Source organism: Pituophis catenifer, unplaced genomic scaffold (genome assembly GCF_029215685.1).
Source record: "Pituophis catenifer annectens isolate HBS135680 unplaced genomic scaffold, rPitCat1.0.hap2 SCAF_2, whole genome shotgun sequence".
NCBI classification, from domain to species: Eukaryota; Metazoa; Chordata; class Lepidosauria; order Squamata; family Colubridae; genus Pituophis; species Pituophis catenifer.
In genome coordinates this window covers 216,904,927-216,970,677 of record NW_027256882.1, presented here as the reverse complement: position 1 = coordinate 216,970,677, position 65,751 = coordinate 216,904,927, and the positions used below count along the sequence as shown (strand labels likewise).

Below are 65,751 nucleotides of genomic sequence, written 5' to 3'. Positions count from 1 at the left end.
AAAGATGGTCGTATTTGGAAAACAGAATGTTGAATGTGTACATTACCCCCCCATTAGATTAAATCAAAACTGTTAACTGAAAATTAATAATTTGATGAAACTTTGTTTCATCGTTCCTAAAAATGAATTTAAAGTTGGGGTTTTTTTGTGTGTGTTGTAGTAGATATTATAGTTTCAGTACTTACTTGTTCCATGTAAAATAATTTCTGATAGTCTAAAAATTCTCCCAGTGACAAATCTTGTAGGATTTTTTACTCACCTGATTTACTCACCCTCTCTGGCACTCGCTCAAGAGCTGTCTTTGGCATCAACACACAGTGGAAAGCCAAATGGGCTGCTGAACGCCCAGGTAGAAGCAGTTACATAGATGACCCTACACAAAAGGTGCCAGGTATTGATCTTCCTTGCCAGCACTGGTCAATTCTAATCAGCACCCGTACCCAACAGGGTATCTGCCAGGATTCATTGTTTAAGTGGGGTCTTATCTGTACCCCTCAGTGTGACTGTGGTGCTCCTCGACAAAATATCCACCACATTGTGTCTGAATGTCCATCAAGAGCTTACACCGGCCCAGTGTCCGATTTTTTCAACATATACCACCCTGTCCTTGAATGGCTGGGTAGACTAGACTTTAACATTTGAGCTACTATAAGTCCATGTATTTGCCATATGCTAAATAAAATAAACTCGTCTGATTGCACAAAGCAGATCGTATTGTCAGCATTCCAAATGACCTCGGTGAGACCAGCTTCAGGGTTGACACATATATAGATAATATTCCAAAAATTGTATAAACAATTATGATAGGTGTTAAAATCCCATACCTTTTAAAGTTGGATTGGCTGCAGCTGTTGTGACCTAGGCCCAAGTAGTTATTACCAGACACAATCAGTCCTAAACAAACATACAGTATTTTATTAGATCAGCTGAAAATTACTTCATTCTCATCTTAGTCCAAATTAAGTCCAAAACAAATCCTTCATAAACAGTTGTTCGTCCTTATCACCAACCTTTGTCTTCTTTGGCACCCTGCCAAAGGCTTTTCTTGGCAAAAGTTCGGAAGCTAGAGATGCTGACAAGAAACATATGTAGCAATGTTGCTTTCCTACAAACATCCGAAGAGCCATTACTGCTCTTTTAAGCCTTCTGGGAGGGCCCAATCTCCTGGCCTTTCTCCCGAGTCGTCCTTTTTGCTTTAGCTGCTCTTGCCTTCTGGCAGCTCTTTGCATGCTTGCACTAGGAACAGGCTCCTCCTGTTTCTCTGCCTCTCTGCTGTCCACCTCTGGAGGCTCAAGAATCCATGCATCGCTCCCAGATGGCCCTGGCCCCATCTCTGCCTCCGATGCAGAGCCCTCGTCCGGGCCTTCCCCTGACTCCAGGCCTGGCCCATTGTCCTCCCCAGCCTCCTCATTGTCCGACTCCGCTGCCAGCTCCATAGTCTGCTGGCAGATCACAACAGCAGAGATTGATTCCTGCTTTCTGTGCTTTTTGTACGGCCAAGTACTACAGCTTCAAATTAGTACTCTCTTCGGTTTATCTAAGCTCACGAGAGACAATAGCGGAGATAATTATCTAAGCTCGCAGGAGACAATAGTGGAAATAATTGTTGATTAGTGGGTAAAGGTTTGCTTTCTGTAGTGTATCTCCGTCTGCCAGTGATGTTAGCACCTTGAGTACTTCATGTTTATTACTTTCCTGGCTTTTGGAAGAGATCACATTATATTATAATATAAACAGTGTATTATATCTCCATCTTAATTTGTTAAGGAAACGTATTTTACGAATGGAGGTATGCTCTCTTAAGAAGTGGTGCTGGTGGATGGTATAAGCGGTTTAAAGGAAAATAAAGAGACCGGGGTGCTTTCTTATGGGGATTTCTCTTTACTCCTTCACGAAGATTGTTCCTTGGGGGGGGGAGTCTCCTGATTTGGGGGGGGTGTTTCAAAATAAACTGTATAAGAGAATAGATATAAACAGAATTGGAAGAGACCTTACAGCTCTTCAAGAGGAACTGCTGCCCAAGCAGGAGACCAACTCAGTTAATGGGAGTGGTTCACCATCCAGAGTTGACAACCAATGTGCTCCAGATTCAGAGAATCTTCAAATCCAGAGCTATCCAGACTTGCTATGGTTGAGTTGGACCTATTCCTTGCCATCCACAAATATCGGATGCACAATATAGAAATAGTGAATTCAACATTGCGTATTCAGACATTTTTGCCATATAAATGACGCTGATTAAAATGAAAAATAGAGAATACCAGGGAAATTATTTATTTAATTTTTGCAGGAAATTTTCCAGAAAATAATGGTGGCTTTTCTTTTATTAAAATAATGAGTCAACTGTATAACAGGATATATAGAAAGTTTATTTATGTAAAACAGGTACATTTTAACATAACCCTCTTGGTAAGTTCACCAATCATCCCCAAATATTCTTTGATAATTGCAAGGATATACTTCATTCAGAATGGCGGTTTGTTCACAGGTAGTCCTCCTTTAGGCGCCAATCCTTCAAAGGCTGTTCAAAGATAGGATGCCGCTCAAAGAAGGGAATTATGATCCTTCCTCATAGTTGCAGCCATTGAATTGTGCCCACTAGCCCAAGATTGTGATTGGGTGCTTGACAAACTGGCTCACAATTATGATGATTGCAGTGTCTGACAGTCATGTGATCTTCTAACTCACTGCTGGCTTCTGACAAGCAAAGTCAACAGGAAAGTTGGCAGGAGGTCACAAATGACAGTGGGACTCTGGGAGTGCAAGGGATTTGCCTAATAACACAATTGCCATTGTTAAGTTAGTCCAGTGACATGACGTTGCATTTTACGACTGTGTTGCTTAGCGGTCAATGTTAAGTGAGAACTACCTATAAATAGATACACACACATACAGGTAATCCTTGACTTACAACCACAATTGAGCCCAAAATTTATGTTGCTAACCGAGACATTTGTTAAGTGACTGTATGACCATTCTTGCCACGATCGTTTACGGAATCAGTGTAATTGTTAAGTTAGTAACTGTTGTGATCTGCCAGCAGCCTGCGGAGCTAGCAGTGGAGTCGGACAGTGAGGAGGCTGGGGAGGACCATGGGCCAGTCCTGGAGTCTGGGGGAGGCCTGGACAAGGGCTCTGTGTCAGAGGCAGAGATGGGGCCAGGACCATCTGGGAGTGATGCATGGATTCCGGAGCCTCCAGACTCGGACAGCAGAGGGGCAGAGGAACAGGCGCAGAGCTGCTAGAAGGCAAGAGCAGCTAAAGCAAAAAGGACAACTCGGGAGTAAGGCCAGGAGATGAGTTGCCCCTCCCATAAGGCTTAAAAGAACAGGAAAGGCTCTTGGGCTGTTTGTAGGAAAGCAACATTGCTAAATCTGTTTCCAGTCAGCCTCTCTTTTTTCTGAACTTGATGGGGCTTTGCCAAGAAAGGCCTTTGGCAGGGTGCCAAAGAAGATAAAGGTTTGTGATAAGCCCAAAGGACTTTTTCTGAAGGACTTGTTTTGGAATTAATTTGGACTAAGCTGGGAATGAATTAATTCTCAGCTGTTATAATAAAATAGGTTTGTTTGAGACTAATTGTGTCTTGTAAGGACTAAGTGAGCCTAGGTCATAACAGTAACACCGTTGTTAAGTGAATTTGGTTTTCCCCTTGACTTTGCTTGTCAGAAGGTCACAAAAGGTGATCTCATGACCCCAGGATACTGCCACCGTCATAAATATGAGTCAGTTCTAAAAGCATCTCAGTTTTGATTATGTAACCGTGGGGATGCTGCAATGGTTGTAAGTGTGAAAAATGGTCGCTTTTTTTTCAGTGCCATTGTAACATTAAATGGTCGGTAATTGTTCTGTTGTAAGTCGAGGACTACCTGTATTTGGCTATTTCTTGTAAAGGGCTTGGTTGTTTTATGTCTGAACTGGGATGAAAGTCTGATAAGGGGTATCTGAAGGATGATGTTTTCTTTCTACATCAATAGGACACTCCAAGTATTAGTGTAACTCTGGCCTGTCAATCTCGATTTCATTGAGGATCGCATCAGGGTTGTGTTTGACCCTGGGGGGGCCATGGCCACGGGGCCATGACCAGCTCAATGTCACTCATTGAGGCTCCGTTTTCAGCTGCGATAGCCTCCTGTAGCCCTCTCCCAGTGAAAACGGAGCTCAGGGAGGCTGCGCGTGGCCCGCCCGAGCTCAGTTTTCGGCTATGACAACTTCCAGCAGCCCTCTGCCAGTGAAAAGGGAGCTTGGCAGGGCCGCACCTGGACTGCATGGACTCTGTTTTCGACTGCAATGGCCTTCTCCAGCTCATTGCCAGCAAAAATGGAGCTTGGGAAGGTCGCACGCGGCCTGCCCTGGCTCCATTTTTGCTGGCATAGGCACCGTGGACCGCTCCTTCACTGTTTTCAGCATGGGCCCATGGGCCAAATCTAAGAACCCTATCGGCCGAATCCAGCCCATGGGCCGTGAGTTTGACACGCTTGGTGATACTGAAGTCGTCTTAGGCAGAACCTTATTCCATACCCAGTTATAGGACAGGAACCCAGGTTTCACTGTTCCTATTCAGTTGAACATCATCATATTGCTTTCGTTCGTCTGATTATCCGACTGCGGAATTGTCTCAAAACAATTCCCCCAAATCATAGGTTTGCAACACAGGAAGAAAAATAATATTTTGCTGGCTGTTTTATGCTGTCCACTGAATTGGAACTCCTTGTAAGCAATCTCTTTTTTCTGTTCTGTTTATAACAAAGAATACATCACAATCTTTCATGGCAAAAGGAAAAAAATGGGTTTATGAAGAAAAAAACTAGTCAATGTTTACAATGTAGAACTAAAGCTGAAGAAATAATACTTCTGTTGAACTTGACACTTGGTAACAACCAGAAGTACAGTAGACTATAGAAATATCTTAAAATTTTAGCCAACGCTTTGTGATAAACATTATTTCGTTTGATATTATGTTCTGTTGAACTGGGAACAATGAAAACTGGGGGAATTCTAAATCCCTTCAATGAATTGTGGTTTTATCTGCTTTAACTTCACCAAGTCAAAATCCTATTTGTGCTCTACAAGCACAAGAATTGTCCAAAATTGATTTGCATTAACATTTTTATATTTAGTTGAAAGAAGGAACAATAAAATGCAGCAATTGTATTCTGGAGAGAAGAAATATTAATTTTTGTCATCTATGAAAATAATATCTTGAACTGTCTTCAAACAGTGAAGAGCCAGTTTGGTCTAATGGTTAAGGCACTAGGCCAGAAAGCGAGAGGTCATGAGTTCAGGTCCTGCCTTAGTCATGAAAGCCAGCCGGATGAACTTGGGCCCAGTCACTTTCTCTCAGCCCAATCCACCTCACAGGTTGTTGGAAATAGGAAAAGTGAGGTGTGTTGAATATGTTTGTCGCTTTGAGTATTTGTAAAAATAATAAAGGTAGGATATAAATAATTTTTAAAAAATAACAGTAATAAAAATGTGTTATGATTTCAATGGTGATTATACTTTAAAGCACTTATATGATAACATGCCAGTGTTTGTGTCAATCAAGATGTGATCAGATACCACGGAAATAGTTTCATGAATTAACACATTTTACAACTTCATTAAAGGAGGATTTCTGATCTTTTGGAATAAGTGGAAGAATGACTCAAATGTTGGGTTTCATGAATTTCTTTGATTATTATTTTTCATAATATATTTATATCATTTATAATTATTATAAAACGTACAATTGTAATACCATAATTCTATACATTCTTGGAAAGAAACTTGGTGATTTCTCATTTAGTTTTTTCCAAATAAAGTTCCGTAAGATCCCACCACATGGAAGGAAGGGAGGGCGGGAGGAATATGCCCAGAATAAAATAGATGAAAATAATCCAAATAGATGAAATAATCCAAACCACCAATTTTATTTGAAGTTAGCATTTTAATAAATAGCATAGCAACATAGCAATGAAGATTAGGATAGTATAAATATATAGCCTAAATAGCTGGATAAATAAATAGCATAAACAATATAAATAAATGAATAATAAATAAATATTGGACAGCAATGTATACATTGTTTTGTTATAATGACAAATAAATAAATAAATAAATAAATAAATAAATAAATAAATAAATAAATAAATAAAACTGTAATTCTCTAATGGAATTAATATTTGAAAAAAGAATAAAGATATTTTGTAAAATAGTTTCAACAGTACTATTTCTATGACACTTGAACATCTGCACTGAGTAGTTATACTGGGTTTCATCGATTCTATTGGAGTGTTTTCCAACTAATTTTATCTTTAGAAGAAACATCTTTCCACATAATTTGTCTGCAAAGAAAGCAAAGTTAGCAATACTGGCTTCTTATCTCTCCCGAAGTTGCTTCTCTTTATGGGCTTTGTGGTTCTAGTGGTTTCGTAGAGTCAAATGAACCACAGAACTTTCAGTAGCAATTGAATCCATTTTGCAGGTGCATTGCGACATCTTTTGCTGTGTTTCAATACAAAATATAGTGGAAACTACTTCCGTCTGGTTGGTGTGATTTCCCTGGGTTTCACCTGTGATAAATTTTCCAATACGAGTCATGTCATGTCAACTGTCTCTGTTAATTAAAACCTCCTTGAATCGTTAAGTCCAGTTAGACATATTTTAAATTCTACCGGTTTCATTTGATATTAGGATGATGTATTTTTACCTTGTATATAATACCATAGAAACATGTATTAAGTTTAAGGGAATTTTGGGGGAACGAAAGAATACAATTTCATCTTTTCGCGCAGAATTCTTTGATAAAGTTCATGTTGGAATCTGTGGAAGCAATTCAGTGAAGCTTGACAATTTTTGCAGAAAACACTTTCAGTTTGTTTCGGGAGGACTTTTTCTATGGATTTTCATCTTTTTGGTCCTTTTCTTTTGAATAAGGCTCCATTGTTTTATTTAGCTTTTAAGTTCGTAACTTGGAGAAGCAATGCAGTCAAAGAGAAAGTAGAAACAGGAAACGTCAGAGGTTTTCTAGGAATAAGTGAAAGGCACTGAGGGAAAGCTGAATGGCTTCATATTGCTGCTTTTTATATTGCATCATAGGGAGCGAGTCAAGCTAGGAGGAAAAGGAAACAAGTTAGAAATCTCTATTCATGTTAACAATTATTTAAACTATTAAGCATTTTAATTCAAATTAATAAACATAGTTGTATCCTTGCTTCATATAAAAGTGTACTATACTTTTTCACCTAGCCTAATTTAAACCAAGGAATTCCTAAAATGTTGGATTCATGAAAACTGTATGTCTTTACTTATTAGAGCTATACAAATCATTCAATGGCATTCAGGTGATCACGGCAGGCCTTGACATGACAGCTTCTACGTTACAATTTGAGAATAGGATCCAGAGAGGCATTTCACTCATGAACAAACTATGTTATGCAATTGACGTACATATCATAAGAAGTAACTGTAAATTTTCCTAATTTTCCCATTTCCCTTTCAATTCTAATCAAAAATAATGTTTAAGAAGTACTTGATACCTTGAGTTGGAATCCTTTGGATAAGTTGATGAATCAATAGGAAACATTCTCTGAGTTGGATCTGGACAATTTCCCAGGCGCAGGAGCTGTATTCCTTATCTTTCAGGAAATCATTCAGCCCTTGAAAATACCTCTTCACTCTTAATCTGGTGAGCTGCAGTTTCTGATCCCTTGGACTCGATACAGTGCCAGCTCCTAACTCTGCATCTTGGCATGCTTCCAGTTTCTTAATCTGCTGATCCAATCCAGCATGGAAATTTCTTAGAGAATTCTCATCCCAAAACAATTCAGCATGAACTTGCTTGAAGGTGAGGTCTGTCTGTTGGAGCATTTCTTGTATGGCTATTTTGGCATCCACTTCCTGGGAGGCTTCATTCATGTAATTTAAATTTTCTTCGTTGAGAAGTGAGAAGTCTACAATATCTCCAATACATTGGAAGGGAATAGTGGCCCTCATATGACTTCCCAAGAGTTCCATGTTTCCTTTGTTCGCTTCTTGTAGTCTGCTGTGAAGTTGATCGCAGTGCTGAGATGAGACTTTGGTGAAGAACATCGCTAGACAGATTTGCAGAAACCAAAATTGTGTCTTCATAATGAAGATGAAGGAATGTGACCTCTTTTAAAAAGTTGAACCTGGAAGATTGGTTCTTCTGAAAGATGCTCCTGAGTCTGCTGCATCTTTGTATTTATACCACTAGGATATTGAAATTTCTTTTTTCTGTTTCTCTACCGATTCTCCGTATTCTGATTTTCACTTTTCTTCTTCCTTACGTATTCCCCCAAACCATTCTGAAAGATGGTCATATTTGGAAAACGGAATGTTGAATGTGTACATTTCCCCCCAAAATTAGATTAAATCAAAACTGTTAACCGAAAATTAACAATTTGGTGAAACTTTCTTTCATCGTTCCTAATTATTTTAAAAATGAATTTAAAGTAGGGGTTTTTTGTGTGTGCTGTAGTAGATATTATAGCTTCAGTACTTACTTGTTCCATGTAAAATAATTTCTGATAGTCTAAGAATTCTCCCAGCGATAAAGCTTGCAGTATTGTTTTACTCATCTGATTTACTCACCCTCTCTGGCACTCGCTCAAGAGCTGTCTTTGAGATCAACACACAGTGGAAAGCCAAATGGGCTGCTGAACGCCCAGATACAGGCAGTTACATAGATGACCTTACACAAAAGGTGCCAGGTTTTGATCTTCCTTGCCAGCACTGGTCAACTCTAATCAGCACCCGTACCCAACATGGTATCTGCCAGGACACATTGTTTAAGTGGGGTCTTATCTCTACCCCTCAGTGTGACTGTGGTGCTCCTCGACAAAATATCCACCACGTTGTGTCTTAATGTCCATCAAGAGCTTACACTGGCCCAGTGTCCGATTTTTTTCAACATATAGCACCCTGTCCTTGAATGGCTGGGTAGACTTGGGATTAAGATTTGAACTACTATAAATCCATGTATTTGCCATATGCTAAATAAAATAAACTCATCTGATTGCACAAAGCAGATCGTATTGTCAGCATTCCAAATGACCTCGGTGAGACCAGCTTCAGGGTTGACACATATATAGATAATATTCTAAAAATTGTATAAACAATTATGATAGGTTTTAAAAATCCTATACCTTTTAAAGTTGGTTTGGCTGCAGCTGTTGTGACTTAGGCCCAAGTAGTTATTACCAGACACATTCAGTCCTAAACGAACATACAGTATTTTATTAGATCAGCTGAAAATTACTTCATTCTCATCTTAGTACAAATTAAGTCCAAAACAAATCCTTCCTAAACTGTCATTTGTCCTTATCACCAAGCTTTGTCTTCCTTGACACCCTGCCAAAGGCTTTTCTTGGCAAAAGTTCAGAAGCAAGAGGCGCTGACAAGAAACATATGTAGCAACGTTGCTTTCCTACAAACATCTGAAGAGCCATTGCTGCTCTTTTAAGCCTTCTGGGAGGGGCCAATCATCTCCTGGCCTTTCTCCCGAGTCGTCCTTTTTGCTTTAGCTGCTCTTGCCTTCTGGCAGCTTTTCGCAAACTTGCACTAGGAACAGACTCCTCCTATTCTGCTGCCTCTCTGCTGTCCACCTCTGGAGGCTCTGGAGTCCGCGCATCGCTCCCAGATGGCCCTGGCCCCATTTCTGCCTCCGATGCAGAGCCCTCGTCCGGGCCTTCCCCTGATTCCAGGACTAGTCCATTGTCCTCCCCAGCCTCCTCACTGTCCGACTCCAATGCCAGCTCCGTAGGCTGCTGGCAGATCACAACAGCAGAGATAGATTCCTGCTTTCTATGCTTCTTGTACTGCTACGTACTACAGCTTCAAATTAGTACTCTCTTCGGTTTATCTAAGCTTGCGCAAGACAATATATCTCCACTATTGTCGATTACTGGGTAGGTTTGCTTTCTGTAGTCTATCTCCGTCTGCCAGTGATGTTAGCACCTTGAGTACTTCAAGTTTATTACTTTCCTGGCTTTTGGAAGAGATCACATTATATTATAATATACACAGTATATTATATCTCCATCTTAATTGGTTAAGGAAACATTGTATTTTATGAATGGAGGTATGCTCTCTTAAGAAATGGTGCTGGTGGATGGCATAAGCGGTTTAAAGGAAAATGAAGAGACCGGGGTGCTTTCTTATGGGGATTTCTCCTTACTCCTTCAGGAAGATTATTCCTTGCGGGGGGGGTCTCCAGATTTTGGGGGGGGTTGTTCCAAAATAAACTGTATAAGAGAATAGATAAAGACAGAATTCGAAGGGACCTTACAGCTCTTCAAGAGGAACCGCTGCCCAAGCAGGAGACCAACTCAGTTAATGGGAGTGGTTCACCATCCAGAGTTGACAACCAATGTGCTCCAGATTCAGAGAATCTTCAAATCCACAGCCATCCAGACTTGCTATGGTTGAGTTGGACCTATTCCTTGCCATCCACAAATATCGGATGCACAATATAAAAATAGTGAATTCAACATTGTGTATTCAGATATTTTTGCCATATAAATGACACTGATTAAAATGAAAGAAAGAGAATACCAGGGGAAATTATTTATTTAATTTTTGCAGGAAATTTTCCAGAAAATAATGGTGGCTTTTCTTTTATTAAAATAATGAGTCAACTGTATAACAGGATATATAGAAAGTTTATTTATGTAAAACAGGTACATTTTAACGTAACCCTCTTGGTAAGTTCACCAATCATCCCCAAATATTCTTTGATAATTGCAAGGATATACTTCATTCAGAATGGCGGTTTGTTCACAGGTAGTCCTCCTTTAGGCGCCAATCCTTCAAAGGCTGTTCAAAGATAGGATGCCGCTCAAAGAGGGGAATTATGATCCTTCCCCAGAGTTGCAGCCATTGAATTGTGCCCACTAGCCCAGGATTGTGATTGGGTGCTTGACAAACTGGCTCACAATTATGAGGATTGCAGTGTCTGACAGTCATGTGATCTTCTGGCTGACTGCTGGCTTCTGACAAGCAAAGTCAACAGGAAAGTTGGCAGGAGGTCACAAATGGGGACCACATGACAGTGGGACTCTGGGAACTGCAAGGGATTTGCCTAATAACACAATTGCCATTGTTAAGTTAGTCAGGTCACATGACGTTGCATTTTACGACTGTGTTGCTTAGCGGTCAATGTTAAGTGAGAAATACCTATTTTTTTTTTTAATTTGATTTATATGCCGCCCTTCTCCGGAGACTCAGGGCGGCTTACAATGCGTTAAGCAATAGCCTTCATACTTTTGTATATTTTATACAAAGTCAGCTTATTGCCCCCACAAACTGGGTCCTCATTTAACCTATCTTAGAAAGGATGGAAGGCTGAGTCAACCTTGAGCCTGGTGAGATTCGAACCTGCAGTAATTGCAGGCAGCTGTGTTAATAACAGGGTGCTTTAGACCACTGTACTACCAAGGCTCTATAAATAGATACACACACATACAGGTAATCCTTGACTTACAACCACAATTGAGCCCAAAATTTATGTTGCTAACCGAGACATTTGTTAAGTGAATGTATGACCATTCTTGCCACGATTGTTCAGAGAATCACTGTAATTGTTAAGTTAGTAACTGTTGTGATCTGCCAGCAGCCTGTGGAGCTAGCAGCAGAGTCGGACAGTGAGGAGGCTGGGGAGGACCAAGGGCCAGTCCTGGAGTCTGGGGGAGGCCTGGACAAGGGCTCTGTGTCAGAGGCAGAGATGGGGCCAGGGCCATCTGGGAGTGATGCATGGACTCCGGAGCCTCCAGAGTCGGACAGCAGAGAGGCAGAGGAACAGGCGCAGAGCTGCTAGAAGGCAAGAGCAGATAAAGCAAAAACAACAACTCAGGAGTAAGGCCAGGAGATGAGTTGCCCCTCCTATAAGGCTTAAAAGAGCAGGAAAGGCTCTTGGGCTCTTTGTAGGAAAGCAACATTGTTAAATCTGTTTCCAGTCGGCCTCTCTTCTTTCTGAACTTGGTGGGGCTTTGCCAAGAAAGGCCTTTGGCAGGGTGCCAAAGAAGATAAAGGTTTGTGATAAGCCCGAAGGACTTTTTCTGAAGGACTTGTTTTGGAATTAATTTGGACTAAGCTGGGAATGAAATAATTCTCAGCTGTTATAATAAAATAGGTTTGTTTGAGACTAATTGTGTCTTGTAATGACTAAGTGAGCCTAGGTCACAACAGTAACACCGTTGTTAGGTGAATTTGGTTTCCCCCTTGACTTTGCTTGTCAGAAGGTCACAAAAGGTGATCTCATGACCCCAGGATACGGCCACCGTCATAAATATGAGTCAGTTGTAAAAGCATCTCAGTTTTGATCATGTAACCGTGGGGATGCTGCAATGGTTGTAAGTGTGAAAAATGGTCGCTTTTTTTCAGTGCCATTGTAACTTTAAATGGTCACTAATTGATCTGTTGTAAGTCGAGGACTACCTGTATTTGGCTATTTCTTGTAAAGGGCTTGGTTGTTTTGCATCTGAACTGGGATGAAAGTCTGATAAGGGGTATCTGTTTTCTTTCAACATCAATAGGGCACTTCAAGTATTAGTGTAACTCTGGTCTGTCAATCTCGATTTCTTTGAGGATTGCATCAGGTTTGTGTTTGACCTTGGGGGGCCATGGCTAGCTCAATGTCACTCATTGAGGCTCCGTTTTCAGCCGCAATGGCCTCTTGTAGTCCTCTGCCAGTGAAAACGGAGCTCAGGGAGGCTGCGCGTGGCCCGCCCAACATCAGTTTTCAGCTGCGACAATCTCCAGCAGTCCTCTGCCAGTGAAAAGGGAGCTTGGTGGGGCCGCACATGGACTGCATGGACTCTGTTTTCGACTGCAATGGCCTTCTCCAGCTCATTGCCAGCAAAAATGGAGCTTGGGGAGGTCGCATGTGGCCTGCCCAGGCACCATTTTTGCTGGCAGAGGCACCATGGGCTGGTCCTTCACTGTTTTCAGCATGGGCCCACGGGCCAAATCTAAGCACCCTGCAGGCCGAATCCAGCCCATGGGCCGTGAGTTTGACAGGCGTGGTGTAACTGAAGTCATCTTAGGCAGAACCTTATTCTATACCCAGTTACAGGACAGGAACCCAGGTTTCACTGTGCCTATTCAGTTGAACATCATCATATTGCTTTCATTTGTCTGATTATCTGACTGTGGAATTGTCTCCACACAATTGCCCAAAATCATAGGTTTGCAACACAGGAAGAAAAATAATATTTTGCTGGCTGTTTTATGCTGTCCACTGAATTGGAACTCCTGGTATGTAATCTCTTTTTTCTATTCTGTTTATAACAAAGAACACATCACAATCTTTCATGGCAAAAGGAAAAAAATGGGTTTATGAAGAAAAAAACTAGTCAATGGTTACAATGTAGAACTAAATCTGAAGACATAATACTTCTGTTGAACTTGACACTGGGTAACAACCAGAAGACTATAGAAATATCTTAAAATTGTAGCCAACGCTTTGTGATAAACATTATTTTGTTTGATATTATGTTCTGTTGAACTGGGAACAATGAAAACCGGGGGAATCCTAAATCCCTTCAATGAATTGTGGTTTTATCTGCTTTAACTTCACCGAGTCAAAATCCTATTTGTGCTCTACAAGCATAAGAATTGTCCAAAATTGATTTGCATTAACATTTTTATATTGAGTTGAAAGGAGGAACAATAAAATGCAGCAATTGTATTCTGGAGAGAAGAAATATTAATTTTTGTCATCTATGAAAATAATATTTTGAACTGTCTTCAAACAACAAAGAGCCAGTTTGGTCTAGTGGTTAAGGCACCAGGCCAGAAAGCGAGAGGTCATGAGTTCAGGTCCTGCCTTAGTCATGAAAGCCAGCCGGATGAACTTGGGCCCAGTCACTTTCTCTCAGCCCAATCCACCTCACAGGTTGTTGGGAAATAGGAAAAGTGAGATGTTTGTCGCTTTGAGTATTTGTAAAAATAATAAAGGTAGGATATAAATAATTTTTTAAAAATAACAGTAATAAAAATGTATTATGATTTCAATGGTGATTTTACTTTAAAGCACTTATATGATAACATGCCAGTGTTTGTGTCAATCAAGATGTGATCAGATACCACGGAAATAGCTTCATGAATTAATACATTTTACAACTTCATTAAAGGAGGATTTCTGATCTTTTGGAATAAGTGGAAGAATGACTAAAATGTTGGGTTTCATGAATTTCTTTTATTATTATCTTTCATAATATATTTATATTATATTTTTTCCCAAATAAAGTTGCATAAGATCCCACCACATGGATGGATGGATGGATGGATGGAAGGAAGGAAGGAAGGAAGGAAGGAAGGAAGGAAGGAAGGAAGGAGAGGTGGGTTTCTGCAGGTTCTGACCACTTCTGGAGAACTGGTAGCAAAAATTTTGATTAGTTCAGAGGACTGGTAGTAAAAATTCTGACTGGCCCCACCCCCATCTATTCTCTGCCTCCCAAGTTCCAGCTGATCAGGATGAAATGGGGATTTTGCAGTAGCCTTCCCCTGGAGTGGGGAGGGAATGGAGATTTTACAGTATCCTTACCCTGCCATGCCCACCAAGCCACGCCCACCAAGCCACGCCCAGAGAACCAGTAGTAAAAAAGTTTGAAACCTACCCAGACTAAAATAGATGAAAATAATCCAAAGAGATGAAATAATCCAAACCACCAAATTTATTTGAAGTTAGCATTTTAATAGATAGATAACTTGATTTTTATAACATAGCAATGAAGATTAGGTTAGTATAAATATATAGCATAAATAGCATAAATAAATAGATAAATAAATAATATAAATAATATAAATAAATGAATAATAAATAAATATTGGCCAGCAATGTATACATTGTTTTGTTATAATGACAAATAAATAAATAAATAAATAATACTGTAATTCTCTAATGGAATTAATATCTTAAAAAAGAATAAAAATATTTTGTAAAATAGTTTCACCAGGACTATTTCTATGACACTTGAACATCTGCACTCAGTAGTTCTACTGGGTTTCATCGATTCTATTGGAGTGTTTTCCAACTAATTTTATCTTTAGAAGAAACATCTTTCCACATAATTTGTCTGCAAAGAAAGCAAAGTTAGCAATTCTTATCTTATCTCTCCCAAAGTTGCTTCTTTTTATTGGCTTTGTGGTTCCAGTGATTTCGTAGAGTCAAATGAACCACAGAACTTTCAGTAACAATTGAATCCGTTTTGCAGGTGCATTGTGACATCTTTTGTTGTGTTTCAGTACAAAATATAGTAGAACCTACTTCCATCTGGTTGCTGTGATTTCCCTGAGCTTTACCAGTGATAAATTTTCCATTACCAGTCGTGTCATGTCAACTGTCTCTGTTAGTTAATTGAAACCTCCTTGAATCATTAAATCCAGTTACACATAATTTAAATTCTACCGGTTTCATTTGATATTAGGATGATGTATTTTTACCTTGTATATAGTACCATAGAAACATGTATTAAGCTTAAGGAAATTTTGGGTGAATGAAAGAATACAATTTCATTTTTTCGTGCAGAATTCTTTGATAAAATTCACGTTGGAATCTGTGGAAGCAATTCAGTGAAGCTTGACAATTTTTGCAGAAAACACTTTCAGTTTGTTTCGGGAGGACTTTTTCTATGGATTTTCCTCTTTTTGGTCCTTTTCTTTTGAATAAGACTCCATTGTTTTATTTAGCTTTTCAGTTCGTAACTTGGAGAAGCAATGCAGTCAAAGAGAAAGTAGAAACAGGAAACGTCAGAGGTTTTCTAGGAATAAGTGAAAGGCACTGAGGGAAAGCTGAATGGCTTCATATTGCTGCTTTTTATATTGCATCATAGGGAGCAAGTCAAGCTAGGAGGAAAAGGAAACAAGTTAGAAATCCCTATTCATGTTAACAATTATTTAAACTGTTAAGCATTTTAATTGAAATTAATAAACATAGTTGTATCCTTGCTTCATATAAAAGTGTACTATACTTTTCCCCCTAGCCTAATTTAAACCAAGGAATTCCTAAAATGTTGGATTCATGAAAACTGTACGTCTGTACTTAATAGAGCTATACAAATCATTCAATGGCGTTCAGGTGATCACGGCAGGCCTTGAGATGATGGCTTCTACTTTATCATTTGAGAATTGGATCCAGAGAGGCATTTCACTCATGAATAAACTGTGTTATACAATTATTTGCATAGCCCTATTATTATTCTCCATATTATGGAGTTGGGCCATCATCACTTTTTTAAAAAAGTTGCTTCTTCATAGTTGCTTGTATTAGGGATCTAAAGGTATCTTGAAGGACAATTCAGAGGTGAAACAGAAAATTCCTAGCATAATGTTTTCAGTGGGAATTGCTATAGTTAAGAATGTGGACAAAAGTGTAGCAATTATTCCCATATAAGAGTAGAGAAAAACCTCAATGTAGATTTTTAACAATGATAGTGTCAATGATATTGACAATAAGATCAAACGTAATAGTCAGGTAATTCATACATTGTTTCTCAAAAATTATCAATTTAGCCTAATTTAAACCAAGGAATTCCTCAAATGTTGGATTCATGAAAACTGTATGTCTTTACTTATTAGAGCTATACAAATCATTCAATGGCGTTCAGGTGATCACGGCAGGCCTTGACACGACGGCTTCTACTTTACCATTTGAGAATTGGATCCAGAGAGGCATTTCACTCATGAACAAACTATGTTATGCAATTGACGTACATATCAGAAGAAGTAACTGTAAATTTTCCTAATTTCCCCATTTCCCTTTCAATTCTAATCAAAAATAATGTTTAAGAAGTACTTGATACCTTGAGTTGGAATCCTTTGGATCAGTTGATGAATCAATAGGAAACATTCTCTGAGTTGGATCTGGACAATCTCCCAGGCGCAGGAGCTGTATTCCTTATCTTTCAGGAAATCATTCAGCCCTTGAAAATACCTCTTCACTCTTAATCTGGTGAGCTGCAGTTTCTGATCCCTTGGACTCAATACGGTTCCAGCTCCTAACTCTGCATCTTGGCATGCTTCCAGTTTCTTAATCTGCTGATCCAATCCCGCATGGAAATTTCTTAGAGAATTCTCATCCCAAAACAATTCAGCATGCACTTGCTTGAAGATGAGGTCTGTCTGTTGGAGCATTTCTTGTATGGCTATTTTGGCATCCACTTCCTGGGAGGCTTCATTCATGTTCCTGAAATTTTCTTCATTTAGAGGTGAGAAGCCTACAATATCTCCAATACATTGGAAGGGAATGGTGGCCCTCATATGACTTCCCAAGAGTTCCATGTTTCCTTTGTTGGCTTCTTGTAGTCTGCTGTGAAGTTGATCGCAGTGCTGAGATGAGACTTTGGTGAAGAACATCGCTAGACAGATTTGCAGAAACCAAAATTGTGTCTTCATAATGAAGATGAAGGAATGTGACCTCTTTTAAAAAGTTGAACCTGGAAGATTGGTTCTTCTGAAAGATGCTCCTGAGTCTGCTGCATCTTTGTATTTATACCACTAGGATATAGAAATTTCTTTTTTCTGTTTCTCTACCGATTCTCCGTATTCTGATTTTCACTTTTCTTCTTCCTTACGTATTCCCCCAAACCATTCTGAAAGATGGTCGTATTTAGAAAATGGAATGTTGAATGTGTACATTTCCCCCCCAAATTAGATTAAATCAAAACTGTTAACTGAAAATTAACAATTTGATGAAACTTTGTTTCATCGTACCTAATTATTTTAAAAATGAATTTAAAGTAGGGGGATTTTTTTGTGTGTTTTGTAGTAGATAATATAGCTTCAGTACCTACTTGTTCCATACAAAATAATTTCTGATAGTCTAAGAATTCTGGCAGTGATAAACCTTATAGGATTTTTTTACTCACCTGATTTACTCACCCTCTCTGGCACTCGCTCAAGAGCTGTCTTTGACATCAACAGACAGTGGAAAGCCAAATGGGCTGCTGAACGCCCAGCTACAGGCAGTTACATAGATGACCCTACACAAAAGGTTCCAGGTTTTGACCTTCCTTGCCAGCACTGGTCAACTCTAATCAGCACCTGTACCCAACAGGGTGTCGTCCAGGACTCATTGTTTAAGTGGGGTCTTGTCTCTCCCCCTCAATGTGACTGTGATGCTCCTCGACAAAATATTCACCACGTTGTGTCTGAATGTCCATCAAGAGCTTACACCGGCCCAGTGTCTGATTTTTTCAACATATACCACCCTGTCCTTGAATGGCTGAGTAGACTTGGCATTAACATTGGAACTACTATAAGTCCATGTATTTGCCATATGCTAAATAAAATAAACTCATCTGATTGCACAAAGCAGATCATATTGTCAGCATTCCAATTGGTCTTGGTGAGACCAGCTTCAGGGTTGACACGTATATAGATAACATTCCAAAAATAGTATAAACAATTATGAATAACAGTACAGCTAGTCCTCAACTTACAACCGTAATGGAGCCAGACAATTATGGTCATAAGTTGTGATGAGAGAGTTGGGAGAATTTCTTTAACAGCTCAAGCAATCAAAACACAAGGTGAGCTGCAGGAACGGCGGTCTCTCTTTATATTTCCAAAAGCAACATAAAGTCGCTTTGGGGGGAGCTGACAACTGACTGACACATCAGCAAGATTTTGATCAGAATTTGAGGCCTCTGTGAAGCGAATGTGAACGTGAAGTATAATTTTATGACCAGAGGAATTCAGGGGAAATATTTTGCTTGTTATCTCCTTTATCAGAAAAGGTCTTCATGGTTAAGCATATGGTTTTTGCCATTGGCTTTTACGGGTATAAGAAGCATGGGCATAGATGTTATAGTCCCATACCTTTTAAATGTGGATTGGCTGCAGCTGTTGTGACTTAGGCCCAAGTAGTTATTACCAGACACAATCAGTCCTAAACAAACATATTTTATTAGAACACCTGAGAATTACTTCATTCTCAGCTTAGTCCAAATGAAGTCCAAAACAAATACTTCATAAACAGTCGTTCGTCCTTATCACCAACCTTTGTCTTCTTTGGCACCCTGCCAAAGGCTTTTCTTGGCAAAAGTTCAGAAACAAGAGACCCTGACAAGAAAAAAAAGTAGCAACGTTGCTTTCCTACAAAGATCCCAAGAGCCGTTGCTGCTCTTTTAAGCCTTCTGGGAGGGGCCAATCATCTCCTGGCCTTACTCCCGAGTCGTCCTTTTTGCTTTAACTGCTCTTGCCTTCTGGCAGCTCTTCGCATGCTTGCACTAGGGACAGGCTCCTCCTGTTCCTCTGCCTCTCTGCTCTCCGCCTCTGGAGGCTCCGGAGTCTGTGCATCGCTCCCAGATAGCCCTGCCCCATCTCTACCTCCGATGCAGAGCCCTCGTCCAGGCCTTCCCCTGATTTCAGGACTGGCCCATTGTCCTCCCCAGCCTCCTCACTGTCTGACTCCACTGCCAGCTCTGTAGGCTGCTGGCAGATCATAACAGCAGAGATAGATTCCTTCTTTCTGTGCTTAAAGGTTTGCTTTCTGTAGTCTATCTCCATCTGCCAGTGATCTTAGCATCTTGAGTGATCTTCAGTACTTCAAGTTTATTACTTTCCTGGCTTTTGGAAGAGATCAGATATATATCTCCATCTTAATTGGTTAAGGAAAAATTGTATTTTATGAATGGAAGTACGCTGTCTCCATCTTAAGAAATGGTGCTGGCAGATGACATAAGTGGTTTAAAGGTAAATAAAGAGACCAGGGTGCTTTCTTATGGGAATTTTTTCCTTACTCTGTCAGGAAGATTTTTCCTTGGGGGGGAGGTCTCCTGATTTGGGGGGGGGGGGTGTTTCAAAATAAAAACTGTATAAGAGAATAGATAAAAACAGAATTGGAAGGGACCTTACAGCTCTTCTACACATATACAGGTATTCCTTGACTTACCACCACAATTTAGCCCAAAATTTATGTTTCTAACCGAGACATTTGTTAAGTGAACTTAAGACTTTTCTTTTCACGGTTGTTCAGTGAATCAGTGCACTTGTTAAGTTAGTAACACCGTTGTTAAGTGAATCTGGTTCCCCCCTTGACTTTGCTTGTCAGAAGGTCACAAAAGGTGATCCCATGACCCCAGGACATTGCCACCGTCATAAATATGAATCAGTTCTAAAAGCGTCTGAGTTTTGATCATGCAGCCATGGGGAAGCTGCAATGGTTGTAAGGGTGAAAAATGGTCGCTTTTTTTCAGTGCTAATGTAACTTTGAATGTTCACTAAATGATCTGTTGTAAGTCGAAGACTACCTGTATTTGGCTATTTCTTGTAAAGGGCTTGGTTGTTTTGTGTCTGACTGGATGATGTTTTCTTTCTACATCAATAGAGCACTTCAAGTATAAGTGTCACTCTGGGGTTACTCTGTGTCAATCTCGATTTCATTGAAGACTGCATCAGGGTTGTGTTTGACCCTCGGGGGGTCATGACCAGAGGGGCATGGCCAGCTCGATGTCACTCACTGAGGCTCCGTTTTCAGCCGTGATGGCCTCCTGTAGCCCTCTGCCAGCAAAAACGGAGCTCAGAGAGACTTTGCACAACCCGCCAAGGCTCCGTTTTCAGCTGTGACGGCCTCCAGCAGACCTCTGCCAGTGAAAAGGGAGCTCAGCAGGGCTGCGCATGGCATACCCGGGCTTCGTTTTCGACTGCAACGACCTTCTGCAGCCCATGCCAGCAAAAATGGAGCTCGGGGAGGTTGTGGGCGGCCTGCCCCGGCTCCATTTCAGCTGGTAGAGGCACTGTGGGCCGGTCCATCACTGTTTCCAGCGCGGGCCCACAGGCCAAATCTAAGCACCCTGTGGGCCAAATCTGACCCACCGGCCATGAGTTTGACACCCCTGGTGTAACTGAAGAAGTCCTATGCAGAACCTTATTCTATGCCCAGTTACAGGACAGGAACCCAGGTTCCATTCTGTGCCTATTCAGTTGAACATCATCATATTGCTTTCAATTGTCTGATTATCTGACTGCGGAATTGTCTACACACAATTGTGGCTAATCCTGGATTTGCAACACTGGAAGAAAAATAATATTTTGCTGGCTGTTTTCTGTGTTCCACTGAACTGGAACTCCTTGTAAGCAAACTCTGTCTCTCTTTTTCCTCTGTTCTGTTTATAACAAAGAATACATCACAATCTTTTATGGCAAAAGGAAAAAAATGGGAAGAATTTTTTTATTCTTAGGGAGTAAAAAAAATAGTGCATTTTTTTACAATGTAGAACTAAATCTGAAAACATAATACTTCTGTTTTATGACAGAAGACTGAACTTGACACTGAGTGACAACTAGAAGTACAGCACACTATAGAAATATCTTAAAATTTTAGCCACCGCTGTGTGACAAATATTTCTTCCCTGGAGAGAAGAAACATTAATTTTTGTCATCTATGAAAATAATATCTTGAACTGTCTTCAAACAGTGAAGAGCCAGTTTGGTCTAGTGGTTAAGGCAGTGGCCAGAAAGCGAGAGGTCATGAGTTCAGGTCCTGCCTTAGTCATGAAAGCCAGCCGGATGAACTTGGGCCCAGTCACTTTCTCTCAGCCCAATCCACCTCACAGGTTGTTCGAAACAGGAAAAGTGAGGTGTGTTGAATATGTTTGTCGCTTTGAGTATTTGTAAAAATAATAAAGGTAGGATATAAATAATTCTTAAAAAAATAACACTAATCAAAATGTGTTATGATTTCAATGGTGATTATACTTTAAAGCACTTATATGATAACATGCCAGTGTTTGTGTCAATCAAGATGTGATCAGATACCACGGAAATAGCTTCATGAATTAACACATTTTACAACTTCATTAAAGGAGGATTTCTGATCTTTTGGAATAAGTGGAAGAATGACTAAAATGATGGGTTTCATGAATTTCTTTGATTATTATTTTTCATAATATATTGATATCATTTATAATTATTATAAAACGTACAATTGTAATACCATAATTCTTGGAAAGAAACTTGGTGATTTCTCATTTAGTTTTTTCCAAATAAAGTTCCGTAAGATCCCACCACATGGAAGGAAGGGAGGGCGGGAGGAATATGCCCAGAATAAAATACATGAAAATAATCCAAATAGATGATATAATCCAAACCACCAATTTTATTTGAAGTTAGCATTTTAATAAATAGCATAGCAACATAGCAATGAAGACTAGGATAGTATAAATATATAGGATAAATAGCTGGATAAATAAATAGCATAAATAATATACATAAATGAATAATAAATAAATATTGGCCAGCAATGTATACATTGTTTTGTTATAATGACAAATAAATAAATAAATAAATAAATAAATAAATAAATAAATAAATAAATAATACTGTAATTCTCTAATGGAATTAATATTTTAAAAAGGAATAAAGATATTTTGTAAAATAGTTTCATCAGTACTATTTCTAGGACACTTGAACATCTGCACTCATTAGTTATACTGGGTTTCATTGATTCTATTGGAGTGTTTCCCAACTAATTTTATCTTTAGAAGAAACATCTTTCCACATAATTTGTCTGCAAAGAAAGCAAAGTTAGCAATACTGGCTTCTTATCTCTCCCGAAGTTGCTTCTCTTTATTGGCTTTATGGTTCCAGTGGTTTCGTAGAGTCAAATGAACCACAGAACTTTCAGTAGCAATTGAATCCATTTTGCAGGTGCATTGCGACAACTTTAGCTGTGTTTCAATACAAAATATAGTGGAAACTACTTCCGTCTAGTTGGTGTGATTTCCCTGGGTTTCACCTGTGGTAAATTTTCCAGTACAAGTCCTGTCATGTCAACTGTCTCTGTTAGTTAACCTCATTGAATCATTAAATCCAGTTAGACATAATTTAAATTCTACCGGTTTCATTTGATACTAGGATCATGTATTTTTACCCTGTATATAGTGCCATAGAAACGTCTATTAAGTTCAGGTGGAATTGGTTGAAGAAAAGAATACAATTTCATCTTTTCGCGTAGAATTCTTTGATAAGATTCATATTGGAATCTGTGGAAGCAATTCAGTGAAGCTTGACAATTTTTGCAGAAAATACTTTCAGTTTGTTTCGGGAGGACTTTTTCTATGGATTTTCATCTTTTTGGTCCTTTTCTTTTGAATAAGGCTCCATTGTTTTATTTAGCTTTTAAGTTCGTAACTTGGAGAAGCAATGCAGTCAAAGAGAAAGTAGAAACAGGAAACGTCAGAGGTTTTCTAGGAATAAGTGAAAGGCACTGAGGGAAAGCTGAATGGCTTCATATTGCTGCTTTTTATATTGCATCATAGGGATCAAGTCAAGCTAGGAGGAAAAGGAAACACAGTTAGAAATCCGTATTCATGTTAACAATTATTTAAACTATTAAGCATTTTAATTGAAATTAATAAACATAGTTGTATCCTTGCTTCATAGAAAAGTGTACTATACTTTTCCCCCTAGCCTAATTTAAACCAAGGAATTCCTAAAATGTTGGATTCATGAAAACTGTATGTCTGTACTTAATAGAGCTATACAAATCATTCAATGGCGTTCAGGTGATCACGGCAGGCCTTGAGATGACGGCTTCTACTTTACCATTTGAGAATTGGATCCAGAGAGGCATTTCACTCATGAACAAACTGTGTCATGCAATTATTTGCATAGCCCTATTATTATTCTCCATATTATGGAGTTGGGCCATCATCACTTTTTAAAAAAAGTTGCTTCTTCATAGTTGCTTGTATTAGGGATCTAAAGGTATCTTGAAGGACAATTCAGAGGTGAAACAGAAAATTCCTAGCATAATGCCGAATGGCGGCCCCCAGGGGGAGAGCCTTCTCTGTGGGGGCACCTACTATCTGGAACGAGCTCCCCCCAGAGATACGGAGGATCCCGGATCTGCGCACCTTCCACTGCGCTTTAAAGACCTTACTATTTCACCAGGCGGGCCTGACCTAATTTTCTCCCTCTTTTATAAAAGATTTTTAATTTTTAAATATCTTTTAGTATTTTATACATTCAATTTTAAAATTGGTTTTAAAAAGTTTCGAGTTTTAAATTTGTCGGGGTTAAAATTATTTAATTTGATTTTATTCTACTTTTAAATTTTGTATGTATGTGTTTTATTGTTTGGCTGTGCACCGCTCTGAGTCCTTCGGGAGTAGGGCGGTATAGTAATCAAATCAAATCAAATAAATAAATAAAATAAAATAAATAATGTATTCAGTGGGAATTGCTATAGTTAAGAATGTGGACAAAAGTGTAGCAATTATCACCATATAAGAGTAGAGAAAAACCTCAATGTAGATTTTTAACAATGATATTGTTAATGATATTGACAATAACATCAAACGTAATAGTCAGGTAATTCATACATTGTTTCTCAAAAATTATCAATTTGGGCGGGGCAAGACAGAATTTTGACGTACATATCAGAAGAAGTAACTGTAAGTTTTCCTAATTTCCCCATTTCCCTTTCAGTTCTAATCAAAAATAATGTTTAAGAAATACTTGATACCTTGAATTGGAATCCTTTGGATAAGTTGATGAATCAATAGGAAACATTCTCTGAGTTGGATCTGGATAATTTCCCAGGCGCAGGAGCTGTATTTCTTATCTTTCAGGAAATCATTCAGCCCTTGAAAATACCTCTTCACTCTTAATCTGGTGAGCTGCAGTTTCTGATCCCTTGGACTCGATACGGTACCAGCTCCTAACTCTGCATCTTGGCATGCTTCCAGTTCCTTAATCTGCTGATCCAATCCAGTATGGAAATTTCTTAGAGAATTGTCATCCCAAAACAATTCAGCATGAATTTGCTTGAAGATGAGGTCTGTCTGTTGGAGCATTTCTTGTATGGCTATTTTGGCATCCACTTCCTGGGATGCTTCATTCATGTTCCTGAAATTTTCTTCATTTAGAGGTGAGAAGTCTACAATATCTCCAATACATTGGAAGGGAATGGTGGCTCTCATATGACTTCCCAAGAGTTCCAAGTTTCCTTTGTTGACTTCTTGTAGTCTGCTGTGAAGTTGATTGCAGTGCTGAGATGAAACTTTGGTGAAGAACATCGCTAGACAGACTTGCAGAAACCAAAATTGTGTCTTCATAATGAAGATGAAGAAATGTGACCTCTTTTAAAAAGTTGAACCTGGAAGATTGGTTCTTCTGAAAGATGCTCCTGAGTCTGCTTCATCTTTGTATTTATACCACTAGGATATTGAAATTTCTTTTTTCTGTTTCTCTACCGATTCAACGTATTCTGATTTTCACTTTCTTCTTCCTTATGTATTCCCCCAAACCATTCTGAAAGATGGTCATATTTGGAAAACGGAATGTTGAATGTGTACATTTCCCCCCAAAATTAGATTAAATCAAAACTGTTAACTGAAAATTAACGATTTGGTGAAACTTTGTTCCATCTTTCCTAATTATTTTAAAAATGAATTTAAAGTAGGATTTTTTTGTGTGTGTTCTAGTAGATATTATAGCTTCACTACTTACTTGTTCCATGTAAAATAATATCTGATAGTCTAAGAATTCTCCCAGTGATAAATCTTGTAGGATTTTTTTACTCACCTGATTTACTCACCCTCTCTGGCACTCACTCAAGAGCTGTCTTTGAGATCAACAGACAGTGGAAAGCCAAATGGGCTGCTGAACGCCCAGATACAGGCAGTTACATAGATGACCTTACACAAAAGGTGCCAGGTTTTGACCTTCCTTGCCAGCACTGGTCAACTCTAATCAGGACCTGTACCCAACAGGGTGTCTGCCAGGACTCATTGTTTAAGTGGGGTCTTGTCTCTACCCCTCAATGTGACTGTGATGCTCCTTGACAAAATATCCACCACGTTGTGTCTGAATGTCCATCAAGAGCTTACACCGGCCCAGTGTCTGATTTTTTCAACATATGCCACCCTGTCCTTGAATGGCTGAGTAGACTTGGCATTAACATTTGAACTACTATAAGTCCATGTATTTGCCATATGCTAAATAAAATAAACTCATCTGATTGCACAAAGCAGATCATATTGTCAGCATTCCAAATGGTCTCGGTGAGACCAGCTTCAGGGTTGACACATATATAGATAACATTCCAAAAATAGTATAAACAATTATGAATAACAGTAAAGCTAGTCCTCAACTTAGAACCGTAATGGAGCCAGACAATTATGGTCATAAGTTGTGATGAGAGAGTTGGGAGAATAAGTTTAAGAGTGCAAACAATCAAAACACAAGGTGAGCTGCCGGAACGGAGATCTCTCCTTATATTTCCAAAAGCAACATAAAGTCGCTTTGGGGGGAGCTGACAACTGAATGACACATCAGCAAGATTTTGATCAGAATTTGAGGCCTCTGTGAAGCGAATGTGAACGTGAAGTATAATTTTATGACCAGAGGAATTCAGGGGAAATATTTTGCTTGTTATCTCCTTTATCAGAAAAGGTCTTCATGGTTAAGCATATGGTTTTTGCCATTGGCTTTTACGGGTATAAGAAGCATGGGCATAGATGTTATAGTCCCATACCTTTTAAATGTGGATTGGCTGCAGCTGTTGTGACTTAGGCCCAAGTAGTTATTACCAGACACAATCAGTCCTAAACAAACATATTTTATTAGAACACCTGAGAATTACTTCATTCTCAGCTTAGTCCAAATGAAGTCCAAAACAAATACTTCATAAACAGTCGTTCGTCCTTATCACCAACCTTTGTCTTCTTTGGCACCCTGCCAAAGGCTTTTCTTGGCAAAAGTTCAGAAGCAAGAGACCCTGACAAGAAAAAAAAGTAGCAACGTTGCTTTCCTACAAAGATCCCAAGAGCCGTTGCTGCTCTTTTAAGCCTTCTGGGAGGGGCCAATCATCTCCTGGCCTTACTCCCGAGTCGTCCTTTTTGCTTTAACTGCTCTTGCCTTCTGGCAGCTCTTCGCATGCTTGCACTAGGGACAGGCTCCTCCTGTTCCTCTGCCTCTCTGCTCTCCGCCTCTGGAGGCTCCGGAGTCTGTGCATCGCTCCCAGGTAGCACTGGTCCCATCTCTGCCTCCGACGCAGAGCCCTCGTCCAGGCCTTGCCCTGATTTCAGGACTGGCCCATTGTCCTCCCCAGCCTCCTCACTGTCTGACTCCACTGCCAGCTCTGTAGGCTGCTGGCAGATCATAACAGCAGAGATAGATTCCTTCTTTCTGTGCTTAAAGGTTTGCTTTCTGTAGTCTATCTCCATCTGCCAGTGATCTTAGCATCTTGAGTGATCTTCAGTACTTCAAGTTTATTACTTTCCTGGCTTTTGGAAGAGATCAGATATATATCTCCATCTTAATTGGTTAAGGAAAAATTGTATTTTATGAATGGAAGTACGCTGTCTCCATCTTAAGAAATGGTGCTGGCAGATGACATAAGTGGTTTAAAGGTAAATAAAGAGACCAGGGTGCTTTCTTATGGGAATTTTTTCCTTACTCTGTCAGGAAGATTTTTCCTTGGGGGGGGAAGGTCTCCTGATTTGGGGGTGGGGGTGTTTCAAAATAAAAACTGTATAAGAGAATAGATAAAAACAGAATTGGAAGGGACCTTACAGCTCTTCTACACATATACAGGTATTCCTTGACTTACAACCACAATTGAGCCCAAAATTTATGTTTCTAACCGAGACATTTGTTAAGTGAACTGATGACCTTTCTTTTCACGGTTGTTCAGTGAATCGGTGCACTTGTTAAGTTAGTAACACCGTTGTTAAGTGAATCTGATTCCCCCCTTGACTTTGCTTGTCAGAAGGTCACAAAAGGTGATCCCAGGACCCCAGGACATTGCCACCTTCATAAATATGAATCAGTTCTAAAAGCGTCTGAGTTTTGATCATGCAACCATGGGGATGCTGCAATGGTTGTAAGGGTGAAAAATGGTCGCTTTTTTTCAGTGCTAATGTAACTTTGAATGTTCACTAAATGATCTGTTGTAAGTTGAGGACTACCTGTATTTGGCTATTTCTTGTAAAGGGCTTGGTTGTTTTGTGTCTGAACTGGATGATGTATTCTTTCTACATCAATAGAGCACTTCAAGTATAAGTGTCACTCTGGGGTTACTCTGTCTCAATCTCGATTTCATTGAGGACTGCATCAGGGTTGTGTTTGACCCTCGGGGGGGTCATGACCAGAGGAGCGTGGCCAGCTCGAGGTCACTCATTGAGGCTCCATTTTCAGCCGTGATGGCCTCCTGTAGCCCTCTGCCAGCAAAAACGGAGCTCAGGGAGACTTCGCGCAGCCCGCCAGGGCTCCGTTTTCAGCTGTGACGGCCTCCAGCAGACCTCTGCCATTGAAAAGGGAGCTCAGCAGGGCTGCGTATGGCATACCCGGGCTCCGTTTCGATTGCAACGGCCTTCTGCAGCCCATGCCAGCAAAAATGGAGCTTGGGGAGGTTGTGCGCGGCCTGCCTGGGCTCCATTTCAGCTGGTAGAGGCACTGTGGGCCGGTCCATCACTGTTTCCAGTGTGGGCCCACGGGCAAAATCTAAGCACCCTGTGGGCCAAATCTGACCCACCGGCCCTGAATTTGACACCCCTGGTATAACTGAAGAAGTCCTATGCAGAACCTTATTCTATGCCCAGTTACAGGACAGGAACCCAGGTTCCACTCTGTGCCTATTCAGTTGAACATCATCATATTGCTTTCAATTGTCTGATTATCTGACTGCGGAATTGTCTACACACAATTGTGGCTAATCCTGGATTTGCAACACTGGAAGAAAAATAATATTTGGCTGGCTGTTTTCTGTGTTCCACTGAACTGGAACTCCTTGTAAGCAAACTCTGTCTTTCTTTTTCCTCTGTTCTGTTTATAACAAAGAATACATCACAATCTTTCATGGCAAAAGGAAAAAAATGGGAATAATTTTTTTATTCTTAGGGAGTAAAAAAAATAGTGCATTTTTTTACAATGTAGAACTAAAGCTGAAAACATATTACTTCTGTTTTATGACAGAAGACTGAACTTGACACTGAGTGACAACTAGAAGTACAGCACGCTATAGAAATATCTTAAAATTTTAGCCACCGCTGTGTGACAAATATTTCTTCCCTGGAGAGAAGAAACATTAATTTTTGTCATCTATGAAAATAATATCTTGAACTGTTTTCAAACAATGAAGAGCCAGTTTGGTCTAGTGGTTAAGGCACTAGGCCAGAAAGCGAGAGGTCATGAGTTCAGGTCCTGCCTTATTCATAAAAGCCAGCTGAATGAACTTGGGCCCAGTCACTTTCTCTCAGCCCAATCCACCTCACAGGTTGTTGGAAATAGGAAAAGTGAGGTGTGTTGAATATGTTTGTCACTTTGGGTATTTGTAAAAATAATAAAGGTAGGATATAAATAATTTTTAAAAAATAACAGTAATAAAAATGTGTTATGATTTCAATGGTGATTATACTTTAAAGCACTTATATGATAACATGCCAGTGTTTGTGTCAATCAAGATGTGATCAGATACCACGGAAATAGCTTCATGAATTAACACATTTTACAACTGCCTTAAAGGCGGATTTCTGATCTTTTGGAATAAGTGGAAGAATGACTAAAATGTTGGGTTTCATGAATTTCTTTGATTATTATTTTTGATAATATATTTATATCATTTATAATTATTATAAAATGTACAATTGTAATACCATAATTCTATACATTCTTGGAAAGAAACTTGGTGATTTCTCATTTAGTTTTTTCCAAATAAAGTTCCGTAAGATCCCACCACATGGAAGGAAGGGAGGGCGGGAGGAATATGCCCAGAATAAAATAGATGAAAATAATCCAAATAGATGAAATAATCCAAACCACCAATTTTATTTGAAGTTAGCATTTTAATAAATAGCATAGCAACATAGCAATGAAGACTAGGATAGTATAAATATATAGCATAAATAGCTGGATAAATAAGTAGCATAAACAATATAAATAAATGAATAATAAATAAATATTGGCCAGCAATATATACATTGTTTTGTTATAATGACAAATAAATAAATAAATAAATAAATAAATAAATAAATAAATAAATAAATAATACTGTAATTCTCTAATGGAATTAATATTTGAAAAAAGAATAAAGATATTTTGTAAAATAGTTTCACCAGTACTATTTCTATGACACTTGAACATCTGCACTGAGTAGTTATACTGGGTTTCATTGATTCTATTGGAGTGTTTTCCAACTAATTTTATCTTTAGAAGAAACATCTTTCCACATAATTTGTCTGCAAAGAAAGCAAAGTTAGCAATACTGGCTTCTTATCTCTCCCAAAGTTGCTTCTCTTTATTGTCTTTGTGGTTCCAGTAGTTTCGTAGAGTCAAATGAACCACAGAACTTTCAGTAGCAATTGAATCCGTTTTGCAGGTGCATTGCAACATTTTTTGCTGTGTTTCAATACAAAATACAGTGGAAACTACTTCTGTCTGGTTGGTGTGATTTCCCTGGGTTTCACCTGTGATAAATTTTCCAGTACGAGTCCTGTCATGTCAACTGTCTCTGTTAGTTAATTGAAACCTCCTTGAATCATTAAGTCCAGTTAGACATAATTTAAATTCTACCGGTTTCATTTGATATTAGGATGATGTATTTTTACCTTGCATATAATACTATAGAAACATGTATTAAGTTTAAGGGAATTTTGGGTGAACGAAAGAATACAATTTCATCTTTTCGCGCAGAATTCTTTGATAAAGTTCACGTTGGAATCTGTTGAAGCAATTCAGTGAAGCTTGACAATTTTTGCAGAAAATTGATTTGCTTTTCCGTTCGTAACTTGTTGAAGCAATGCAGTCAAAGAGAAAGTGGAAACAGGAAATGTCAGAGGTTTTCTAGGAATAAGTGAAAGGCACTGAGGGAAAGCTGAATGGCTTCATATTGCTGCTTTTTATATTGCATCATAGGGAGCAAGTCAAGCTAGGAGGAAAAGGAAACAAGTTAGAAATCCCTATTCATGTTAACAATAATTTAAACTATTAAGCATTTTAATTGAAATTAATAAACATACTTGTATCCTTGCTTCATATAAAAGTGTACTATACTTTTTCACCTAGCCTAATTTAAACCAAGGAATTCCTAAAATGTTGGATTCATAAAAACTGTATGTCTTTACTTATTAGAGCTATACAAATCATTCAATGGCATTCAGGTGATCACGGCAGGCCTTGACACGACGGCTTCTACTTTACCATTTGAGAATTGGATCCAGAGAGGCATTTCACTCATGAACAAACTATGTTATGCAATTGACGTACATATTGTAAGAAGTAACTGTAAGTTTTCCTAATTTCCCCATTTCCCTTTCAGTTCTAATCAAAAATAATGTTTAAGAAGTACTTGATACCTTGAGTTGGAATCCTTTGGATCAGTTGATGAATCAATAGGAAACATTCTCTGAGTTGGATCTGGACAATTTCCCAGGCGCAGGAGCTGTATTCCTTATCTTTCAGGAAATCATTCAGCCCTTGAAAATACCTCTTCACTCTTAATCTGGTGAGCTGCAGTTTCTGATCCCTTGGACTCGATACGGTGCCAGCTCCTAACTCTGCATCTTGGCATGCTTCCAGTTCCTTAATCTGCTGATCCAATCCAGCATGGAAATTTCTTAGAGAATTGTCATCCCAAAACAATTCAGCATGAACTTGCTTGAAGATGAGGTCTGTCTGTTGGAGCATTTCTTGTATGGCTATTTTGGCATCCACTTCCTGGGATGCTTCATTCATGTACCTGAAATTGTCTTCATTGAGAGGTGAGAAGCCTACAATATCTCCAATACATTGGAAGGGAATGGTGGCCCTCATATGACTTCCCAAGAGTTCCAAGTTTCCTTTGTTCGCTTCTTGTAGTCTGCTGTGAAGTTGATCGCAGTGCTGACTTGAGACTTTGGTGAAGAACATCGCTAGACAGACTTGCAGAAACCAAAATTGTGTCTTCATAATGAAGATGAAGGAATGTGACCTCTTTTAAAAAGTTGAACCTGGAATATTGGTTCTTCTGAAAGATGCTCCTGAGTCTGCTTCATCTTTGTATTTATACCACTAGGATATTGAAATTTCTTTTTTCTGTTTTTCTACCGATTCTCCGTATTCTGATTTTCACTTTTCTTCTTCCTTAGGTATTCCCCCAAACCATTCTGAAAGATGGTCGTATTTGGAAAACGGAATGTTGAATGTGTACATTTCCCCCCAAAATTAGATTAAATCAAAACTGCTAACTGAAAATTAACAATTTGATGAAACTTTATTTCTTCGTTCCTAATTATTTTAAAAATGAATTTAAAGTAGGGGTTTTTGTGTGTGTGTTGTAGCAGATGTTATAGCTTCAGTACCTACTTGTTCCATACGAAATAATTTCTCATAGTGTAACAATTCTCGCAGTGATAAACCTTATAGGATTTTTTTACTCACCTGATTTACTCACCCTCTCTGGCATTCGCTCAAGAGCTGTCTTTGAGCTCAACACTTTTAAGTGTAAATTACACTCATTTAAGTATAAATTCTAAATTTTAATGGATTTTAAAATATGGGTATTTTAAATTATGGGTATTAATTCAGCCAAATTTATTTAATTCATTTTATTCGATTTTAAATTTTGTATATCTATGTGTTTTATTTCATGGCTGTGCACCGCCCTGAGTCCTTCGGGAGTAGGGCGGTATAGAAATTCAATAATAAATAAATAAATAAATAAATAAAACACACAGTGGAAAGCCAAATGGGCTGCTGAACGCCCAGATACAGGCAGTTACATAGATGACCCTACACAAAAGGTGCCAGGTTTTGACCTTCCTTGCCAGCACTGGTCAACTCTAATCAGCACCCGTACCCAACAGGGTGTCTGCCAGGACTCACTGTTTAAGTGGGGTCTCTTCTCTACCCCTCAATGTGACTGTGATGCTCCTCGACAAAATATTCATCACGTTGTGTCTGAATGTCCATCAAGAGCTTACACCAGCCCAGTGTCTGATTTTTTCAACATATGCCACCCTGTCCTTGAATGGCTGAGTAGACTTGGCATTAACATTTGAACTACTATAAGTCCATGTATTTGCCATATGCTAAATAAAATAAACTCATCTGATTGCACGAAGCAGATCATAATGTCAGCATTCCAAATGGTTTCGGTGAGACCAGCTTCAGGGTTGACACATATATAGATAACATTCCAAAAATAGGATAAACAATTATGAATAACAGTAAAGCTAGTCCTCAACTTAGAACCGTAATGGAGCCAGACAATTATGGTCATAAGTTGTGATGAGAGAGTTGGGAGAATAAGTTTAAGAGTGCAAACAATCAAAACACAAGGTGAGCTGCCGGAACGGAGGTCTCTCCTTATATTTCCAAAAGCAACATAAAGTCGCTTTGGGGGGAGCTGACAACTGAATGACACATCAGCAAGATTTTGATCAGAATTTGAGGCCTCTGTGAAGCGAATGTGAACGTGAAGTATAATTTTATGACCAGAGGAATTCAGGGGAAATATTTTGCTTGTTATCTCCTTTATCAGAAAAGGTCTTCATGGTTAAGCATATGGTTTTTGCCATTGGCTTTTACGGGTATAAGAAGCATGGGCATAGATGTTATAGTCCCATACCTTTTAAATGTGGATTGGCTGCAGCTGTTGTGACTTAGGCCCAAGTAGTTATTACCAGACACAATCAGTCCTAAACAAACATATTTTATTAGAACACCTGAGAATTACTTCATTCTCAGCTTAGTCCAAATGAAGTCCAAAACAAATACTTCATAAACAGTCGTTCGTCCTTATCACCAACCTTTGTCTTCTTTGGCACCCTGCCAAAGGCTTTTCTTGGCAAAAGTTCAGAAGCAAGAGACCCTGACAAGAAAAAAAAGTAGCAACGTTGCTTTCCTACAAAGATCCCAAGAGCCATTGCTGCTCTTTTAAGCCTTCTGGGAGGGGCCAATCATCTCCTGGCCTTACTCCCGAGTCGTCCTTTTTGCTTTAACTGCTCTTGCCTTCTGGCAGCTCTTCGCATGCTTGCACTAGGGACAAGCTCCTCCTGTTCCTCTGCCTCTCTGCTCTCCGCCTCTGGAGGCTCCGGAGTCTGTGCATCGCTCCCAGGTAGCACTGGTCCCATCTCTGCCTCCGACGCAGAGCCCTCGTCCAGGCCTTGCCCTGATTTCAGGACTGGCCCATTGTCCTCCCCAGCCTCCTCACTGTCTGACTCCGCTGTCAGCTCTGTAGGCTGCTGGCAGATCATAACAGCAGAGATAGATTCCTTCTTTCTGTGCTTAAAGGTTTGCTTTCTGTAGTCTATCTCCGTCTGCCAGTGATCTTAGCACCTTGAGCAATATTAACTACTTCGAGTTTATTACTTTCCTGGCTTTTGGAAGAGATCAGATATATATCTCCATCTTAATTGGTTAAGGAAAAATTGTATTTTATGAATGGAAGTACGCTGTCTCCATCTTAAGAAGTGGTGCTGGCAGATGACATAAGTGGTTTAAAGGTAAATAAAGAGACCAGGGTGCTTTCTTATGGGAATTTTTTCCTTACTCCTTCAGGAAGATTTTTCCTTGGGGGGGGAAAGTCTCCTGATTTTGGGGGGGGGGGGGTTGTTTCAAAATAAAAACTGTATAAGAGAATAGATAAAAACAGAATTGGAAGGGACCTTACAGCTCTTCTACACATATACAGGTAATCCTTGACTTACACCACAATTGAGCCCAAAATTTATGTTTCTAACCGAGACATTTGTTAAGTGAACTGATGACCTTTCTTTTCACGGTTGTTCAGTGAATCGGTGCACTTGTTAAGTTAGTAACACCGTTGTTAAGTGAATCTGATTCCCCCCTTGACTTTGCTTGTCAGAAGGTCACAAAAGGTGATCCCAGGACCCCAGGACATTGCCACCTTCATAAATATGAATCAGTTCTAAAAGCGTCTGAGTTTTGATCATGCAACCATGGGGATGCTGCAATGGTTGTAAGGGTGAAAAATGGTCGCTTTTTTTCAGTGCTAATGTAACTTTGAATGTTCACTAAATGATCTGTTGTAAGTTGAGGACTACCTGTATTTGGCTATTTCTTGTAAAGGGCTTGGTTGTTTTGTGTCTGAACTGGATGATGTATTCTTTCTACATCAATAGAGCACTTCAAGTATAAGTGTCACTCTGGGGTTACTCTGTCTCAATCTCGATTTCATTGAGGACTGCATCAGGGTTGTGTTTGACCCTCGGGGGGGGTCATGACCAGAGGAGCGTGGCCAGCTCGAGGTCACTCATTGAGGCTCCATTTTCAGCCGTGATGGCCTCCTGTAGCCCTCTGCCAGCAAAAACGGAGCTCAGGGAGACTTCGCGCAGCCCGCCAGGGCTCCGTTTTCAGCTGTGACGGCCTCCAGCAGACCTCTGCCATTGAAAAGGGAGCTCAGCAGGGCTGCGTATGGCATACCCGGGCTCCGTTTCGATTGCAACGGCCTTCTGCAGCCCATGCCAGCAAAAATGGAGCTTGGGGAGGTTGTGCGCGGCCTGCCTGGGCTCCATTTCAGCTGGTAGAGGCACTGTGGGCCGGTCCATCACTGTTTCCAGTGTGGGCCCACGGGCAAAATCTAAGCACCCTGTGGGCCAAATCTGACCCACCGGCCCTGAATTTGACACCCCTGGTATAACTGAAGAAGTCCTATGCAGAACCTTATTCTATGCCCAGTTACAGGACAGGAACCCAGGTTCCACTCTGTGCCTATTCAGTTGAACATCATCATATTGCTTTCAATTGTCTGATTATCTGACTGCGGAATTGTCTACACACAATTGTGGCTAATCCTGGATTTGCAACACTGGAAGAAAAATAATATTTGGCTGGCTGTTTTCTGTGTTCCACTGAACTGGAACTCCTTGTAAGCAAACTCTGTCTTTCTTTTTCCTCTGTTCTGTTTATAACAAAGAATACATCACAATCTTTCATGGCAAAAGGAAAAAAATGGGAATAATTTTTTTATTCTTAGGGAGTAAAAAAAATAGTGCATTTTTTTACAATGTAGAACTAAAGCTGAAAACATATTACTTCTGTTTTATGACAGAAGACTGAACTTGACACTGAGTGACAACTAGAAGTACAGCACGCTATAGAAATATCTTAAAATTTTAGCCACCGCTGTGTGACAAATATTTCTTCCCTGGAGAGAAGAAACATTAATTTTTGTCATCTATGAAAATAATATCTTGAACTGTTTTCAAACAATGAAGAGCCAGTTTGGTCTAGTGGTTAAGGCACTAGGCCAGAAAGCGAGAGGTCATGAGTTCAGGTCCTGCCTTATTCATAAAAGCCAGCTGAATGAACTTGGGCCCAGTCACTTTCTCTCAGCCCAATCCACCTCACAGGTTGTTGGAAATAGGAAAAATGAGGTGTGTTGAATATGTTTGTCACTTTGGGTATTTGTAAAAATAATAAAGGTAGGATATAAATAATTTTTTAAAAATAACAGTAATAAAAATGTGTTATGATTTCAATGGTGATTATACTTTAAAGCACTTATATGATAACATGCCAGTGTTTGTGTCAATCAAGATGTGATCAGATACCACGGAAATAGCTTCATGAATTAACACATTTTACAACTGCATTAAAGGAGGATTTCTGATCTTTTGGAATAAGTGGAAGAATGACTAAAATGTTGGGTTTCATGAATTTCTTTGATTATTATTTTTGATAATATATTTATATCATTTATAATTATTATAAAACGTACAATTGTAATACCATAATTCTATACATTCTTGGAAAGAAACTTGGTGATTTCTCATTTAGTTTTTTCCAAATAAAGTTCCATAAGATCCCACCACATGGAAGGAAGGGAGGGCGGGAGGAATATGCCCAGAATAAAATAGATGAAAATAATCCAAATAGATGAAATAATCCAAACCACCAATTTTATTTGAAGTTAGCATTTTAATAAATAGCATAGCAACATAGCAATGAAGACTAGGATAGTATAAATATATAGCATAAATAGCTGGATAAATAAGTAGCATAAACAATATAAATAAATGAATAATAAATAAATATTGGCCAGCAATATATACATTGTTTTGTTATAATGACAAATAAATAAATAAATAAATAAATAAATAAATAAATAAATAAATAAATAAATAATACTGTAATTCTCTAATGGAATTAATATTTGAAAAAAGAATAAAGATATTTTGTAAAATAGTTTCACCAGTACTACTTCTATGACACTTGAACATCTGCACTGAGTAGTTATACTGGGTTTCATTGATTCTATTGGAGTGTTTTCCAACTAATTTTATCTTTAGAAGAAACATCTTTCCACATAATTTGTCTGCAAAGAAAGCAAAGTTAGCAATACTGGCTTCTTATCTCTCCCGAAGTTGCTTCTCTTTATGGGCTTTGTGGTTCCAGGGGTTTCGTAGAGTCAAATGAACCGCAGAACTTTCAGTAGCAATTGAATCCGTTTTGCAGGTGCATTGCAACATTTTTTGCTGTGTTTCAATACAAAATATAGTGGAAACTACTTCCGTCTGGTTGGTGTGATTTCCCTGGGTTTCACCGGTGATAAATTTTCCAGTACGAGTCCTGTCATGTCAACTGTCTCTGTTAGTTAATTGAAACCTCCTTGAATCATTAAGTCCAGTTAGACATAATTTAAATTCTACCGGTTTCATTTGATATTAGGATGATGTATTTTTACCTTGCATATAATACTATAGAAACATGTATTAAGTTTAAGGGAATTTTGGGTGAACGAAAGAATACAATTTCATCTTTTCGCGCAGAATTCTTTGATAAAGTTCACGTTGGAATCTGTTGAAGCAATTCAGTGAAGCTTGACAATTTTTGCAGAAAATTGATTTGCTTTTCCGTTCGTAACTTGTTGAAGCAATGCAGTCAAAGAGAAAGTGGAAACAGGAAACGTCAGAGGTTTTCTAGGAATAAGTGAAAGGCACTGAGGGAAAGCTGAATGGCTTCATATTGCTGCTTTTTATATTGCATCATAGGGAGCAAGTCAAGCTAGGAGGAAAAGGAAACAAGTTAGAAATCCCTATTCATGTTAACAATAATTTAAACTATTAAGCATTTTAATTGAAATTAATAAACATACTTGTATCCTTGCTTCATATAAAAGTGTACTATACTTTTTCACCTAGCCTAATTTAAACCAAGGAATTCCTAAAATGTTGGATTCATAAAAACTGTATGTCTTTACTTATTAGAGCTATACAAATCATTCAATGGCATTCAGGTGATCACGGCAGGCCTTGACACGACGGCTTCTACTTTACCATTTGAGAATTGGATCCAGAGAGGCATTTCACTCATGAACAAACTATGTTATGCAATTGACGTACATATTGTAAGAAGTAACTGTAAGTTTTCCTAATTTCCCCATTTCCCTTTCAGTTCTAATCAAAAATAATGTTTAAGAAGTACTTGATACCTTGAGTTGGAATCCTTTGGATCAGTTGATGAATCAATAGGAAACATTCTCTGAGTTGGATCTGGACAATTTCCCAGGCGCAGGAGCTGTATTCCTTATCTTTCAGGAAATCATTCAGCCCTTGAAAATACCTCTTCACTCTTAATCTGGTGAGCTGCAGTTTCTGATCTCTTGGACTCGATACGGTGCCAGCTCCTAACTCTGCATCTTGGCATGCTTCCAGTTTCTTAATCTGCTGATCCAATCCAGCATGGAAATTTCTTAGAGAATTGTCATCCCAAAACAATTCAGCATGAACTTGCTTGAAGATGAGGTCTGTCTGTTGGAGCATTTCTTGTATGGCTATTTTGGCATCCACTTCCTGGGATGCTTCATTCATGTACCTGAAATTGTCTTCATTGAGAGGTGAGAAGCCTACAATATCTCCAATACATTGGAAGGGAATGGTGGCCCTCATATGACTTCCCAAGAGTTCCAAGTTTCCTTTGTTCGCTTCTTGTAGTCTGCTGTGAAGTTGATCGCAGTGCTGACTTGAGACTTTGGTGAAGAACATCGCTAGACAGACTTGCAGAAACCAAAATTGTGTCTTCATAATGAAGATGAAGGAATGTGACCTCTTTTAAAAAGTTGAACCTGGAATATTGGTTCTTCTGAAAGATGCTCCTGAGTCTGCTTCATCTTTGTATTTATACCACTAGGATATTGAAATTTCTTTTTTCTGTTTTTCTACCGATTCTCCGTATTCTGATTTTCACTTTTCTTCTTCCTTAGGTATTCCCCCAAACCATTCTGAAAGATGGTCGTATTTGGAAAACGGAATGTTGAATGTGTACATTTCCCCCCAAAATTAGATTAAATCAAAACTGCTAACTGAAAATTAACAATTTGATGAAACTTTATTTCTTCGTTCCTAATTATTTTAAAAATGAATTTAAAGTAGGGGTTTTTGTGTGTGTGTTGTAGCAGATGTTATAGCTTCAGTACCTACTTGTTCCATACGAAATAATTTCTCATAGTGTAACAATTCTCGCAGTGATAAACCTTATAGGATTTTTTTACTCACCTGATTTACTCACCCTCTCTGGCATTCGCTCAAGAGCTGTCTTTGAGCTCAACACTTTTAAGTGTAAATTACACTCATTTAAGTATAAATTCTAAATTTTAATGGATTTTAAAATATGGGTATTTTAAATTATGGGTATTAATTCAGCCAAATTTATTTAATTCATTTTATTCGATTTTAAATTTTGTATATCTATGTGTTTTATTTCATGGCTGTGCACCGCCCTGAGTCCTTCGGGAGTAGGGCGGTATAGAAATTCAATAATAAATAAATAAATAAATAAAACACACAGTGGAAAGCCAAATGGGCTGCTGAACGCCCAGATACAGGCAGTTACATAGATGACCCTACACAAAAGGTGCCAGGTTTTGACCTTCCTTGCCAGCACTGGTCAACTCTAATCAGCACCCGTACCCAACAGGGTGTCTGCCAGGACTCACTGTTTAAGTGGGGTCTTGTCTCTACCCCTCAATGTGACTGTGATGCTCCTCGACAAAATATTCATCACGTTGTGTCTGAATGTCCATCAAGAGCTTACACCAGCCCAGTGTCTGATTTTTTCAACATATGCCACCCTGTCCTTGAATGGCTGAGTAGACTTGGCATTAACATTTGAACTACTATAAGTCCATGTATTTGCCATATGCTAAATAAAATAAACTCATCTGATTGCACAAAGCAGATCATATTGTTAGCATTCCAAATGGTCTCGGTGAGACCAGCTTCAGGATTGACACATATATAGATAACATTCCAAAAATAGGATAAACAATTATGAATAACAATACAGCTAGTCCTCAACTTAGAACCGTAATGGAGCCAGACAATTATGGTCATAAGTTGTGATGAGAGAGTTGGGAGAATTTGTTTAAGAGTGCAAGCAATCAAAACACAAGGTGAGCTGCCGGAAAGGAGGTCTCTCCTTATATTTCCAAAAGCAACATAAAGTCGCTTTGGGGGGAGCTGACAACTGACTGACACATCAGCAAGATTTTGATCAGAATTTGAGGCCTCTGTGAAGCGAATGTGAACGTGAAGTATAATTTTATGACCAGAGGAATTCAGGGGAAATATTTTGCTTGTTATCTCCTTTATCAGAAAAGATCTTCATGGTTAAGCATATGGTTTTTGCCATTGGCTTTTACGGGTATAAGAAGCATGGGCATAGATGTTATAGTCCCATACCTTTTAAATGTGGATTGGCTGTAGCTGTTGTGACTTAGGCCCAAGTAGTTATTACCAGACACAATCAGTCCTAAACAAATATATTTTATTAGAACAGATGAGAATTCCTTCATTCTCATTTAGTCCAAATTAAGTCCAATACAAATCCTTCATAAACAGTCATTCGTCCTTATCACCAACCTTTGTCTTCCTTGGCACCCTGCCAAAGGCTTTTCTTGGCAAAAGTTCAGAAGCAAGAGACGCTGACAAGAAACTTATGTAGCAACGTTGCTTTCCTAGAAACATCCAAAGAGCCATTGCTGCTCTTTTAAGCCTTCTGGGAGGGGCCAATCATCTCCTGGCCTTACTCCCGAGTCATCGTTTTTGCTTTAGCTGCTCTTGCCTTCTGGCAGCTCTTCTCATGCTTGCACTAGGAACAGGCTCCTCCTGTTCCTCTGCCTCTCTGCTGTCCGCCTCTGGAAGCTCCGGAGTCCGCTCATCGTTCCCGGATGGGCCTGGCCCCATCTCTGCCTCTGATGAAGAGCCCTCGTCCGGGCATTCCCTTGACTCCAGGAATTGCCCATTGTCCCCACCAGCCTCCTCACTGTCCGACTCTGCTGCCAGCTCCGTAGGCTGCTGGCAGATCACAACAGCAGAGATAGATTCCTGCTTTCTGTGCTTTTTGTACCGCTACGTACTACAGCTTCAAATTAGTACTCTCTTCGGTTTATCTAAGGTCGCGCGTGACAACGTATCTCCGCTATTGTTGATTAGTGGTTAAAGGTTTGCTTTCTATAGTCTAGCTCCATCTGCCAGTGATCTTAGCACCTTGAGCGATATTCAGTATTTTGAGTTTATTACTTTCCTGGCTTTTAGAAGAGATCAGATATATATCTCCATCTTAGTTGGTTAAGGAAACATTGTATTTTATGAATGGAAATACGCTGTCTCCCTCTTAAGAAGTGGTGCGGGTGAATGGCATAAGTGGTTTAAAGGCAAATAAAGAGACCAGAGTGCTTTCTTATGGGAATTTCTCCTTACTCCTTAAGGAAGATTGTTCCTTGGGTGGGGATGTCTCCTGATTTGGGGGGGTGAATGTTTCAAAATAAAGTGTATAAGAGAATAGATAAAAACAGAATTGGAAGGGACTTCTACACATATACAGGTAATCCTTGACTTACAACCACAATTGAGCCCAAAATTCATGTTGCTAACTGTGACATTTGTTAAGTGAACTTATGACCTTACTTTTCACGGTTGTTTAGTGAATCAGTGCACTTGTTAAGTTAGTTACACCGTTGTTAAGTGAATCTGGTTCCCCCTTGACTTTGCTTGTCAGAAGGTCGCAAAAGGTGATCCCATGACCCCAGGACATTGCCACCATCATAAATATGAATCAGTTCTAAAAGCGTCTGAGTTTTGATCATGCAACCATGGGGAAGCTGCAATGGTTGTAAGTGTGAAAAATGGTCGCTTTTTTTCAGTGCTAATGTAACTTTGAATGTTCACTAAATGATCTGTTTAAGTCGAGGACTACCTGTATTTGGCTATTTCTTGTAAAGGGCTTGGTTGTTTTGTGTCTGAACTGGATGATGTTTTCTTTCTACATCAATAGAGCACTTCAAGTATAAGTGTAACTCTGGGGTTACTCTGTGTCAATCTCGATTTCATTGAGGACTGCATCAGGGTTCTGTTTGACCCTCGAGGGGGTCATGACCAGAGGGGCGTGGTCAGCCTAAGGTCACTCATTGAGGCTCCGTTTTCAGCCGTGATGGCCTCCTGTAGCCCTCTGCCAGAGAGCTCAGGGAGACTTCATGCAGTCCGCCAAGGCTCCGTTTTCAGCTGTGACGGCCTCCAGCAGACCTCTGCCAGTGAAAAGGGAGCTCAGCAGGGCTGCGCATGGCATACCCGGGCTCCGTTTTCGACTGCAACGGCCTTCTGCAGCCCATGCCAGCAAAAATGGAGCTTGGGGAGGTTGTGCGCAGCCTGCCCGGGCTCCATTTCAGCTGGTAGAGGCACTGTGGGCCGGTCCATCACTGTTTCCAGCGTGGGCCCACGGGCCAAATCTAAGCACCCTGTGGGCCAAATCTGACCCACCGGCCCTGAGTTTGACACCCCTGGTGTAACTGAAGTAGTCCTATGCAGAAGCTTATTCTATGCCCAGTTACAGGACAGGAACCCAGGTTTCACTCTGTGCCTATTCAGTTGAACATCATCATATTGCTTTCAATTCTCTGATTATCTGACTGCGGAATTGTCTACACACAATTGTGGCAAATCCTGGATTTGCAACACTGGAAGAAAAATAATATTTTGCTGGCTGTTTTCTGTGTTCCACTGAACTGGAACTCCTTGTAAGCAAACTCTGTCTCTCTTTTTCCTCTGTTCTGTTTATAACAAAGAATACATCACAATCTTTCATGGCAAAAGGAAAAAAATGGGAAGAATTTTTTTATTCTTAGGGAGTAAAAAAAATAGTGTATTTTTTTACAATGTAGAACTAAATCTGAAAACATAATACTTCTGTTTTATGACAGAAGACTGAACTTGACACTGAGTGACAACTAGAAGTACAGCACACTATAGAAATATCTTAAAATTTTAGCCACCGCTGTGTGACAAATATTTCTTCCCTGGAGAGAAGAAACATTAATTTTTGTCATCTATGAAAAGAATATCTTGAACTGTTTTCAAACAGTGAAGAGCCAGTTTGGTCTAGTGGTTAAGGCACTAGGCCAGAAAGCGAGAGGTCATGAGTTCAGGTCCTGCCTTAGTCATGAAAGCCAGCCGGATGAACTTGGGCCCAGTCACTTTCTCTCAGCCCAATCCACCTCACAGGTTGTTGGAAATAGGAAAAGTGAGGTGTGTTGAATATGTTTGTCGCTTTGAGTATTTGTAAAAATAATAAAGGTAGGATATAAATAATTTTTAAAAAATAACAGTAATAAAAATGTGTTATGATTTCAATGGTGATTATACTTTAAAGCACTTATATGATAACATGGCAGTGTTTGTGTCAATCAAGATGTGATCAGATACCACGGAAATAGCTTCATGAATTAACACATTTTACAACTTCATTAAAGGAGGATTTCTGATCTTTTGGAATAAGTGGAAGAATGACTAAAATGTTGGGTTTCATGAATTTCTTTGATTATTATCTTTCATAATATATTGATATCATTTATAATTATTATAAAACGTACAATTGTAATACCATAATTCTATACATTCTTGGAAAGAAACTTGGTGATTTCTCATTTAATTTTTTCCAAATAAAGTTCCGTAAGATCCCACCACATGGAAGGAAGGAAGGGAGGGCGGGAGGAATATGCCCAGAATAAAATAGATGAAAATAATCCAAATAGATGATATAATCCAAACCACCAATTTTATTTGAAGTTAGCATTTTAATAAATAGCATAGCAACATAGCAATGAAGACTAGGATAGTATAAATATATAGGATAAATAGCTGGATAAATAAATAGCATAAATAATATACATAAATGAATAATAAATAAATATTGGCCAGCAATGTATACATTGTTTTGTTATAATGACAAATAAATAAATAAATAAATAAATAAATAAATAAATAAATAATACTGTAATTCTCTAATGGAATTAATATTTTAAAAAGGAATAAAGATATTTTGTAAAATAGTTTCATCAGTACTATTTCTAGGACACTTGAACATCTGCACTCAGTAGTTATACTGGGTTTCATTGATTCTATTGGAGTGTTTCCCAACTAATTTTATCTTTAGAAGAAACATCTTTCCACATAATTTGTCTGCAAAGAAAGCAAAGTTAGCAATACTGACTTCTTATCTCTCCCGAAGTTGCTTCTCCTTATGGGCTTTGTGGTTCCAGTGGTTTCGTAGAGTCAAATGAACCACAGAACTTTCAGTAGCAATTGAATCCATTTTGCAGGTGCATTGCGACAACTTTAGCTGTGTTTCAATACAAAATATAGTGGAAACTACTTCCATCTAGATGGTGTGATTTCCCTGGGTTTCACCTGTGGTAAATTTTCCAGTAGGAGTCCTGTCATATCAACTGTCTCTGTTAGTTAACCTCATTGAATCATTAAATCCAGTTAGACATAATTTAAATTCTACCGGTTTCATTTGATACTAGGATCATGTATTTTTACCCTGTATATAGTGCCATAGAAACGTCTATTAAGTTCAGGTGGAATTGGTTGAAGAAAAGAATACAATTTCATCTTTTCGCGTAGAATTCTTTGATAAGATTCATATTGGAATCTGTGGAAGCAATTCAGTGAAGCTTGACAATTTTTGCAGAAAACACTTTCAGTTTGTTTCGGGAGGACTTTTTCTATGGATTTTCATCTTTTTGGTCCTTTTCTTTTGAATAAGGCTCCATTGTTTTATTTAGCTTTTAAGTTCGTAACTTGTTGAAGCAATGCAGTCAAAGAGAAAGTAGAAACAGGAAACGTCAGAGGTTTTCTAGGAATAAGTGAAAGGCACTGAGGGAAAGCTGAATGGCTTCATATTGCTGCTTTTCATATTGCATCATAGGGATCAAGTCAAGCTAGGAGGAAAAGGAAACACAGTTAGAAATCCTTATTCATGTTAACAATTATTTAAACTGTTAAGCATTTTAATTGAAATTAATAAACATACTTGTATCCTTGCTTCATATAAAAGTGTACTTTACTTTTCCACCTAGCCTAATTTAAACCAAGAAATTCCTAAAATGTTGGATTCATAAAAACTGTATGTCTTTACTTATTAGAGCTATACAAATCATTCAATGGCGTTCAGGTGATCACGGCAGGCCTTGAGATGACGGCTTCTACTTTACCATTTGAGAATAGGATCCAGAGAGGCATTTCACTCATGAACAAACTGTGTCATGCAGTTATTTGCATAGCCCTATTATTATTCTCCATATTATGGAGTTGGGCCATCATCACTTTTTTAAAAAAGTTGCTTCTTCATAGTTGCTTGTATTAGGGATCTAAAGGTATCTTGAAGGACAATTCAGAGGTGAAACAGAAAATTCCTAGCATAATGTATTCAGTGGGAATTGCTATAGTTAAGAATGTGGACAAAAGTGTAGCAATTATTACCATATAAGAGTAGAGAAAAACCTCAATGTAGATTTTTAATAATGATATTGTTAATGATATTGACAATAACATCAAACGTAATAGTCAGGTAATTCATACATTGTTTCTCAAAAATTATCAATTTGGGCGGGGCAAGACAGAATTTTGACGTACATATCAGAAGAAGTAACTGTAAGTTTTCCTAATTTACCCATTTCTCTTTCAATTCTAATCAGAAATAATGTTTAAGAAGTACTTGATACCTTGAGTTGGAATCCTTTGGATCAGTTGATGAATCAATAGGAAACATTCTCTGAGTTGGATGTGGAGAATTTCCCAGGCGCAGGAGCTGTATTTCTTATCTTTCAGGAAATCATTCAGCCCTTGAAAATACCTCTTCACTCTTAATCTGGTGAGCTGCAGTTTCTGATCTCTTGGACTCGATACAGTGCCAGCTCCTAACTCTGCATCTTGGCATGCTTCCAGTTCCTTAATCTGCTGATCCAATCCAGCATGGAAATTTCTTAGAGAATTCTCATCCCAAAACAATTCAGCATGAACTTGCTTGAAGATGAGGTCTGTCTGTTGGAGCATTTCTTGTATGGCTATTTTGGCATCCACTTCCTGGGATGCTTCATTCATGTTCCTGAAATTGTCTTCATTGAGAGGTGAGAAGTCTACAATATCTCCAATACATTGGAACGGTATGGTGGCCCTCATATGACTTCCCAAGAGTTCCAAGTTTCCTTTGTTCGCTTCTTGTAGTCTGCTGTGAAGTTGATTGCAGTGCTGAGATGAAACTTTGGTGAAGAACATTGCTAGACAGACTTGCAGAAACCAAAATTGTGTCTTCATAATGAAGATGAAGGAATGTGACCTCTGTTAAAAAGTTGAACCTGGAAGATTGGTTCTTCTGAAAGATGCTCCTGAGTCTGCTGCATCTTTGTATTTATACCACTAGGATATTGAAATTTCTTTTTTCTATTTCTCTACTGATTCTCCGTATTCTGATTTTCACTTTTCTTCTTCCTTACGTATTCCCCCAAACCATTCTGAAAGATGGTCGTATTTAGAAAATGGAACGTTGAATGTGTACATTTCCCCCCAAAATTAGATTAAATCAAAACAGTTAACTGAAAATTAACAATTTGATGAAACTTTGTTTCATCGTTCCTAATTATTTTAAAAATGAATTTAAAGTAGGGGTTTTTTTGTGTGTGTTGTAGTAGATGTTATACCTACTTGTTCCACACAAAATAATTTCTGATAGTGTAAGAATTCTCCCAGTGATAAACTTTATAGGATTTTTTTACTCACCTGATTTACTCACCCTCTCTAGCACTCGCTCAAGAGCTGTCTTTGAGCTCAACACACAGTGGAAAGCCAAATGGGCTGCTGAACGCCCAGATACAGGCAGTTACATAGATGACCCTACACAAAAGGTGCCAGGTTTTGACCTTCCTTGCCAGCACTGGTCAACTCTAATCAGCACCCGTACCCAACAGGGTTTCTGCCAGTTCTCATTGTTTAAGTGGGGTCTTGTCTCTACCCCTCAATGTGACTGTGATGCTCCTCGACAAAGTATTCACCACGTTGTGTCTGAATGTCCATCAAGAGCTTACAGCGGCCCAGTGTCTGATTTTTTCAACATATACCACCCTGTCCTTGAATGGCTGAGTAGACTTGGCATTAACATTTGAACTACTATAAGTCCATGTATTTGCCATATGCTAAATAAAATAAACTCATCTGATTGCACAAAGCAGATCATATTGTCAGCATTCCAAATGGTCTCAGTGAGACCAGCTTCAGGGTTGACACATATATAGATAACATTCCAAAAATAGTATAATAAATTATGAATAACAGTACAGCTAGTCCTCAACTTACAACCATAATGGAGCCAGACAATTATGGTCATAAGTTGTGAAGAGAGCGTTGGAAGAATTTCAACAGAATTCTTCAACAGAATTTAACAGAAACAAAATTCATTTTAAAAATGAATTTTAAACGGGTTTTTTTCCTGTGTTGTAATAGATATTATGGCTTCAGTATTTACTTATTCCCTATAAAATAATTTCTAATAGTCTAGAATTCGCCAGTGATAAATCTTGTAGGATTTTTTTACTTACCTGATTGCACAAAGCAGATCATATATCGATTATACTTTAAAAAGACTATAAACAATTATGAATAACAATACAGATAGTCCTCATCTTACAACCGTAATGGAGCCAGACAATTATGGCCATAAGTCGTGATCAGAGTGTCGGGAGAATTTCTTTGAGAGTGCAAGCAATCAAAACACAAAGTGAGCTGCTAGAACAGAGGTCTCTCTTTATATTTCCAAAAGCAATATAAAGTCGCTTTGGGGACAGCTGGCAGTTTGACTGACACATCAGCTAGATTTTTATCAGAATTTGAGGCCTCTGTGAAGCAAATATGAGCATTATGTATAATTTTATGACCAGAGGAACTCAGAAGAAATATTTTGCTTGTTATTTCCTTTATCAGAAAATATCTTCCTGGTTAAGCATATGGTTTTGGTCATTGACTTTAATGAGTGTAAGAAGCATGGGCATAGGTAAATGTGGATTGGCTGCAGCGATAGATTCCTGCTTTCTGTGCTTTTTATACTGCCACGTACTAGAGCTTCAAATTATATTGTCTTAGGTTTAATCTAACGTTGCGTGAGACAACATATTTCGGCTATTGTGAATTAGTGGTTAAAGGTTTGCTTTCTGTAGTCTATCTCCATCTGCCAGTGATCTTAGCACTTTGAGCAATCTTCAGTACTTCGAGTTTATTACTTTTCTGGCTTTTGGAAGTGATCATATATATATTATATCTCAGGGGTGAAATGCTCCCGGTTCAGACCGGATCGCCCGATCTGGTAGCGATTGTGGCGGGTGGTTCAGAGAACTGGTAGCAATTGTGGCACAAGGCTCCACCCACCCGCCTGGTTGTCGTTACTTTCTGGTTTTAACCAGGAAGTAATGTGTTTTGTACCCTCTGCGCATGTGCAGAAAGTTTGGGGGGGTTTTTTTGCTTTTAAAAGTAAAAAAAAAGGCTCTGATGATCACAACTGAGCTACGCGATCAGTGAACAGGTTGTAAAAAAATGCTTTTAAAAGGTAAAAGAAAGACTTTGACTATCACAGCTTGCCACCGTTTTGTGATAAATGTTATTTTGTTTGATATTATGTTCTGTTGAACTGGGAACAATGAAAACTGGGGGAATCCTAAATCACTTCAGTGAATTGTGGTTTTATCTGCTTTAACTTCACCGAGTCAAAATCCTATTTGTGCCTTACAAGCATAAGAATTGTCCAAAATTGATTTGCATTAACATTTTTATATTTAGTTTGGTTGAAAGAAGGAACAATAAAAAGCAGGCAATTATATTTTGGAGATATATATTATATCTCCAGCTTAATTGGTTAAGGAAACTTTTTACTTTATGAATGGAGGTAAACTTTCTCCATCTTAATAAGTGGTACTGGCAGATGGCATAAGTGGTTTAAAGGAAAATAAATTAATGGGCGTGTTACAACTAGTGGTGAAATCCATTTTTTTTACTACTGGTTCTGTGGGCGTGGCTTGGTGGGCATGGCATGGCATGGCTTGGTGGGCGTGGCTTGGTGGGCGTGGTAGGGGAAGGATACTGAAAAATCTCCATTCCCATCCCACTCCAGGGGAAGGATACTGCTAAATCCCCATTCCCTCCCCACTCCTGGGGGAAGGATATTGCAAAATCTCCATTCCCATCCCACTCTGGGACCAGCCAGAGGTGGTATTTGCCGGGTCTCTGAACTACACAAAATTTCCACTACCAGTTCTCCAGAACTGGTCAGAACCTGCTGGATTTCACCCCTGGGTACAACATCTAGAGTTGACAACCAATGTGCTCCAGATTCAGAGAATCTTCAAAATCACAGCCATCCAGTCTTGCTAGGGTTGAGTTGGACCTTTTCCTTCCCATCCACACATCAGATGCACAATATATAAATAGTTATGCTTCACATTCTGTCACAAATATAGTACACAAATCACAGTAACAGTCTCACATTTTGTTTCAAGGGCAACCAAACAAATCACATTTCGCCTGAGAGTTTATTTTACAGAATTTATTATTGTGCACACAGAAAAGGAAACGAAACATTAAAATACAGAATATTGGGGATCAAAAAGTTTGTTCACAAGGAGAGCTAAATAAACCCTGGTGACATTAGACATTTTGACACCAATAATATTGTGCATCTCTCTCTCTCACACACTCCCTCCCTCCCTCCCTCCTTCTCCCCCTCCCTCCCTCCCTCCCTCTCCCCCTCCCTTCTTCCCCCCCTCTCTCCAGCAGGTTGAGTCCAAGAATCAACTCCACCAGAAGGCTAAGACTACTTATATTAATTATAGTAATAGAATTTTGCAATTCAGAAAGTTGAGAAGCCCTATGTATCAACCTTGGAAGACATGGTTAATCTCTTCTCTAATTACAGAATCATTTCCCACAGAAATTTTTTATGTCCTTTATTAATCAAACAAGGACACAAAAGCTCAATGAAGATGGCTGAATTTAGTGCTGTAGCAATAGTCGTCTCAGAAAAGGTCATATATGAACATAATATTTACAAAATACAGATAGCAGAGTTGGAAAGGACCTTGGTAAGGAGACCTTACACCATTTCAGACAAATAATTATCCAGTCTTTTCTTAAAAACGTCCACTGTTGTAGCACTCACAGCTTCTGAAGGCAGCTGACTAACTGTTCTCACTGTTGTATGATATTGTATTGTAGCTGACATATTGTATAGCACATTACAACAATTCAACTGGGAAGTCTGAATTAGTGTGAGTAGGTAAATTTATTTGGCCACGTAGTGCACAACACAAACCTATATAAAAACCCTTCTCGCCAAAATTGCCACTTTCTTTGAGAAGGAGACATTAATCCATAAGGACCTCTCAATTGCACTAGCTCTCTTTGGGAGAGTGTTGCTCCATTTATAAATGAAGATAGAAATTTTCTGTGAGGCCCTCAAGGCTTAGCAGAGTTCAGCTAAAATCTTTCTTCCCCATTCAGATCCTCAGGCTCCAGACACTGGAATAGAAACTTGAACCAAAGTCCAAGTTTGGTAATACTTGGGTGTCATCATCATATGAAGGGTTAGTATGACTTTATAATGCCTTGGTAAGAACATACGTGGAATATTGAGTCAAGTTTTGGTCACCATGATATAAAAAAGATGTTGCGTCTCTAGAAAGATTATAGAGAAGAGGAACAAAGATAACCAGGAGTCTAGAGGTCAAAACATATGAAGAATGATTGCAGGAAGTGGGTATGTCTAGTTTAATGAAAAGAAAGACTAGGGGTGACGTGATATCAGTGTTCCAATATCTAAGGGGCTGCCACAAAGAAGAGGGGGAGTCAAAGCACTTGAAGGAAAGACAAAAAGTAATGAGCAGAGAAATTTCTTGACAGAGCAATTAATCAGTGGAACAACTTACCTCTAGAAGTTGTGGGTGCTCCAACAGTGGAGGTTTTTAAGAAGAGATTGGACATTTGTCTGAAATGGAATAGGGTTTCCTGCCTGAGCAAGGGGTCGGAGTAGAAGATCTCCAAGATCCCTTTCATGTCTGTTATTCTGTTATATATTGGTCTGATTGGCACTCTTTCTTTGTTTTTGAATTAAATGCAATGGTCGTATTCAGCCAGTTCTCACTGGTTCACCTGAACTGGTAGCTACATTTTTCTGCAGTTTGACGAACCGGCTGATCCCACCACTATCTGGCCCACACCACCCCTCCCAGCTACTCCACGCCTGGCCTGAGAAGGTAAGGCCGACGAAGGAGAAGGGAGGCAAGCTATGGGCCCACTGCGCTTGTCTGAAGGACTGCCTTGGGGGGGGAAGACGGCAAGGCTCAGTCGCCTTTTGGGCCCTGCTCTGGGCTGGGCAGTGGTTCGGCTTTTCTGGCTGGCCACAACTCCCAATCTTCGCCTGTCCTTCCCTTCCTCCTGCGGCTGGTGGCAGAGAAGAAGGTGAGCCAGGGCCTCCCCGCTGCCGCTCACCCTCCCCCCAGCCTGCATCTCATCCCCAGCCGGGCTCTCTGCAGGTGCTGGGCCTCACCTGTTGCGGCTGTCAGTGGCCAGAGAATGGCCAGGAACTGCGAGGCTGCGTTGCCTGCATCAGCCCTCTGCCAGCCGGCCCCCACCCACCTGCCAACCCCACCCACCTGAAGGGCTCCAGAGTGGCCCAAGTGCCCTGCCCTTCAGATCCCAATAGGGCCAATGCCCAGTGGTGGCACTCCTGGCTAGTGTGTGGGAGGATGTCCTGGGGGTGCACTCATGCACTATATTACAGTGGACTTGGCCCCAGCATGGTGCTCTCCCCTGAGGCCTGCCTGGTTACCAAACAGCCGGCCAGGCTGGCCTGGAAGCTGTGTGTCCTCCCGTCACGGGCTAGATGCAGGACCCGAGGCAGAGGGAAGGGCAAACAGGTGGCAGCTACCTCGAGGCCCTGCAGAGGACAAGAGCTGGGCCCGAAAGGTGGCCAAGCTGAGCTGTCCCCCCCCCCCCGATTTGGCCCGTGCTTTTCAGCCAAGCAGCGGACCGGGAGCGAGTCTCCTTCCCCTGCCTTCAGCCTTACTTTCCAGAGATCTGCACCTGGAGTATCCCCTCAGCCTAGGAAGGAGTAAAAAGGCCCCAATCTTTACACTGGAGAAGGGTTTTTGGCACAGGAGTGTCGCTCGGTCACCCCATTCACCATCTGTCTCCGCATGTTCATGGCAGAGCCACCCCTCCCTCACTGGGCATTAGCCAAGGGGAAGCAGCCAGAGCAAGGGGAAGCCTTGCACAAAAACACACAGGACAGGGAAGTGAGTTGGAGACAGAAGAGCCCAGGAGGGTCTCTCTCTTGCCAATCCCTGGTTTGTTGGGGAGATGGAAGGGGCAAGAAGTGGAGGGGAGAAGCGAGATGGAAGGCTGGTCTCCTCTTCCATAGTTGGAAGGAGCTTCCTCTCCTCCGTGTCCACATTCTGCCTGCATTGCAACACCTGGGGAAGCCGCTCCTGAGAGAGCTTGATTTTCCTTTCTTTGTGTGAAAGTGGGGGGGAAGAGTGCACAGGATGCAGACATGCTAATCAGAGGTGGTATTCAGTTGGTTTGGACCAGTTCACCCGAACCAGTAGTGGAAATCGTGTGTAGGCCTGCCCACCCACCCCTGTTCCAAGTAGTGCTATTTAGACATGTTTTTGAGATCGGGCGCATGCACAGAAGGCACACGCGGCAGCAAAGCACATGCATGGAAGGCCGGGTGTGCTCACATTTACGAACTGGTAGGGAAAGTAAGTGAATACCATCCCTGGTGCTAATGCACAATCCCCAAAGGGCTCGGGCCAGATTGCGGGACAGTGCAGCTCTCTAAGCTAAAATGCCTGGTTTCCCAACCTTTTAGCCTAATGCACGAATAGAGGCACAAAGCTGGACCAGCTGCATATCAGCCTGGCTGCAGTTAGGAACCCAGCCAGGGCTAGCTGTCTGTCTCCAATAGGGCACTCTCCAGTGGCATCTGACTACAGTGCCCATCACTCTCTCCCAGCAAGTCACTTAATTAGTGTACAATACATAGGTATTGCTTACGGAGGTCTCAGGATTAAAGATGCTTTGTTGGGACAGTTTCAGGTTTTCCAACCAGGGCACCCCCTCTAAGAAAGGGGGATTTCCAAGGAGTGGAGAAGTTCCTCTCATCATTTTTACCCACAGTGACTTCGAGTTGGCCACGCCCACTCAGTCACATGACCATCCAGCCATGCCTACCCAGCCGGTCATTAGGGCAGAAAAACCAGTTGTTAAATTTCAAATTGTTAAATTTGAATCCCACCATTGATTAAATGTGTCTGTGTGTGCGCGTGTGAAAGCCCATGCATGCATATGTCTGTTTTTGTGTGTATATTAGTATAAATTAGGAATAATGATAGTAGCAAAGCAAAACAAGAACAAAAGGACAGAAACACTCAAAAGGATTTTAGAATAAACTGGCAGTACTTTTTATTCTCCTCCCTTGGGCAGTAATAATTTGTCCTTATTCCATGAATGCTTAACAAACAACACAGTGGGAGGTCCTTTAGCATTTTCTATTCTTTTTTTGGGAGGGAAGTCCCCTTGTGTGCATTAGCTCATCAAACAGAATTTCCAATCCTGTCTCCAGAAAACTTGATATATATTTTTAAATTTTGTTTTTGGTCTAACATGGGATCGCAAAGGAATCCCAGAATTTCCAACAGGGACAGTTTTTATTGAACTGAAGTTTTACTAGCTTTGCAGCAGATTTAGAAAACTAACTACTTCTATTTTCAATGCCTTGCTATGTAAATAAACAAAGGAGAGTGAAGAGCATTTATAATTTTGAATGAAAATATACTGCTCAAAAAAATAAAGGGAACACAAGCAGAAGACATCTGAGATCTGAATGAATGAAATAGCCTTATTAAATACTTTGTTCGTTACATACGGTAGTTTATACACTGCTCAAACAACTAAAGGGAACACAAAACTACAGTATGTAACGAACAAAGTATTTAATAAGGCTATTTCATTCATTCAGATCTTGGATGTCTTCTGCTTGTGTTCCCTTTATTTTTTTAAACAGTGTATATAATAAATAACACTGAAGACATCATATAAGTTAATAAAAAAATAAGTAACCACATATACAAATTGACTAGCAAAATAACATAAATTTAGCCCCTCCAAAATATAATTGCAAATTTTCTGACTTCAAAAGTTCTCTGACCTTTTAACATACAACCTATCAGCAAATTGTGACATACAGACCATTGAAAGCCCAACATGTTAAGTGAAGCTTGTCGCAAATTTATATCTAGTTTATTAAAATCTATGGCTGCAAATAAATGTGTTTATTTACTAACACGCTGAGAGTGAAAAAAGTTTGTATATGTTTAACCCACTTATAATATTGACATTCATTTAGCAACCCATGAAATACATTATGAGACAGTAAGTATTTTGCTTTCTGGGAAGGATTGGTGGAATTTAATTTTGTACGTTGTATCTATAATCGATGGTTAAGTTGGAATACAGAAAAATGGTTGGGGTTTCCCATTTGTGTTGGGATAATTTACATAAAACAGAACATTTTGAGCCACAGGAAAGAATTTCTTAACATAAATTTTCTACAACATTCAGAAAGGGGAATGGTAATTTCTGCCATGATGTTTTGACTGGTTTTTTTTTTAATCCCTGTTTGCAATAAAGAAAATGTGTATAAAGTTGACCAGGAATAAATTACTCTATACTCTATAGTCATATACCATTTAGGCCTAAAATCCATTTTGTGAATTAGTAATTTAGTTGGAGCAAAAGAATTGTAAAAGCAGACTATGTGCATAATATTTCTTAGTCTAGCTCATATAGAATAAGGGGGGAAATATATGAAATGTTATTTATTGGCCAGATTTGTTAGTTTTTTATGCTTTCCACTGCTTTTAAAAACATTTAATGAAAAGTTAAATTAATATGCTATCATCATATGCAGATTTTTTGGAGGGAAAGTCTTATTGATCAACAGACATCAACTTCCATATAAATATGCACTGAGTTAAAGTGTAAATGCTGTAATTGCAATCCAAAAATAGCTATAAGTGTCATTCAACATAACACTTCCCAAATGCATGGAATAATACAAATTAATAAGGTACCATTTTTAATAAATAAATATTAAAAATAAATAAAGGCAACAAAAATGTACAATATGAAGAATACAAAAATAAAACAATATTCATAAGCAACATATATATGTTACACAATGTTCATAATATTTTATGATGTTTTAGGAGGATTGCTGTTAATAATGGGAAAAAATACAGCAACATTATATTTAGCTCTTTTTAGATATGCACGCACGATGATATTTCATAAGTGTTACAGTCACTGATCTTTGAATATCAAAAAATCTTATGCTTCCACGGAAAGCTGGATATCTCGCTAAACCTAAGTCAGAATGTTTTTCATTGAGCGTTAATTTTATTTCAAGAAAATCTGTTTAGTGGGGATTTCTTGCCAAGGAAAGAAAATTCTAGAGGCACTGTTGTCCAACCTTGGCAACTTTAAGACTTGTGGACTTCAACTCCCATAATTCCCCAGCCAGCATGGGGAATTGACATCCAAAAGTATTAAACTTTGATTTCAATATGAATTACTTTTAAGTATCTTGCCCTGATCATCACAACATAAAACATAAGTTAATTAAATGGAAAGAAAACCGAGGAAACGTATTTCATGATGGAAATCTTATAAGCATGGGATATTTGTCCAACAAAGCTTCAGAAGGTTTCAGAAGATGGAAATAATGTTTTTCAATATCCGCTAGGTGGATATTTTATAGAGATTCTGCCATTTTGAGTTCCATTTTTACTCAAGTAAAAGAATTCAGGAAGTGGGTAAAACAAAACAAGAAAAGAAGAATTTTATAATTTCTAAAGACATGTCGAAGGCATCAGTGAAAGATGGATGATTTAATTTTCCTGCTTTTGTTGCATCACTGAGAGCACATCACCCTAGAACTAAAAAGAGAAGTAGTTAAAACTCCTTGTTGAGTTTTACAATTATTGTAATTATAAAACATTTTCCGTTTTTGAACTGAACATTTTTAACATATGCATACCACTCAAAAAAATGAAAGATTTTATTCCAGTTAGTAACCTATTTTAAATTACAGTGCTAACATTCTGGATATATCTCTATTTTTTTTTAAATGTAGCAAAATGGAGTAGCATTAAATCTTGCCTTCAAAAAATCAAAATACTGAGTTTATTAAAAGAACTGCACTATATGCTAGAAATATTCAACTGTATGCTAGAAATATTCAATTTGAAGTGATTATCTAAGTACCTTCACTTGGAATCCTTTGATTGAGTTGGTTAATCAACTCAAAACATTCTCTGATTTGGATCTGGATAATCTTCCAGGCACACAGATTGTACTCTTTATTTTTCAAGAAGTCTCTGAGTCTCTGAAAATATCTTTTCACTCTCAGCCTGGTGAACTGTCGTTTCTGACTTCTTGGAGATCTGGTGCCACGTTCCACCTCGGTATTCCAGCAAGCTTCTGTGTTCTTTATCTCCTGATCCAGTCCAATGTGGAATTCTCTTAATGAGTTCTCATCCCAAGCCAATTCGCTATGGCTTTCCTTGAAGATGAGGTCTATCTGTTGGAGAAGTTCTTTGATAGCTACTTTGGCATTCTCCCCCTGTAATTCATTAACCATGTTCATCAGATTTTCTTCACTGGTATAGAGTGAGAAATCTATTATGTCCCTGATACATTGTTGGGGAATGGTTGACCCCATATTTCTCATTAGGACATTCAGGTTGCCCAAGTTGGCTTCATGTAGCCTACTGCGAAGTTGGTTACAGTCCTGGGATGAAATTTCAGTGAAGAAGATCCCTAGGCAAATGAATAGGCACCAATATCTTGTGGTCATAGTAGGCATGTTGGAAAGATTCTTTGGAATATGTAGTGCTAAATAATGTCTCTGTATTTATACACTGAAGTATTCAACTTTTTTTTTCAGTTTATAATGTGAAGATACCTTGACTTTCACTTTTCTGCTTCAATATATCTATATTTAAAAACTTATATAGATGAAAAGTGCTAATTGGAGAAGTGACTACTATTTAGAAAACAGCATGCATTTCTTGAAAAAAAATCAATTATAAGAAAAGTACCTTTTCTTTATTATAAACATTTAAATCCCTCGCTTCTAATTTAACTCCATTTCAGGGTGTTTTGCGGGAAGAGATATATGGACTGGGACTTATTTTTCCTGTTGGGTTTCAATCAGCTTTTTGAGATCAAGGAGAAGATTTCTTACTTTCTCCATTACCCTCTCACATTAAAAAAGAAATATGTAGACAAAACCTACTACTTGACATGATTTATTTTTAGAAGACTGATCTTCTGAAGATAATGAAGGAGGCAAGGTGGGAGTTCAGCTTTCTATCCGGAGTACTGTAAAGGTTGTCTTTTCAAGGCCAGTTCTCAAGAACATCTTATCTGCTCTTTGATAAGGGACTGCCAAGTCACATCTGGCAAAATTCTATGTTGACTGAATGGATAGTGATACCCTAATATTTGTGTGTGTTTTTCTTTTGTCCCATTTCATTTGATACAAGTGCAGATCAAGATGAAAACTCCATGAGTTTATTTTCCTCTCCCAGTCACATAATTCTAATCTGTCTAAACTGTTTTTAGAAACTATTTCACTAAGACCTAATTAAGTGAAAGTAACTCTTTTTTCCTTAATAAAGCCTGAAGTCAGTGCTTCATCCCTGCAGATATTCAAGAAGAGACTGGACAGTCATTTGTCTGGAATAGAATAGTATAGGATCTCCTGCCATAGACAGGAGGACTAGAAGACATCCAAGGTACCTCCCAATCCTATTATTTCATGTTCTGCACTCTATGTTGTGAGATTAAATGAAATAAACTTTGATGAAAGCTTCTATAATGTACAGTTTTAATTGCCTTAAAAAACAAACATTAGGTTTTTAGGCATCTAAAATTAATGAGGGTGAATGACTTCATGAAAGTTTATGAAACATACTAGTCTTCATTGCAATTCACAGTTGGAGCTTAGGTAGTTTCCCCTCTGAGGTTAAGAGGTTAAATGATCTAAACTTTGGTGAAGAATTACAAAACATACTAGTCTTCATTTCTATTACAAGTTGAACTTTAGATAGTTTGCCCTCTAAAATTGATGAGATTGAATGAATAAATTTTTTACGACAGCTTATGAAACATACTATTCTTCATGGCAATTAAAAGATGAAGCTTAAGTAGTCTACCAAAGTTATGAGGTGAAATGATCTAAAATTTGATGCTTGTTTAGGTAACATTCTAGTTTTCATTTTGTGAAAATGTGAAACTTAGGTCTTTAGTCATCCACAATTTATGAGGTTGATTGACCAAAATGTTCACAAAAGCTTACCTATTTTACTAGTCTTCACTGAAATGTACAGTTGAAATTTAGTTGGTTAGTCTTCCAAATTTTTGAGGTTAAATGAGCTAAATTTTTATGAAGGCTTAGGTAAGATAATAATTTTCATTTCCTTAAAATGTGAGATTTAGGTCTTTGGTCATCCAAAATTTATGAGGTTGAATGACCAAAATTTTTACAAAAGCTTATACAAAGTTGTTAAAACTTAGGCCATCCAAAATTTTAGTTATCCAAAATTTATGAGATTGAATGACCAAAATTTTCATAAAGGCTTACTAATTTACCAGTCTTCATTGACATTAATAGTTAAAAGTTAACTGGTTAGTCATCCAAAATTTATGAGGTTGAATGACTAAAATTTTCACAGAAGCTTACACAATATTTATTCTTCATTGCAATTAACAATAAAATGTAGGTCATCCAAAATTTTAGAGTTCCAAAATTTATGAGGCTGAATGATTAAAATTTTCATAAAAGCTTATACAACTTTGTATTGTTCATGGCAATTAACAGTTGAAACTTAGGTCATCCAAAATTTTAGTCATTCAGCATTTATGAGGTTAAATGACCAAAATCTTCATAAAAGTGTATACAACTTTGCATTGTTCATTGTAATTAAAAGCTGAAACTTAGGTCATCCAAAATTTATGAGCTTGAATGACCAAAATTTTCATCAAAGCTTAACTTACCAGTCTTCATTGCCATTAAGTTAGCTAGTTAGTTATCCAAAATTTATGAGCTTGAATGACCAAAATTTTCATGACAGCTTAAGAAATATGCTAGTCTTCATTGCAATTAAAAGTTGAAGCTTAGGTAGTTAGTTTTCCAAAAGTTATGAGGTTAAATGATCTGAACCTTGATGAAGACTTAGATAACATTCCGTTTTTTATTTCATGAAAATGTGAAACTTAATTCTTTAGTCATCCAAAATTTATTAGGTTTTAGTGACCCAAATGTTTATGAAAGCTTGTGAAACATACTTGTCTTTGTTGCAATTAATTGTTAAAGCTTAGATAGTTAGTCTTCCAAAGTTATGAGGTTAAATGAATTAAGTTTTGATGACGGCTTATGTATCATACTAGTCTTCATGTCTATTAGGAGTTGAAGTTTAGATAGTTTGTCCCACAAAAATTATGAGGTCAAAAAACAAAAGTTTAATGAAGGGTACGTAATACATTAGTTTTCATTAAAATTGAGAATTAACCTTAGGTTAGTTAGTTATCACAATTTATGAGGATAATAATAACCATAGGGAAGCTTAATCCCCGATGATATAAATACCACAACTAAATGAAAGATGCAACAGATCTCAGAAAATCTTTTCAAAGAGCTAATCAGCAGTTACTATCTCATTCATCTTCACGATGATTATGAACAGTTGCTTTCTCTATCTTTGCGTAGGGATAATCTTTGGTGAAATCTTATGTGAGAACTGTAACCAACTTCAGAGGAAGCTACTAAAAGCCAACCAGGTCAACTTCAATCTTGTAAGTAGTAATATAAGATCAACCATTCCTCTACAATGTATCAGGGACTTCGTAGATTCATCACTTGAAGACATTGAAAAAATATTGATTGATATGAATGATGAATCCCAGGTGGACATTGCAAAAACAGCTGTTAAAGAAATCCTCGAACAGATAGACTTTATCGTCAGACAAAACCATATTGAATTGGTTTGGCATAAGGGCTCTTTAAGAGATTTCCACATTGGACTGCATCAGCAGATTAAGATGTTGGAAACTTGTGGGAATGCAGAGATGGAACAAGTCATCACATCTCCAAGGAATCTGAAATTGAAGCTGACCAGGCTGAGAGTAAAAAGATACTTCCAAAAGCTCAGTGACTTCTTGAAAAATAAGAAGTACAGTTTGTGTGCTTGGAAAATTGTCCAGATCCAAATGAAGGAATGTTTTGAACTGATTAATCACTACATCCAAAGGGTCCCCTCTAATTGATTTCTGAAAATCGTTGTTTTCAGCTAAAAAGCAAGGGGGGAAGGGGGAAGCTTCACATATATCTTTAGTGTGTAATTTAGTTAATAAAATAATTAAATGCTACCATTATTCTGATTTTTACAGGTGATACAATCAAAATTCAGGGTTTGGGCAAGCTGTCCACCCAAATGGTTATATCAGGGGTGTCAAACTCAATTTCATTGCATAAGAGTTTTGTTTGACCTTGGGGGCCGGGGTGGGCATGGCCAGGGTGGGCATGGCCAGCTCAATGTCACTTGTGTCGGGGGCGCTTGTGGTGGCCTGAGTCCTCTGCCAGTGAAAATGAGCTCCTGAGCTCTGTTTTTGCCTGTGACGGCCTCCTGTAACCTTCTGCCAGCAAAAACGGAGCTCGAGAGGGCCCCTTGCCCTCGCAAAATTTATGAGGTTGAATGACCGAAATTTTCACGAAATCTTATGAAATCTTATTACTCTTTGTTGCAATTAACAGTTGAACCTTAGGTAGTAAATCTTCCAAAGTTATGTGGATAAATGATCTAAACCAGGAGTGTTTAGAAGCATGCGCAGTACACGCCAAAAGGAGGCTTGGGAAGGTAAGTAGAACCACGAGGAAGGGGATCAGCTGTGGTGCGCAGTTTAGCTTCGCTAGAAAGCAGGAAATCCTACTTTCTAGCAAAGCTAAACCGCGCAGCACAGGTGATCGTCGGATTATAGCTTTTTTAAACTACAGATTCGACCGAACCAATAGCTTTTTTTTTACTACCGGTTTGTCCGAACTGGAGCGAACCGGTAGCATTTCACCCCTGGTTGGAAGGGACCTTGGAGGTCTTCTAGTCCAACCCCCTGTACAAGCAGGAGATCCTATACTATTCCGGACAAATGGCTGTCCAGTCTCTTCTTAAAAACCTCCAGTGAACATCTGGAGGCAAGCTGTTCCACTGATTAATTATTCCCACTGTCAGGAAATTTGTCCTTAGTTCTAGATTGGTTATCTCCTTAGTTTCCAACTCTTGTGTCTTGCTCTGCCCTCAGGTGCTTGTCGCGTTACTTCACTTTACCTTCCAGCAAGAACACATCAATTAAGAGCTTAGTTTTGTAAAGCAGGAGGGAATTTCATTTTCACGCATCCCATGATATTTTAACAATAGAAGAAACCATTTTTTTGTTTGTGCATCTATTTTAGCCTGTTTGGAATCCTTAAAGGCAACTGAATCAACTAAAGAATAGTTCTTGTGTTACCTTGGAAATTACAAAATATAATTCCATGAGTGTAACAAAATGTCCATTCCTCTCTTATTCGGCAGTTTCTTGTTTCATTTTGCCACTTCCTGGTATTTCCCCTGATTAACAAGCGAGCTGCAGAGTGAAAATGAAACCAGCAATCAATGATTTGAATCTAATTTGCAAAGATGCACAGCTGTGAGGATTAGAAGAGATCCGAACAAAGGGAAAAGGGGAAGTGTGATGAAACAATAGGAAAATTAACAAATATGTACAGAAAACACTTTGTGGGGGATTACTTTGTTTAGTCAACCCCATAATTAGCATTGCATCACTGCATGGCTTTTTTCCACATCTGACTCAAAACGGAAAGGCAGAAATTAAGTTTAGCTCCTCTCTAGATGAGGAAGCTTCACAAATTAACCTTGGGATTTCACCGTTTCACTTTGTAATACTTATGCCACCCCCGAGTTTATGGACTTCGCAGGAAAGGAAATTTGCTTCAAGTGATGCTGGGCTGATGGCTGAAAATCCTGTGGTCTTTCCGAGGTTATCAGCTATAAATCCCAGTATTCTCACCTCAGGCCGTTCCTACAGCAGCTGGCAATATGACAACACCACAGGAAATCCCCAAATGCTCTACCTAAAGTAGGGGTGTCCAACCTTGGTAACTTTAAGACTTGTGGACTTCAACTCCCAGAATTCCACAGCCAGCCATGCTGGCTGTGGAATTCTGGGAGTTGAAGTCCACAAGTCTTAATATTGCTGAGGTCGGACTCCCTTGATCTAGGGTGATCTCACATAAAGCATTATTGGTTAACATAAAAAAGTTTCATATAGTTTGATGATGTGACCAAGATTCCAATGGTCGCAGCTCGCTGTTGGTTTTGCCAACAAAACGTCACACTGACCAGACAGAACAGGAACACCCCTCCCCCCCAGGGAACACCCCTAAGAGAATGGAAAATCAAACCAGGAAGACACTCACAGGAGGAATAATTTTGTCTTAACATCTGTATGTAACCTATTTTATTTATTAGGAGCCATGTTGGCGCAGTGGTAAGAATGCAGTATTGCAGGCTAACTCTGCCCACAGCCTGAAGTTCGATCCTGACCAGCTCAAAATTGACTCAGCCTTTCATCTTTCCGAGGTCATTAAAATGAGGGCCCAGATTGTTGGGGGCAATATGCTGACTCTGTTAACCACTTAGAGAGAGCTATAAGGTACTGTGAAGTGCTATTGCTATTAGACTTGTATCCTGCTGTAATTTACTCAGATTCCTGATACTTAAGGTAAAGGTTCCCCTCGCACATATGTGCTAGTCATTCCTGACTCTACGGGACAGTACTTATCTCCGTTTCAAAGCCGAAGAGCCAGCAGTGTCCAAAGACGTTTCCGTGGTCATGTGGCCGGCATGACTAAACTCCAAATGCGCACGGAACACTGTTACTTTCCCATCAAAGATGGTCCCTATTTTTCTACTTGCCTTTTTTACATGCTTTCGAACTGCTAGGTTGGCAGAAGCTGGGACAAGTAACAATCCCTAGCGGCACTAGGGATTCGAACTGCTGAACTGCTGACCTTTTGATCGACAAGCTCAGTGTCTTAGCCACTGAGCCACCACGTCCCTGACTTAACACAGCCATAATAACACAATAAAAACATCCACAGTAATAAGACTAAAACATTGATGGCTTAATGTAGGGCATGAACTATTATCGTTCATAGCTTACCATGTATGAATCAATTCATAGAGACAGAAAACCGGAGTTTTTTTGCTTCATTTTCTGAAGTAGCAGTGACTTTTCTTTTATAGGGCAGGTGATTGTTTTAACGTAGTATTAGGATTTGATTAGATATCTCATTTAGTTAGTTAGAAAGGTGATGAAGATGTACTGCCTTGACATTACTTTAGGCCAGGAGTCTTCAACCTTGGCAACTTTAAGCCTGGTGGACTTCAACTCCCAGAATTCCCCAGCCAGCAACATTAATATTAACTAACTTCCTTTCTTGAACATCACCTCTCCCTCACAGTCCCTATTGACTTTGCTAATCACTTATACTCTGTTTACCTTCCTCAAGAAAACTGAGCCAATACGGGCATGCAACAATTCCATTCTGTTAATAACTCACCTGTCTAATTGATTAGGGAGTTACTTATCTTTTCCTTTTAAAAATGTTTGCTTCTAAGTTTCATGCTCCTCTTAAACTCCTCTTAATGTTATCCTGTATATCTGCATACAACTCGTTCTCATAAACCCACCAATCATATTTCGATCTTTTCTTTCACACGTGCACAAATGAAACAACCTTGAAAATCCCAGGATTACATTCCTGAGCAAAGTCTGATGTCAATACTTCAAGCTTTAACAGGGGAAAAACTTAAGAGACAGAAAAAATCCTGTGCCATTTTATTTATTTAAAATTTATTACTTTATTTTATTTTATTTTGTATCACATGAATTTATTTTCTAAAGTGGCTCTATGCATTGACTCCAGTAGTAGGTTGCTCCCGGTTTTGTCCGGTTCTATAGAACTGGTAGTAAAGCCAGTGGGAGGCTCCACCCACCTGGCACGCCATCATTGGTGATCTGCACATGTGCAGAAGAGCGCATGAACGAGCAAAGCTAGTGCACGCGCACCAGTGGTGGGATTCAAAATTTTTTACTACCGGTTCTATGGGTATGGCTTGGTGGGCGTGGCAGGGGAAGGATACTGTAAAATCTCCATTCCCTCCTCAATCCAGGGGGCGGTTACTGCAAAATCCCCATTTCCTCCCAATCAGCTGGGAATTGAGAGGCAGAGAATAGATGGGGGCGGGGTCAGTCAGAATTTTTACTACCGGTTCTTCAGAACTGGTCAGAACCTGCTGAACCCCACCTCTGGCGCGCACGATCCTGCTGTGAACCTGTAGTAAAGGTAAGGGGAACCCATGGTTGACTTGAATAATTTGCAGCTACCATTACAAAAAAATAGTTGGCAGTTAAAAGATATCCATTGTCACTTGATTTGCTATTCTAGTTGGATGGATGAATTGCTGATGTAAGAGGATAAGCAGCATTTGTGCCTGGTGCTGAAACAAAGCATGACTATGTCCCAGTGGTGACTCTAAATTTCTTTCCTACAGGTTCTGTGGGTGTGGCTTGGTGGGATCATGTGACTGGGTGGGCGTGGCTATGTAACCATGTGGGGGATCAAGACAGAAACTCACTAACAATGTCCTGCTGGAGCAGGGTTTGACTAGATGACCTCCAGGTCCCTTCCAGCTCTGGATTATCCTCTGAAGCTGCGTCTAGTGCCAGGTTTGTAGTCCTTTCTTCCTCTCCTTTTTCCCTCCCCCCCTCCCTCCCTCCCCCCTCCTTTCTTTCTTTCTTTTTTTTCTTTCCTTCCTTTCTCTTCCTCTCTCTCTCTCTCTCTTTCAAAAACAGACCCCCACACACTCCCATTTTTTGCTTACACCCCCCGTTTTTGGCCTAGCAGGCTTCAGGGAAGCCTACTGGGAGCAAAAATGGATCCCCACCTCCATAAAAAAAAGGTTCTGACGATCGCGCACCACAGCTGTGATCATTGGAGCCTTTTTTTACCTTTTAAAAGCATTTTTTACTACCGGCTCAGGTGAATAGGTAGTAAAAAATGCTTTAAAAAAGAAAAAAAAAAGGCTGTAATGATCACAGTTGTGGCGCGCGATCGTCAGAGCCTTTTTTTTAACTTTTAAAAGCATTTTTTTACAACCTATTTGACCGAATAGGTTGTAAAAAAATGCTTTTAAAAGATTAAAAATGTGGGAAGTAACGACACCCAGGCGAGTGGGCGGAGCCTTGCACTGCCATTGCTACCGGTTCTCCGAACCATCTGCCACAATCTCTACCGGATTGCC

General features: G+C 39.1%; 8 protein-coding genes across 8 annotated transcripts; 1 reads left to right on the top strand and 7 right to left on the bottom strand.

The window, feature by feature from the left end:
- Positions 1–7,481: 7,481 nt before the first annotated feature.
- On the bottom strand, positions 7,482–8,069 carry LOC139310348 (interferon alpha-8-like). Its single transcript, XM_070934505.1, has one exon. It carries the CDS (start codon positions 8,067–8,069, stop codon positions 7,482–7,484), a length of 588 nt encoding a protein of 195 aa, XP_070790606.1.
- Positions 8,070–16,766: 8,697 nt separating this feature from the next.
- LOC139310347 (interferon alpha-2-like) lies at positions 16,767–17,354 on the bottom strand. The gene has a single exon (XM_070934504.1). The coding sequence runs from the start codon at positions 17,352–17,354 to the stop codon at positions 16,767–16,769; it is 588 nt and encodes a 195-aa protein (XP_070790605.1).
- Positions 17,355–24,433: 7,079 nt separating this feature from the next.
- LOC139310346 (interferon alpha-2-like) lies at positions 24,434–25,021 on the bottom strand. The gene has a single exon (XM_070934503.1). The coding sequence runs from the start codon at positions 25,019–25,021 to the stop codon at positions 24,434–24,436; it is 588 nt and encodes a 195-aa protein (XP_070790604.1).
- A 6,244-nt stretch (positions 25,022–31,265) lies between these two features.
- LOC139310345 (interferon alpha-8-like) lies at positions 31,266–31,853 on the bottom strand. Its single transcript, XM_070934502.1, has one exon. It carries the CDS (start codon positions 31,851–31,853, stop codon positions 31,266–31,268), a length of 588 nt encoding a protein of 195 aa, XP_070790603.1.
- A 6,491-nt stretch (positions 31,854–38,344) lies between these two features.
- LOC139310344 (interferon alpha-8-like) lies at positions 38,345–38,932 on the bottom strand. The gene has a single exon (XM_070934501.1). It carries the CDS (start codon positions 38,930–38,932, stop codon positions 38,345–38,347), a length of 588 nt encoding a protein of 195 aa, XP_070790602.1.
- A 6,981-nt stretch (positions 38,933–45,913) lies between these two features.
- Positions 45,914–46,501, bottom strand: LOC139310343 (interferon alpha-2-like). Its single transcript, XM_070934500.1, has one exon. The coding sequence runs from the start codon at positions 46,499–46,501 to the stop codon at positions 45,914–45,916; it is 588 nt and encodes a 195-aa protein (XP_070790601.1).
- Positions 46,502–56,582: 10,081 nt separating this feature from the next.
- On the bottom strand, positions 56,583–57,191 carry LOC139310342 (interferon epsilon-like). Its single transcript, XM_070934499.1, has one exon. It carries the CDS (start codon positions 57,189–57,191, stop codon positions 56,583–56,585), a length of 609 nt encoding a protein of 202 aa, XP_070790600.1.
- Positions 57,192–60,061: 2,870 nt separating this feature from the next.
- On the top strand, positions 60,062–60,655 carry LOC139310341 (interferon kappa-like). The gene has a single exon (XM_070934498.1). It carries the CDS (start codon positions 60,062–60,064, stop codon positions 60,653–60,655), a length of 594 nt encoding a protein of 197 aa, XP_070790599.1.
- The last annotated feature ends 5,096 nt before the right edge of the window (positions 60,656–65,751 follow it).

Coding starts and splice junctions, on each gene's coding strand:
- LOC139310348 (XM_070934505.1), bottom strand. CDS start 8,069: ATGTTCTTCACCAAAGTCTCATCTCAGCACTGCGATCAACTTCACAGC.
- LOC139310347 (XM_070934504.1), bottom strand. CDS start 17,354: ATGTTCTTCACCAAAGTCTCATCTCAGCACTGCGATCAACTTCACAGC.
- LOC139310346 (XM_070934503.1), bottom strand. CDS start 25,021: ATGTTCTTCACCAAAGTTTCATCTCAGCACTGCAATCAACTTCACAGC.
- LOC139310345 (XM_070934502.1), bottom strand. CDS start 31,853: ATGTTCTTCACCAAAGTCTCAAGTCAGCACTGCGATCAACTTCACAGC.
- LOC139310344 (XM_070934501.1), bottom strand. CDS start 38,932: ATGTTCTTCACCAAAGTCTCAAGTCAGCACTGCGATCAACTTCACAGC.
- LOC139310343 (XM_070934500.1), bottom strand. CDS start 46,501: ATGTTCTTCACCAAAGTTTCATCTCAGCACTGCAATCAACTTCACAGC.
- LOC139310342 (XM_070934499.1), bottom strand. CDS start 57,191: ATGCCTACTATGACCACAAGATATTGGTGCCTATTCATTTGCCTAGGG.
- LOC139310341 (XM_070934498.1), top strand. CDS start 60,062: ATGATTATGAACAGTTGCTTTCTCTATCTTTGCGTAGGGATAATCTTT.